Source organism: Larus michahellis, chromosome 4 (assembly GCF_964199755.1).
Source record: "Larus michahellis chromosome 4, bLarMic1.1, whole genome shotgun sequence".
Classification (NCBI taxonomy): Eukaryota; Metazoa; Chordata; class Aves; order Charadriiformes; family Laridae; genus Larus; species Larus michahellis.
The window spans coordinates 3,980,729-4,045,474 of NC_133899.1; the positions used below are offsets into that span (position 1 = coordinate 3,980,729).

Consider the following 64,746-nt stretch of genomic DNA (forward strand, 5'->3'; position numbering starts at 1 on the left):
CTTGATTATAACGTCTCCGTTTCATATGTGGTAAAAGCCACATAAAGCAGGCTGCATATGTAAGTATATATTAGGAGAGAAGGCTTTTAATGTAATAGCCAATGAATAGGAAGAAACACAGATTTCACTGTGCCCTCCTAATTGACCGCGCAGACAGCATGTCTTGATTTTCAGCTCCAACCAAATTCCCCTTTATTCCCCATTCCAATGGCAGCTCAGGAGTAACAGCATCGAGCCGGGGCAGAGGGAAGAGTGGAGCGAGAGGCTTCAAATCCAAACTCCTGTTACCAGCCGGTTCCGGCTCCTGCTCCAGAGCAGAGGGAGAACAAGGGCAATAACGGGGATGGAGCAAAGCCGGTGGCGATAGGAAACGTGCGGAAACTCGGCTGGAATCGTGTACGACGAGAGCGTACTGCAGACGACCCACAGCCCGACGGGCGCCGGGCAGGCAGCGGCACGGCCATGGGGGTCTTTGGGGGAAACGCGTCCTCCCTTCGCCATCTACTTACATTTCCCCCTCCCGGCCGGGCTTTGTCTCTACCGGAGGGGGATGCAGCGGGGTAGAAGTGGCCAAAAACCCCCTGGTGCGTCCGTCCTGCCCCCCCTGCGGGGATGGGATGAAGATGCTCCAGTCTCTTGACCCTCTGGCATGGTGCTGGCCTGGCCTTACACGGCGTCTGCTCCAGCAGAAGAATCGGCAGCGTGGGGATCCTGAATCACTGGAGTGAAAGCCAGGCAGGGGTAAGATTTCCTCCCAAATACAACTAGTACTTGGCACTGTGAAGCCTCATTTATTCTTTCTCGCTGCTCTCCTGTTTTGGGGCAGCCCGGACTGCGACCGCCCGGGTTCGTCTGCGGCTCCTTTTCCTCCTTCTCACAATAAAGAACATTTCCCCAAACCCTTAATCTGCTCTTGATATGCAAGAAAAATACCCCCCACAACACCTCCCAAACTCTCTGCTGTGTCGTTCGTGCCCAGGTGGAAAACTAGGTCAGTAAGACAGGGAAATAAGCACACCAGCAGCAATTTCAGAAATTAATTGCTGAATTTTGGGGGCACTGGTGACGACTGTAAGCGCAAGCGAAACGTGCACTAAAAACTACCAAAAAAACCCCAAACCCTCACCTTGTTATTGCAGCTCACCACATTTCCTGGTTACATCTGCCATGAGAGATGGTGAAACACACGTTTTTTAAACATTAAAGTAACCTGTACAGATCTGCAGACTGCAAGAGCTCAGAAATACTAACCCAGCGCTCATTTTTGGAGATTTCACCCCAAAGGGAGAAGGCGAATCGCAATCACCAGCTCCGCAGCTGTTACGTCTGGTTATTTGCTAATACAAATTCTTTCCCAAATCCTTCAGGTCATTGGAAATAGCCTGGAATAAAACCCGCAGTTGCAGGAATCCCCGGACACCTTGGGAACAGCCACCGGATGTCAAAGGCGCACTCTTTGGTCCTATTCAAAACGGGAGAGGTTTAAAACACATTTATGAAGACAAACCCCTTTGCCGACGGCCCGGGAGCTCCCCGAAGGCCGGGGGGTGATTTTGGCAGCAGCTTTAGAGCTGTGACACCGGGAAGGTGCCATGTGCCACCACTGCCCTCTGCTGCAGCGCGGCCCCGGCCCACCGCCCAAGGGACAGCGTCACCGGCGGATATTGCGGGAAACAGCCCGGTTTCTTAATTAAAAAACCACACAACCTCCCCCCACCCCCAACCACCTCGTGCTTTTGATGATCTTTCCCCCCCCCCTTCCCCCAAGGGAGTCACTCCTCGCCCAGCCCCGGCTGACGGCGTTAAGATTTTTCTGACATCCAAAGTTTCGAGTTTTGAAAACTTCAGGTCTCAATGTGCGGGTTTTTAAAAACTGTTTGTTAAACCCCGGTTTAAACGTCAGCAAACAGCCACCCGATTTAAGGTGCGTGGGAGAGGGGGTTTTCTGGGGTGTTGTGTGTTTTTTTTTTCTTTTACATAATCACTCGCAGACAAAGCAATAATCAAAAGGCTGCAAAATCCTCGTTTTGCAACAATGGGAGGAGTTTAATACAGAAAAATAAAAATTGTGGTTATGTGTTCACATCAGACTGTTGCCACATACTCTTTCCTCTTTTTCCTTTGAGTAATACACTGCAGAAGACAGATTTTAGCAACAAGTGCATTTGTAATATCCTTAGTGAAAAAAAAATCCAAAGATTAATACCATCTGAACAACTTCCATTTCAAAATAAGAGACGATTTCAACGGGCAATTACTCCTTGCCATTTTTTTTTTTTTAAATAATTAGTAACGTTTGTAACCTGTTCCCGTCAAGTGAAACTAGAACTGAATATGCAGACTCAGAGCGAACTGCATTTCTGCAGGAGCTCCTCCCTTACCGTCTTCTCTGATCCTGAAAACTTATAAGGTCTTCTATGAACAGGAAAGCTTTAGGTTGTACGCCAGAATTTAAATTATGATACAAATTAATTTTCTATTCTTTCACCCCAAGGGATAACGCACAGGGCACAGGAAAAGCCACAAAGGAAAGCAGAACGGCGTGTCTGAACACCCAAAACCTCCCGATAGCAAAACATCCCAAATGGGATGTTCTCAGGACCAAGCCTACATAAGGTAGAACTACGTGTGATTAAACTCTAATTTAAATACTGTAATATTAATGCCTCACACGTGCAGCAACTCTAAACGAACCTCAGCAGAAGCGCAAGCAGAGGTAAGCGGAACAATACTGAAACCTCATTAATTGTACACCAGTTCTCTCTCTCTCATCCTACTCTTCATTTCTTCCTCTCCTTCTCCCCATTTTACCTTTTTTAAGCTATTTCTGCTGGGCTGGACCCCGCTCGAAACCGCTCATCACAGCGAGGTGTCGCTCCAGGTGGAGCCCTGTCATTTCTGAGGTTGCCGCGTCCCCCGTGACGGAGCCGAGCTGCTCCGTTAGCGACCGCGGGACCCTGGGGGGGAAGAAAAGAAGGAGGGCAAAAAAGAAAAGAAGGGGGCAGGAAAAAAGAAAAGAAGGGGGGAGGAAAGGATTTCTGCAGTAGAGAAAACTACTTCAACCAGGGTGCAGCAAGAGGACGTAACCACCACTACGGAACAGTAATTTCAAAATCTGGTTTCTTTCCTATTTGGAACAACCCCCAATTCCCTCCAGATTTCAGATTCCAAGCAGAACCAACGCCTCACCAGCTCTGGCTCCGGGGTAATTCCCACCAGGGGCAGCCCCGCGTTGGGAAACCCTGGAAGCTCCAGCCCTCCGGCAGCCCCCTGGCACGCTGCCTCGGTAGCCCCAGCTTTGCGGCACCGTGCCCAGCGAGCAGCCAGGAGCTGAGCTTTTCCCAGCGACTGGCCAAAACCAAAACAAGCTTTGGACAGAAAATTGTTTCAGAGTTGGTGGAATGTCACCAAAAAAAAAAAAAAAAAAAATCAAGAACAAGAGTCTCAGCCACAATTTTCAGACCAGAAAATACTAATAAAATTTGCTGATCGAAGAAAAAAAATAACTATACACGTGGATAACCAAAACAACTGATAAAATACCATCCAATTTTCTCAGCATCAGGATTGCGGTAACGATATAAAATTAACACAGATGATCATCCGTCTGAAGATCACCCAACTTTGAGCAGGGAGAAGGACCACCCCGAACATCCTCGCCCCGGCCATGAATGCTCCTCTGTCCTGCCGGAGCCCCCGGCAACCCCCTCATTCCCGACACGGGAACGGCAGCACCAGGAGCAATTCACAGGCAGAAAAGTCCCAAGTTCTCCACCGTGCGATGGGAGGGTAGAAAAGCCAAGAGGGGAAACGAGGAGGGCTTTCTTCGGCAGGTCTTACTGCTCGTCCAACACCCAGCTCTGCCGCAGGGATTTTGTTTCCGCACGTCCACCGCGATGCCCTACACACCAAACTCCTGCAGACCACAGCCGTGATGGAACACCTCACCTCCAGCTCCTTCCAGGAAGCGGCTGTGAAGGACCTTCCCGTCTTCTCCAGAGCGACTAATTGCCGCCTGACTCGCGCAGAGCACACAAGCGGGTGGGCCTGGGGCGAGGGGGCTGAAGCCCAAGGCACCGGCAGGGCTGGCTCCTTCTCCTGGAAAAGCCGACACCACCTTCCAGCGAAGCCCCGCACCCCTCTCCTGGGCAGTCGGGCCATTCTAAGCAAAATGAAATCAGCAGTTTAAAGAAATGCCAAAGGAATGTATCGGAGCACAGCACCTGTAGAAGTAACGCAGCTAACGTTCCTTCCACGCCTTTGCAGAAAACAACTTTTTTTTTTCTCTAAATGTCACCTTACAGAAGTGACCAGTATTTGGCGAGAGTAGACGCAGTTTAACCTTTTATTGACAATCCGTGTTAAAATTAGCGCCGTTTCACTGGCAACAATTACAACACTTCTCCAGTGACGCACTAAGCACTAACACCATCATCATCAAATTAAGGATTAAACAATACATAGATTTTTTTTACCGTCTTCAGCAGCAGGGAAGGCAACAGGAAGCGGATCAAGGAAATACTTGTACCAAACTTTTCAGTGAAAACATCAACTGCCTAAAAGAAGGGAATATTTTAGTCGAAGGCGAACAAAACAGCGTCTACCTCTAAAGGACCGCGCAGGGCTTTCCCGTGGGATACAGGAGGGATCCAAATCCCTCTTCCGGCCGAGGGCGTTCAGCCCTGGGACCCCCCGTCCTGGCCACGGGCTGGGAGCTGGTCTGGGCTCATCTCTCCCCTTCCCTCTCCCCTCCAAGTTCAGTTCCATCTCGACGCCAAACGGGGACGCTTCTAAAGTTTCAAGAAGTTGTAAAAGAAACCTGGGGAACGCTCTCTACACCTTGTGAAAGTGCTACCTAGCAATTTTGTTGAGTTTCCAAGGGCAGAATTTATACTTGAGGAAAAACAAAAGCCACACACACACCTTAAACCAACTTTGTGACTTTTATTGATGGGCGACAACTTTATACTTCTAGATATCACTAAACTGTGTACAATCAGGAACTCAACATTATAGGAGAGCAGACAGCAAAATTAAACAAAGCAGACTTAAAGAAATATCAATCTTAATTATTTTGCCCATTTTTTTTTTAATTTCATGTACACAGAAGCATAAATGCAGTTTGAAATTTCTTAATAGCAATAAAGTTACAATCACCCATCTATATAGACTAACATCTTAACTCCAAATATTTGATCTGCAATGTGTACTTAAGCAGTTTCTCATCGCACAATTATTAAAATGTGTCTTCCTATTAGGAACCAGCAACTCTGCATTTTGTACGTTTGTACATTTTTTGAAGCACATAGGACCATTTCCATCTCATACACATCGGCTCATATTTTACCACTTATCAAAAACTATCGGGGAAGCAGAGAGCGCTTTTTATTTTTTTTTTATTTTTTTTTTAATTTTTTTTACTTAAGATAAAACATTTTCACAGAAATCTACAAGTTCTGTTGCTGGTGCAGGGTTTTCTTCTACTACGCAATTAGAAAGTGGGAATCAAATGCAAATCCCCTTTTATTATCTTAGGATTCAGCATTATCTCAGATTAATTTTTTTGTATTTTTGTATTTTTATGATTCATGAGACTGTCTTTCAACCAAGTGACTTCATTCTGCAAAAGTCAAAAGCCAACACAAACCCAAGGTAGTCTCCTTTATCACTCTACCCCATAGTTGCAAGGGAAAAAAAAGAAGGAAAAAAAAAAGAAAAAAAAAAAGGAAAAAGATTCACTCAAAAGAGCATTTACAGGAGAAAAAAAGTTAGTGATAGTTGGCGTTCTACAAAGCAGGGATCTTGCACACACAGCGTAAAAGGAAGGAGTTTCACAGCAGGTCAACTCGGCGGTAGTACAGGAGGTAGGCTGTGCGCTCTGCAGACGGCTTCACCACCTGGTACTGGTTGATCACTTTGACTGCCTGGTCATCGATGCGTAACCAGCCGTTCAGACCAATTTGGAAGACGTCCGTAGTGTAGTGGCCACCAGTTGCGCTGTTTCCATGATGATAGACAACTGCAAAGAGAAAACGATGATGCACACATACACTATAGGTAGATAAATACCCACTGAAAGGATAAATAAAGAAAAAAAAAAAGTCACACACTGCCTTCCTCGTAGCATACTCATGGGTTTGCAGATGGTCTTCCAGATCTGGACTTAGCAAGAATCTTTAGCGCTTGCTTGCTTACATTTCATGCCACATAGGATTAGTAATGTTTCTCCGGCATACCAAACCTCATGATTTTAAAAAGGAGGTTTAAGTAAATTCAGAGTCGAAAGCATCAAATCGCATTTTAGAGCTTCCTAGAGGATTTTCTGGGAAGGATTTGCCTCACAAAGGCCATCGGGAACAGCGCAGCACGCCCTTCCCAGCTTCCAACAGGTGCTGCCACATGTAGCAAGAGATTCAAAGCTACGCACTCACTCTGCCTGCCGATGACAACAGTATTTTATTGAAACTATTTGTAATAAATAAATAAATAAATTCACATAAAGCTATGCAGTAGTCTAGTCTATTTAAAAAAAAAAAAATCAGGCAAGACTTTTCAGATTGCATTGATTACAAATGTAAGCCAGTTAGTTACTCCACCTCTCATCAGTTTTTCCTTTTTATCTTAACTATAATTTTAGTCTGAAAACGGGTTCTACTGAAGTCCCAATCCACAAGTTTCACATCGATTAGTTCTTGGTAACCTCCTGAACAGAACTGTGAGCTGAACACTCTGATTAACTGCTCATCTGCTGCTTCTGAGAGAGAAGCAAACTGGCTTCTTTCCTCGGTTCTCTCCGCTGTCAGACGCGTCCTGCAGAGACGACGTCTCGGCTCTCCTGGCAGAAACCGAACGCAAAGCTGGAAGCTGAGCTCTCAGCAACCGCCTCCAAATGGAAGAGATCTTTTATGTAACTAAGGATGCATTTAACTCCTTCTAGGAACATGTGAGCCTTAACCATATACTTAACAAGAACAAAAAAAAAAAAAACAGAAGGAATATCCGTTTTTGATGCAAAAGCGGAAGTATGTAATTATGAAGTTGTTTACACTCTGTCAGACTAGAGTCACACTTCCAGCTCACTCGGATTTCCTTCACACTTCTATAAAAATAAACATTTTAGAGTAATTTGACTTAAGCAAAGCAAAAAGGCAGAACACACTACATTTATACATTCTGGGGAAATTCAGGAAATATTTCTTTTACAGGAGCTTAAACTTGAATTATTTATTTTCTAAAATTTATTGCTAGATAATTGGGCAAATCCTGGATGATATCTGAAACTCACTTCTTAAAAAGCTTATTTTAGTAATTTAAAATCCATCTAACGAGCTCAGTTTCTGTGTATGAGAAGTCGTAGACTGACAGAAGACTGAAGTATTGCACTTTTCCATAGAAGGAGTTAGAAAAAATTACAGCGGTAACACATTTAATTCAAGCCACCTTAAATACACTGTCTAAACTTGTCCCATGAAACCCACTATCAATAAAAAAAAAAAGAAAAAAATTACACTGCCAGAACCAGTTCCTAATTTCCACAAGAGACAGGTATGTTTTTTCCTTCTGTAACCTCAGTGGTCACAAAACTGGATCCAAACCACCAAGTCACATCAGGCCACCAGGACTGGCACAGATTTGGTGACGCAGAAGTTAAGATCTCCGGTTCTCCAGTTTACTACATTCTCCCGACGCCAACACAAATTAGCAGGTGCAAATCGTAAACTATGGAGGAGTTTTAAACTTCAGGAGATTCATTACTACCCAGAGACTGTTTTGTTCAATATTAAAATGCCGCTTCTGCATTCTTACAGGAGCTTCCAACCTTGACTACCAATTTAGATATTTCGTATACATCGCACGCACTCTTAAAAACATGGTTTCCTCGCACAAAAATCATCATCTCCTACAAGTTACACTTTTCCACCTACAATATGCTATTCATACCCTGCCAGCAATACTCATCTTGAGGGTTCAAAGGGATGCAGAGCCAGCATTCAAACAGCCATTTCAAAAGACATTTGAAACATTATTCTGAGAATACGTGGTGTATTTTAGGCGCAGTTCTGTTACAGCTGTATTTCAGCCTGTGCTGATATTTTTCAGAGCGGACCTGTAACAGAACTCTGTTTTTGCACGAGCTTCAAGCTGGATCAGTCGGATATATAAATAAAGACATAGCAATATATGTGTATATGCACATACGCAAAAAATCACTAAATACAAGAATTTGACACCCACAAGTTACTTCAGTGTAATTTTAAAGAAAATTATTTTATATAATCCAGGAAACTCCTGAGAATTCTAGAATTCTATATGCAGGATCTGTATTTGCAATAGAGGGACCAGAGGCATATAGATAAAATACCTGCAAAGAGCCGGTAGGTTCTTTGGCCTTTAAAAATTTTACTTTTCACACCAGGAGACAGTAGCTCTGGAGGAGGAAAAAAAGTCACAAAGGCAACAGTTAGCAAGTTTAGAAATTCAATTCCAAAGGGATTAATTAGTTCTAAGAGAAACCAACACTACCATAGTTTAACTAAAATGTTTTCTGCAGCCTTTAAAGATCGGACAAGGTTCTGATACTCAGTTTGCTGACACTAACATTTATGGAAGGTTTAAAACTACCACCAAAAAAAAATGAAGCAGGGGGAGGAGGGGCTGGGGACACGGGGAACAGGGGACGACAAGAGGGAAAAGATCAGACTATTCATCTCTTCCTTGCATTCCTGCTGCCAGACAATGACAAAAATCAATTTCAGATTCCAAGTCACACTACAACCAGTTTTGTCAAGGCAAATTGAACTATTTCTACAAATACCCATTCATTAAAGAATTTTTTTTAAATAAAATATTAAGTAAACTAAAAGTGCACTGTCTGAGAAAGTATGTATTTCACCTGAGACATGAATAATCTTTTTTTGATTATTTATTTTTTCCTATTTGAACAACTGGCTGGCTAACAGTCCATTTGTCAGATCAAAACAAAATGCATTTAAGTTGGCAAGCTTCAGATGCTGGATCATCTGAAAGCTTTCACACCTTGTAAAATCAGTATATCTTAAGATACTGGTTAAAAGAAAGAACTTTGTTGTTTAACCTCTGAACTACAGCTCACTTGTCTGCTTTCAGGATGCATTTTCTATAAAACACCAGTTTCCTTTAAGCAGCCACTGTTTATTACAATAATTTGCCACTTCTCTGAATGAAATCTGAGATAAAATATCTAGTATTACTTAGCAATAACTTTGTATAGGGACGTACCCCTCATGCAACAGAATCACTTCCAATATCTGTCCTCAGCAGTCTATAACCGTACTCCTATCTGCAGAAAGCTCTTACTTAGCCAAGCTAATGTCTAAGATGTGCCAAAGCTTTTGAGATCTTTCACCATAATGTTCTTTGCAAAAAGGATGCCCATCTCATACCCAGGCACGATTGAACCCAGAAACCCAAATATATTCCTTCTATTAAAAAAAAACCAAACAAACAAAAACCAAAAAACAACCCAACACCTCAACCAAAAACCTCCAACCCACAAAATCCGAAAAACCCCATACAAGGCGTTCACCCAAATTACTATGTTTCTAGACAACAATGGAGAAGAAATGTTATGCACAAAGCTGGGAGCAAGGAAGAAAACTGAAACACAAACAGCTCTCCCTAGGAAACACAACATTATCTTTTCCCTAAAGAGGGGAAAATTCTGTTCAAAAATCTTTACCTTTACTAATTTCCAGATCAACAGGATACTCAATATTCTTGATAAGTTTCTGACATCCACCAGTTTTCTCATATACAAACCGCTTGAGGTGTAAAACAAGAACAGGGGGGAGTTCTTCTAGTGTCACTCTTCGACTGATCTCCACCTAACACATACACAGAACAAAGATGAAGAAAGCCTGTAAGTGTTTGTTAACTGCTCAAAATTACTCCTTTAAACAAGGAAGAAGTATTTAATTTTAAATACACCAGCAGAAGAAACACAGAATTGCTGTTATTATTATATTAATTTATGATAAACACTGCACTTTATGGCTTAAAGCACACTGGGTCTTCAACCGAAGTGCTGTCTTAAAGGAGAACTCAATGCTTTAGTAGAATTTAATGCCTTAGAATAAGCGCAGATATTTAGGTACTGCAGTACTAAAACCACTTTACTGGAGATCTTCCAGGAACAACTCTTCATAACAGTTTAGTGATTAATAATTCTCAGCAAGCTATTATACTCTAATCAAAGGTTAATAACTTGTAACACGTGCTGCTGATTTCAGAGAACTCCGAACTCTAGAAGACAACAGCACCACACCTCAGTGCCTGACGCAAAAGCCTTTGAAAAGCTATTTTCATTTCTAAGAGCTGACATCTTTTTACAAAAAGATGAACAGAAGGAAAAATAAGAACTAATCCAAATCACTTCTTAATTTGCAACAGGTAAAATTAACTATAATCAAAAAAGAATCTCTATAAAACAAAGAAAAACTACCAAAAATAAAGATTTTGCTGTAAACACCTACATCTACATTTATGTTAGTATTTCTGGAGCATTCAGTGAAATTTCTTGATTGAAATGCAAAAGCAGTGTTGCATCTACTCTGCTAAAAAGTTTCAATGCTGTTTCCCTTTAAGAGTGCCCTGAGCATACCTTGGAATTCACCACCGAAATACTAGTTTCTACACTGGACTTCTGCAGTTGTAACTGGTACCATCTTTATTCCCCACTTCTCACCAAGAGAATCCTAAAACACTGTTGAAAAACCACCTTCTCACAACAGCATCATTAAAATACAGACCTAATCTCAGGGGGGATAACAATGATTAATATATTAAAAGATGAGTATGCAACAGTTCAAAAGTTATTTTGCATTAACCAGAAGATATTTGTCATTCCAGAAGTCCCTTGAAAATCAAAGTGAGCTGTTACGTAGGCTACCTAAAAATGAGTAAACCATCATGATCAGTTGTTACGAAAGAGATCAGTAATTAAAGACTTTTCTTTCTAAAAAGGTATGCTGGGTTCTTCAAGAGGTTCTGAAGAAAATTGAAAAATATGAGTTATAACCCCACCTTTTGATTTTTATATAATTATAATCAAACAATCCGCAAAGTTACTGTCTAAAAAACCTGAAATTGAACTCAGAAGTGCAGAACAATTACATTTTGCTTTCCTAGAAGTCATGACACAAAAACATTTCTGAAAATAACTGCTTTAGGTTTTTCTCAATTTTTTTATATAGAAAAATCTCTTTATTCTAGATCATCAGCATATTATTTTTCAATACAGGTCTGGATTCCACTAGAACCTACTAAGTGTGGAACAGAAACTCATGGGGAAAAACTATTATCTCTTTCCAAGCTTGAAATGTAAACCCCCTTAGGATGCTGAAGCACGCAGTTTTGCAGGGTACTTGATTTCCTCATGGATCTGAGCTGATCCAATTTACAAGAAGTAATTCTACATTTGAACCAGAAATAGTCTCTACAAACCGTGTAAAACTTCACCTGCATCCGAAGGGTTCAAAACGTGCCTTTCTGTGTGCAAAACCCATCAAACCCCTGGCAACAGCAGCAGCTTCACTGAGCACTGAGGCAAGTTTTTTTGTGTTTTGTTTGCTTATAAAACCAGGAAGCCAAACAGGACCCTGTTCTTTTCCATTCAACAAGTACGTGCCTGCTGGTGCCCACCTCCTCAATTTCCAGGAAATAACATGCAGAGTAAGAAGCTACAAGGCAAATTCTGAAAGCGAAGGTGACAGCATGAGGTTCACACAACTCCTAAGACTTGTGAACTCATGAGAGGATGCACCTTCCACACATCTTAGCGTGGAACAGCTTCTGCTTTTAAGGAGTAAATCCAGCGAGGCTTTACTACTATCTCAAGATTTTCCTGCACTGAGTCTTCTGAATCTCAAATCTGAAGTCTTTGAATTCAGAGTTTTGTGCAAAAAGAACCTAATAGCTCCCAGCCAAGCCCAGGAACAGAGGATGCTGAAGAATGCCACTGCAGTGGTTTTATGGCAGTTGCCATTCTCCATCCTCAGCAACTGAGCTGGCGTCTGGGAACACGTGTGCACCTCAGCACCTCTGCTCTGCGGCTCCGCATCAGCTCAAACCACAGATGAAGGCAGTTTTCTCTTACAGTGCCAGAATGAAGAGCGGCAGCTGAGGAACAGGCACGTGTTCTGCTGTCCTGACTGTGTGAAGGGGCAGCAACGCTACCAGCTACAAGTGCCATAACAGTTTGTTTAGAGAACGGGAGTCGGAGTCCCAAGAAAATATTTGTAAGATCCTCAAGGAGCAGTTTGAGAACTCCAGGGGATGCGAAGGCTCCTTCTAAGGAGTATGTGGAAGGTAACCTGGGAAAGTAAATGAGGCTAGTTTGCTACTCAAGAGTCTTCCCTTCTGGCAGAAAACATGAGCAGGTCTGCAAATAGGAAGAAGACTGAAAAAAAAAAAAAGAAAAAAAAAAAAAAGAAAATCACTTCAGTGAGGTTAAAAATTAATCCCCTTAAAAAACCCACCAATATCACCTGTTGAAATATTCAAGATGTAACAAACTGATCTGCAAGACCAGAAGGAACCAAAACAACTTTCCTCCAATGTTAGTGAGCAAGTGGAATGGAGTCATAAACAGCAAGAAAATGCCGCTCCATTTTAAACACCTATTTTCATTTAAAACACCTAATTATTTCCAACACTGCATGAAAATCTGATTTCCTGTTCATATTAATACACACATAAAATTCAAAGTCAGCTCAAAGTGATTAAAAAACAAACTTTAAGATAAATAATTCACATATATTTGGAAGATTATTATTTTCATATCTGTTGTTTGAGTCCACAACTTGTAAAGAATACAATCCAGAGTAAAACAATCAGAAGACATTAATAATTTTTAATAATATGATTTTTAGCTTTACCAGTAGTCCTGAGTTCCCATACTGTAAAATGGAGATTAAATACTTCTTCACAATACATTTTGAGAACTACTATTTTGAGAAGTCCTGTGCTTGTTCTACAGTCAATGTGTTCAGCGTTTTCACTACATTTTTAATAAAGAACTATTTCAACTTGAATTTCGTTAGAAAAAAGATCTAAAAGACATTGTGAATACTTGTATTTCCATTCAGACTCTAAAATATAAGCCAGACCAAACCTCCAGCACCTAATTTGAACGCCCATTTCTTCCAAACCCCATAATTGAACACTGGGTTGTCAGTAAAGAAGTTAAAACCATCTGCAGTAAAAACCAAAAAATGAATGACCAGCAAAAAAATCTATGTGGTAAATCATGATGAGCTTGCACTGCAAATGTTTCTTTCACATGGAAGACAACTGGAGAAATAAATGTTCTCTAACATTTCTACTGACTATAAGGCAGATAAATTTCACGTCTCCATCTTCAGCTTTTCAAAGAAAATGGACCATCCTTTCTTTATCTAACCATATTTTTATTTGGAGTATTTAGAAAATTTACAGATACAGAAACGAGTACAAGAGAAAACATCTACAACTCAAGAGCCTCTTTCCAGCCTGGCCCACTGAAAGAAGTTACGAAGAGTGTACACAAAATTTCCATCTGAGCAATCCGTGCACACCAGAGACGATGTTCTCCACTAACGCACACCATGAGAAGCAAGGCAACACCTTAACGGGGAAAAAGTTTAATTTATTACCCTGTATCACAAGTTCTCAAACTGTAATGCCAAAAGCATGTTTTTCTCCCCAGGAAGTATTTTTCTATTGCAATTATTACTATTATGTATTGTATTATTTGAAAAATAAGATAAAAAAATCTGCAGAGCTGCATGAGAATACAGAATGAAACGTTCTGGTACTTAAAGTGACAGAGAATCACGGGGCTTGGAGATCTCAAAAGCTCCTCCACTCCATCCCCTCTCAATCTATCATAACGATTTGTGTAAATCCTGACCAGTGTTTCTCCAACCTTCCTTGAAGCAGCGAGGATAACTCTACAAGCACCACGGGTAACGCCTAGTGTTACCTTATTTGTTCCTTTTACGTCACAACTTTTATACTGCCACTCATTTTGATTGCTTTTTTCCAGATATTCTCCAACTGTGAAGAACATTTTTCTTGAATTGATGACCTCCAACTGAACACAGTATTACCGACAAGTTGGGTCTTCTGGGGCTGTGTACAGCAAACCAGTCAACCGTACAGTGCCACAGACGCCGAACAGAGGTGTTACTGGCTACTGAAACATTACAGACTATTAATTCAGAGAGAAAGTCAGTGATCACCAGATGTTTTAGCGAGCTTCTAACCAGGCCTACCACCAATGAATATTTTCATTTTTGACTTGTAAGTGAAATGTGTAAATCAAAACCCATCGAGGATAGCCACACAGACAGCCATGGAAGTGTTCTGCTCTAAGAGTTTTCTCCTTAAAGCTAGAGCGTGCTTGCAAACGATACCTGGAAGGGCTGTCCCTTTACTGAGAACATCTGTCAACCCCCAGGAATCAGTATGTTAACATCAGTTCAAAGCTATTTTACTCATACTACTATGTATTATACCACAGTTCACCCTGTTAATTTAACATACGCTACACTAAAATGTCTAACCAATTACTACACCAACTCAGAAAACGTATCTATTTACAGGCATGGTTCTGTTTGAGAGTCGGTTCTCTTTCTTTCAGTGCATGTGTTCAAGTGTAATTTGTTTCACCACTGCAGGACACTTTGAAAAGGTTAGTACCTCTTTTGTTGTTAACATAAGTTACAGTGTTCAAGTAACTATTTGTAAAGCAGGAGCTGCATAAAAACCCTTTTAAAAAGCCTCGTGTTTGACTGTAAAAAGGGGTCAACAGAACACACCTCTTGCTTGGTTTTTGTGGTATAACCCTGGACAGACTCTCTTGCCACCAAACTTTCCAACGCATCCTGAACCGTGCGGATCTTGTCTGACTGGATATCCAGTTGCAGGGTGAAGAAAGGTTGCAGTGTAGCGGACTCCTTAGAACTCTGCTGGTAAACAACAGATCTATGGAAACAAGAAGTTAGAATGTAATAAAGCCGAGTAACTTTCAACAATATAGAATCTTCTAGTAAGAACAGATCACAGTCTATATTAATTTATAGCGAATTCAAAACAACACACACAAATACAAAGGTTAAGCCTAAATTTCAACAACCTGCGTCCACCTTACTGCAATTTACATGACTTCCGCGTCCACTTAGAGCGTACTGAACGGGATTATATTTGAATTGCTTTATTTACGCAAGGAGTCAAACAGTTATTGCATAAGCATCAAAAGTTTAAAGAAAAATACTGAAATTTTTGACAATGCACTTAAAGATTCACCTCCAGACTCCTTTTGCGTTAAGAGTTTTGAAATTATGTTTTCCAACAAGTCTTCAGAAGCACAAAATACTAGTGCTTATCTAACTGTGTGTTCTACTGTAAAAATTACAACTGATTCCAGATTCTCCAATAAAAATACACAAATTTTGTAATCACTTCACTAAGCCCAATTTCACAGTGATTTTCAATTGTTTGCTTAAATCTTGCCATAGGAAATATAAACCATGCTCCATCGAGGACTGGTATTTCCTTTTGCTCCCATCATTTTCTCTGGACAGACTTTATCCATGTACTCCTTTGTACATAAATGGGAGTTTTTTGGAAAACTGGCAGAAGTAACGACCTAGGGCATGAGGACACGTTTCCTGGGTTTTTTTGTTTTTATTTTTGTTCGAAGCGTATTCAGTCGCAGCCTTTAAGTAGCCTAGCTTGGTGATTGTTGTTTTGTGCAATGAGACCGTACCCTCTCCTCAGCCACAACGTCACTGCACTAAGTGGACTCTTCCTGATTTTCATTTCTCTTAAACTTCACTGAAAACTTAAAACCACCAAATACGGCCCAAGAATTATTTTTTTTTTTTATTATGTTGAAAGCAGTACTTACATTAAAAAGCCCCAGCTGCTACAAAAATGTGGGTTTATACAGCCACAGAAATCATTCATTTATTACATTGTTGCGCCTGTTACAGTGCCTTACAAAGCTTGAAAGCAGTAAAGTTAGTTAACATAGCTCTAATCCATGTAGCCACGCTGAAATTTGTCCTCCTCATGTACAAAATGTTTACAGGACAGGCATGGAACCTGTATGTTAACTCCTACCAAAAGAGCTCCTTTGACTCAGGCAAAGCCCTGAAGCACCAAGAGCAAGCCAATGCATCTTTACATTGGCAAACGTATATCCTTCAGGGGAAACAGAGCATATGAAAAACAGGAGCATCTTTATTTCAGTTTAACGCTTCCTCCTTGGCTATATTTAAGGACAAAACCTTCAACACATGGCAAGCGCAGTGTTCCGACAAACAAACCCTTCACTGTAAGTCTCGCTGCTTTTGGATACGCTTCCCAAGCCCTTTTTAAGCTAACCATTATTTAGGGCAATAATCAACAGAAAAAAACCTAACAACTCTGTTCGCAAACCCACGTATTAAAGATTTAATTAATAATACAGATAATATTCTGAAAAGATAACATTAAGGAATTATTTTTTTAATTATTAGAAATTACATTGTAGCATTTCTTCAAAGAGGCATGCAGAAATTGATAGCAAAACCTTTGCTGGACTATGATTTTCTATTAAAAAAATCATTTATTAGAATAATTAGAGATTTCAATTGGTCAAGGGAAAATGCATCATTTCTCGGGTACTGTAGGAACTCTACGGTAAGAAGTTTTGAGGAAAACAGGCACTACCCATTGCTACCCTGCTTAAACTACACCTATGTAATTGATGCATTTTCTTTTGAAATAACAGTGCATTTGAAGGGAAAAGTTGGTACTACTTACGGAAATATTTAGCAGACTTCTAACTGGCTTGTGAGCTAGCTTGCATAACAAATATTTGAAGTTCCCACCAACCGAGTCAAAAGGGACTCTTGCACATGAACAAACCAGATCCCAACAGAACTGCGTATCTTCATACTTACACATTTAAGTTTCACATTCCTTAAGGAATACTTTTTGGGGTTTTTTTAAGCAATTATGCCTAAATAGACATTTAATAGACAAAGCCTCGAGAGGAAAGCCTAAAGTTTCCCAAGCCAAAAGATGCCAATTCAAACCGTGTTTTCCTAGCTGCTTTCCATTTGATTTTTCCAATTTCTGATGCTTTCATTTACTGGACTTCTGGCGATTCTGTTTTCAATCCTTCCTGTCTCCACCCTCAGCCTCAGAGGATGTAGCTTTCCAACATCACAACATGGGATACTACTTCTGCAGTAAATTGTGTGACCTAGTTTGGAGGCTAAATAAAACGGGTGTGGTGACAACAGATGTCGGATCGGACCCTGTGGTTCTGCTGCTCAGCGCAAGTTTTTGCCTTTTTTCAGTATTACCTTTTCCTTATGTCAATTTTCTGTGGACTTTTACAGAAGACTGCATTCTCTTAGTATTCTTAATTTCAAAACTAATGGAATCATGTAGAGATCTGAACAATTCTGACCGTGATAAATATACTAAGGGTATTAACAATACCTTGGGTATGTGAACATACCATCCACGCGGAATTTCATCAATACATACAAACATCTGTCTGCCAATTTCTATGGAGAACACCATTCTGTTTGCCAGTTGTCTGACTCAAGTCCCAGAAGAATAATTTCAGTGCGTTTCAGAGGCAGGAGGCACTAGCCCACATTATTCACACCTCTGGACTGAATACCTGGCAACGCAGGGAGTCAAACACCGGCAATTAAGTGTCTGTCTCCAATTTAAAAATAATTCTTCAAGTCTGGCATTTTTGTTTTGGAGTATGTTTTTAGCAAGTGTTTACCTTGCTTTCACTTTAAATTATACATTTCTCCAAACAAGTCATGAGGCTTCCTTCCCAAAAAATATTCTTTCAGTATCTGCTCTCTGCCTTCATCTGGTATCAGACCTGAACATAAGTAACGTCCCACATTCCTTTCCTTCCTGTAACATCTTGTAGTAATTTACATTTTCTAAACTTTTCGTCTTTACCATTTTATTTATTAAGTATTACACTTAACTTTCCTGCCTTTGGGAACCATAAGTGTCTAAATAACCAAATGTCTGCAATTTTTCATTTTATTTCATTCTTTTCCTGACCAGATTTAAATATTAGCAAGTCTCAGAATCCCTTAGTATCTTTATTTACAAAATGAGTCAAGACTCCTCAGAGGTCACAAAAATTAGGTAGCTCTAAAGTTCTTTGGAATTCTTAGACATTAATACAAACATACAAAGCATACATAGTTCAAACTCCCTTCTATGCAATTCAGGGCTTTTCTTCTCTAAACAGTCTGTTCTTTCAAGACACTTAAAAGAGATTCAGACTCTACAGTAAGTCATAGAATCATGTGATCGTTGATCAATCTTTTGGTCATCCTGGGCCATGTCCTGAACCCTCTCTTGCGTAACAAATGCTTCATGGTAGAAGTCTTCATCTCTCCTGGCCTGAACAAACTGTGTAACAGTCTCTTCTATCCAACTATCGAAATAATGGTGAAAAATACAGAAAGCAAAGCAGAGGAAAGAGTTATCTGTAAAGGCAAAGCAGCCTACGGTCTCAACGAAAATAAAAATACTGTACCTTATATGACCACCAAAAATATCAGTAATTGGAGTCTGAACAAAGTCAGCCTGTCGAGTGACTGATGATTTGTTGCGAGGTCCCACTTGCTCCCACTCATCCTCACTGCCTTCCCCTTGGTCATCTTGTTCCTCATCTTCGTGAAGGGTCTGAGCTTCTGGGCCATTGGACACTGAGAGTTCTTAAAGTGAAGAAGAAAAAAGCATTGTGGTTTGTTTGGGGTTTTTTTGTTTTTACAAATAAAACACGTATACAGATACAGAATTTGAAAGAAAAAAACCCAATACAAATGATTTTCAGAGGATAAAACGTTTTCATAGATTTGAGAAAGTAAATGAGAACAAATATATTCCAAGCTCACTCGTAGTTGGACACATCTATATATTAACAGAACGCAGCTCACTGATGACTGTATGTAAACAGATGTAGTTTTCTAGCAAAGTTTGATATATTTTTAGTAGTAAATTTGTGGGGTAGAAAATTAGAAAGTCAAGCGTTATTCTGGAAACATAATTATGCCATTATTAAATACAACTCCTTTTCTGCATGGATATTTTACAGGCAACCCAAGGCTTAGCAAATATTTTCTTTGCAAGTGCCAAAGTCAGGAGGCTATAAACTGCACACAGCTAAAGAACAAAATATGGAATGATCATTTTATAACATAAAAAAATTTACCTTACTACAGAGAAATTGGATATCTAGTGATCTTAATTATATACTTGCCTAATACTTGGTAGGACTAACAGTGTTCTATTTCATTTTTCATAGGGGACCCAAACATAAAGCCACTCTAAACTAAAACGGCATTTTAGTCTGCATACAAATTGTTAATACTTCTTCCAAATGAAATTTTTCTCCAGCTTTGTCAATAAGAATTTTAAAGTAATTTAATACGTTCTGGTTTATATTAGATATCAATTAGCCATTAGTCTAGAAGTTTGCACTTTAAACCACTGTTGATTAAAATCTTTTTTGGAAGATCAGTGAAAAAACAGACTGATGTATTTTTGAACTACCACTGAGAGAGCCAAAACCCCAGTAAACAAGTGACATTGCAGGTATTATGAACGGCAGACAAACATACCCATGCTCAAGACAAGACTATTCAATTTGAATTAGCCTTAAATAATGCTCAGTTGAGCTCAGTAAAAATCCGTAATACAGAAATTTGTTGTTTAGGAGGACTGGGGTATATGACATTACTGTTGTCATTCAGAGTATTTACAGAATGATAATGCTTTTCCAAACACCCAGTAACACTTCAGATCATTTGTAAATTGGACAGCATGGACTAATTTTATCCTTTGAACAGACGTTAAAAAATAGATGATAAAAAAAAAATCTTTGAGACCCGTAAAACATCACATTCTATCCCTATCTCAACATCTACTCCAAACATTGCTCCGTATTACAGAATCATCACCAAAAAAGGAACATATTTGAAAGAAATTAAGTTTTCTACCATAAAAAAACCCACTAACTTTCATTATGTGGAGAGAGAAGTTTCTTTAGGGTCAGCATTTCTTCATGTAGTCCATTGAGGATAAATCCCAAGTATTCTTCAGCATCCTCTTGCCTGCCCTGAATAAAATGGGGTTTTTTTTCAATGATTATATGGAATTTTCCCGTCTTCATTTTAACAGAAGGTTCACGACATCGAACATCTAGCTTTCTCCTATTAATTTAGCTAATTTACCAACTACTCTGCCTGAGTTGTAAAGTCATATAACGTTTAAACTCTACTGTAACAACCCTTCATTTTTAACTGGTTCAAAAAGAACCTAGGCATTAATTGGGAACCTACCACCAACAGCAAGTACCCACGTAAACTTGACCTGGATGCAAGAATTTCTGTATTCTTTTCAATACAAACTTGATTTAACATGCAAGTTGGTAATTATTTTTTTTGCTATTTCTTTTAAAAGTAGTATTGAAAGTTGCTATCAAACCAAGGTCAAATCAAAAGATGGTTTGAACCATTATCTTTTTTTGAAGTCTCTGTGAACCTTCAACCACTCCAAGCTGAATCCCAAGCAGAAATGAACAAAACTGCTCATTTCTTAAATATAAATCAATAGGCATCTTCTTTATAAAAAGAGATGTTCCGTTCCAATTATAATTTTTTCATTAATCTGGCACATCAAACCACCAAACTTACAATTAACATCTTCCTATAATTGAAGTCCCAAGACAGTTTAGCTTCATTGAGTGAATGTAGTAGTTCATAATGAACTACCAACTAGTTGATTTTAGTAATATTTAGGCCCAGAACCCGATATATGGCTTTACATTGTTTTAACAACAGTGTCTGACTTGCAATGCAATTACAAAAGCCCAAGATTTGTAAGTCACACCTTTTCTGACAGACTTGACTTTATAACTGTCAAAAGTCTATAAATGTACGTAGGTTCAAAGGCAGCTCCTGGTCGGATGTCTCTCACAATTTTATCACCTAAAGCTGCAAGGCAAAGAGAAGTACATATAAATAGTAAGTTTTTCTACATTATACCTTAACCTTCTGTTCGCATATCACTAGATTTTGGAATCCAAAATTATTTTGTTAGTAACAGTTTTATTATAATTTCAGTGACTCAAGCTCAGTACCTGTAAATGTTTATTTTTTTTTTTTTTAAACATCTTACATCACCCTACATAGACTTACAGATGGTCTGGAGAAGATAACACTCTCTTTTTATAGTCAACACTGACGATTAACAAAAATATCCACAGCCATCATAAATGAACAATTCTAGTTCTATTTAAATTTTTTAATTCTTTTGTATTCAAAGAACACTTCCTTAAATCTTTTATGTATTTGTAATTCTAATAGATCACTTTTCCTCACTGCAGAAAAAACCAAAATACAAACAAGATACAGTTTGACAGAATGTTCAATCTAATGGCAATACAAGGCCTCCAAAACTACATTTAAAAACCACAGAATACAATAAAATGACCTAGAAGTATAATAAGTTGCATAAGACAGTAAGATTTGTTTTACAGAAACAAAACTTAAGCAGCAAACCACAGAAATGTCTGAACTGTTTGGAAATCACTGGAACAACCAGCTCCTCGTGATATTTTCTTATAACGTTACATAAACACATTCCTGAAACTGTTTTTTTTTTTCCTATAAGTTTGTAATACAACAGATTTGGTTTAGAGATTAAAAAAATGAAGCCTATAAGATAATTTATTTGCATTAAAAAAATATTCTATTCCTCTCTACATAATCATCATTTATCACAACCATGTATTAGCAAGAATCATATGCCCGTAGAGTTTTCACACTGAAATAGTGCATAGGGTGGGGAGGAATTAAAAGCCCCAATAACATGCCTGCAGGCAATCTCTAACTGCTAAAGAGAGCTATTACAGCCCCATTTTGTTCCGAATGAACGAGAGTATTTAGTATTTAAGGAGGAATGACAGAATCGAGCAAGCTGATAAACCAAACAGCTGGAAATACGTAAGGAAGGAAACAAAGTCAAATACAGTGATTATCAAATGATTTTGTTAGAAAGGGCATGTTCTTAGAAGACATCTTAACAATGACGCTAACTTTCAACAAAAAGTATTTTTAATTGCATTTGTACATCTGGTCTGCCAAATAGAAGAAAAAGTGTGCTGCAACACCTATGACTTTTTGACGTTAATCACCAATAAGAAAAAGCGTAGCACTGACAGAAAAGCAACAGCAAATTTTTTAATATATCAAGAAACTCCAAAAGTCCGAAGAGCCATGAAGGGGATCAAGCACGAGTATTTAAAGGTCTTAAGTGCATCATACAATGCAGATCCTTACCCCAAAGCCTTCTTACCATGATCTTAAGACTTTTCTCCCCTTATTCCCACTCACCTTGTTTTGCTTTAGGAGGTACAGGCATATTAGTGAACTCATTCATTAAACGAACACTGAAACAGAATGGAAGGAACAACTAGACATGAGCAGCAAATTAAGACTTAGAAGGACAAATAATAAAATTTGATCATTGTCATTACTGACTGCCAGAAAAAAAAAAAAAAAAAAGAGAGATTAAAGACTATCATAATGAAGTCAGAGTAAAGTTCAGACATAAAAATTAACCCAATCACTGCTAATGAAACCAAGGTGTTATGTTAGCTCTAGCAGCTCTGACGGTTCATTTTTGCATATTAAACGCAATTTAAAACTGATATTCCTTAGGCAACAGGAAGTATCTTCCTTAACTAGTCAAGCAGTTGTGTAATACCAAGTTCATTATAAAAGCCACGTATCACCCAAAAAAAAAACCACACAAAAAAAGACTTCTGAACACTTATCAACTTTCAACAATTGCAGTAAAGAATCATTTGTTAGAGATTTCTGAATGAGCTTAGTCAGATGACAGATTTTTATTTTTTTTTTAACAAGCTACTTACAAACTGTCTAGCATTGGTGTTGAGGTACACGGCCGCTGTGACTTTGAATAAATTGGAATGGACTTCATTAAATGATACATTGGAGGGCAAGCAACCAAGGCCTGCAGGGTCTATGCAGTGGCATTAAGGAAATATTCAGAAAATGTAATCTGCATATTAACCAAATATTCAATTATATTTAAAATTATATGCAAAACAAAGCTAACTCTTTATTATGTAGACCAATCCAATAACTACACTGGAAGAGGTGGACGGACTTTTATCACAATGTTAACTAATAATGTACAGAAGTTACACAAAAAAACCCCGGCATCCTTTAACATGCAATGATTTCACTGCAATTTAATAACATCAAAAGCTTTAGTTAAAGAGGAAGGAAACATTTACTGTAGGAACAGGAGAGGAAAAGAACTTTCATAGGAAAGACTTCATAAAATTAACAATTTCAAATTTGGCAAGTGATAATCTGTAACATGTTTTCAGAAAAGAATGGCAGAAGCCAGCTGACAGACTTCAAGTTAAAGGTGATGATTGACCCCCATAACCAACCCAACCCACCGTGATGCGAAGCACCCTCCAGTGTAAAGAGGAGTTTCAAGCAACCAGTAAAACTACTCTGTATGTTGGAATAAAGTACTTTAAAAACATCAAAATCCACGCTACATGGTGAGAACAGTAAACAACAGAAGTGTATTAAAAGACTGGCGGGGCAAGGAAATGACAAAAAAAGGCAACAAACTCAACAGCTAGAGAGATATATTCCCTAGAGAGTGCAAAAATTGATTGAAAAATTCCCATGTAACATTTTAACACTGAAAAAATGGGAGCTAATACATACAATCATAGGAGTGCAGAACTGGCTATGTAAGATAAAAGCTGCCATTTAAAGCACAATTGCTGGTCTGGAAGTAGGTTATTAGGTTCTGCAATGATCACTCTTGAAACTGGTCTCAATATTTTTCACTAGCAGTTAAAGTATCCTAATTGTCACTTGCAGTGAGCCATCGCTAACACAGGAGATATATATTAATAAAAAGTATTATTAATAACACTATCATAATATAGTACTGAAGAAGGAAGATTTGTCACCCAAGGTAAAAGTTATTTTTGCAGGGGAATACAATTCTAATACATCAAGAGTGAGCTAATCTTCCATTCTTTTGTAAAAGGATGATTTTAAACAGTGCATTTACATGGACGATATGATAGCAACAGCCTACCCAACAGAAAAACAAACAATCCACTTACCAAACTGCCACAACAAAGCCTAAGAGTAAGAATAGTTACTTCAAGTACAAAAGAGAAATAACTACTTAAGGTGATGCACAGAGTGATGAGTAAACATCCCTAGAAATTACAAGGAGGTTTTCAGTCATGAGAAAGTTAAAGCTGTGAAATATTTTGACAGAGGTAACAGAGACAAACTGCAAACAGGATTGTGCAACCAACTGCAGGAGAGCCCTGGACACAAGGTTCAACGATCCACAATACCTTTGGATTTCCAGATGCTCTCCTTAAATATTTTAACCACATTAGTAGGATATGGGAAGACAAACACATTTATAAAATACTTACCAGAATAATCCAGAAAAACTTTGACAGGTATAATATAAAATTTTTAACTTAAGTGTATTAATTTTTTCCAAGATAAGGATACAGCATTGATGTAGCACCAGTTTCCTTTGTTGATCAGCCCTCGCGGTTGCAAAGACACTGGTTTATGTATTAGTCTTACATTTTCCAGTATTTCTGCAGAATAAGAAACAGTAAATTGAGTATCGACAAAATGCACATGCTAGCCATCAAAACAAGTATCTGTTGACGCATTACAAAATAATTCAAATCAATTAACAAGATTCCCAGAAACCTGAGCAAATAATTTTCGCTCCATTTAAACACTGCTCATATTTCAAATGAGACCTATTTCTTCAACCGAAGACATCCTGGAATTTGGGTCAGGAGGATACTGGTACAAAAATTAATCATTGTCATTTGAAAACCGAGAAGACCTATTTGTTTTTATTTTTGTTTTCCTAAGGCCAGATACTTTTACATAGATATATAAATACATATATAGACAAAAAAATCCCACTAGCTGTCATCTCTTGCCACCAATTTTACGAAGTATTTCCCAAATTCTTCTGCTTTGAAGAGAGGTGAAGCTGACACAGCAGTCTCAGTTTACAAGTTTCAACATACGCTACCAACAAAAATATCTCGGTGCAAACAGGACAGTCAAATGTTAACATGGGCTTCTGATCAGTTTGTTTCATTTACTGGTTTAATACTTCCAAAAATCTGGGAGATAACAGGCTTACATAATATAATGCTGACTGGTTGGTTTCCTACTTTCAAAAACTTCAGCAATGGCCCAAGTTTAAAAATTAGAAACCACTGCACATAAATACGTCTGTCTCAGTTATGAAACAGAGAGCAACAGGGGGAGTTTTTCCAGGAAGTCTGACCTGTTATTTAGGTACCTAAATAAAAACTGTTTAAGGAAAATATTGGATTTGCTATATTTTAAATTCGCAAAATAAGGATGAGAGGTATACAAGACAGAATAAAAAATGCAAATAAATATAGCAATTGTCTACCAAGGGGATTATTTATTTTTATAATAAATGTGAGGGCCTCTAAAGCCCTTATATGCTACACTGCATAAACTCGAAGAGCTGGAGCTATTCACTCGAAAGACTATCTAAACAGACAAAACAACATGACAAAGGTGGAAAAGCAGAGGCACAGTGCCACAACTGCAAACAAAATCCACATCCTTCTACTTCCAAACTATCTCTTTACCTATAAGATCATATTTCCTGCTGACATCACCAGTTCTAACCAAGTAAAAACATGCCAAAAAATAGAAATTATTTAAATCAGACCTCTATTACATAAAGAGCCTGACACTTGAAAGGGCAGACAGCAAAAAAAGGCGTAAAAGGGAAGACGTTAGTACCTAGTGTTGAAATACATTTGTCATTAAATTACTAATGTTCAAGTATTGCAGAATATATTGTTAATGCAGCAAAGTCTGAAACATGTTGTGCACACATACAATCTTTCTGTTAATACAACTAAGCGCTGTTGAAAATTAACATAAAAATAATAAAAGTATTTATTTTTAAATGTCTATCAATGAGGTTTTACTTTAACTGTATTTTCCCCCATTTTTGTACCATACTAAATAGTAATATTATTAGGACCTTTAGCATCCTCTTGTGGTCATAAAACTGCTTCATAAACAACATCTAAAGCAGTTACAGCCAGTTTTGTTTCTTTTAACATAAAGAATTATTTTAGTGTACAGCAATTACATTTAATACCACATTTTCATCTTGCACCCCACATTTACACAATAATTAGAAGACCTTTTACAAGAGTTATCAGAAGAAAACTACACTTCCAACCATGAGAAAACTTTCTTAAAATTTCAAACCCTATTATAAAGCACATGTCACTAACCAGAAAGAATTCACATCCCCTATGGCGGATACTGACTTGTGAAACGTGGCCTTGATTTGAAAACATACCCAGAACAGTACTAGCACATTTAGAAACTTCTGTTGGTACGCAGAAAAACATTTTGCTAAAGTTCATTCACCGGATGGTGTTATTACAAATACCTATCAAATTTAAAATAAAAAAATAATAATAAAAAAAAGGTAATTCTCTAATCAAAGCAAGTCTAATGAAAGAGAAACCATGTGGATGTGGTCTCTACGCTGAAGAGACCCGTGTTACAAGTTAGCAATTTAACGCTTAGCTTGAGACCATCATTCGGCAAATATTATGTGTGTCAGTCAGATCATTCTTCAAATGCGCGCAATGATGAAAAATGCCAGGACAGCGCTGCTGGATAAGCTTGCACAGAATCACCGTCTGCAAGAATGCAGTTTGATAGTACAAGAGGCTAAATTTCTGAAGTTGTTTATAAAAAACCCCAAACCTTGCATTCCTCCATTCCACAGTTAGTCTATAGTCCGTACCTACCTTTATCAATAAGAAAAAATTTTCTACTATGTAACATTGAAACACCTTTGTTACAAATTAAACTAAGTATTTCTTCTCTTGTTCAGTACAGTCTTGGGAGAGCAGCGAATCGGCATCTTCTTTATGAATTTGTTTTACATTTTCGAAGTCACATCCATGATCACTCCAACAATCTCATCTGAGAGAAAGTAAATCCAAATTTTCCATGTTTGCCTAAAAATATGGTTTTCAAATCTTAATTGTTTTTGCTGCTGTGCTATTACATCTTCCTTAGAAGTAATGCCCCAAAACTGGCATTTTCATCAAGTCTTGAACAGCAACAACAGAATTACAGTTATCTTCCATCTTTTCCATGTAAATTGGTATTTACACACACTAGAAAAAAACCCAAACTTCGTCTTCTTCAGCTTTACTAAGGACATTTATCAACTCCCTAGAACTTCCAGATCCTTCTATTCTCTCATACTATTACCAACCATTTGTTCTTCGTACTGTACGCTTGCATTTGATTTCTGTTCTGGTGTATCCTTCCATACTTGCATTTATTGGATTCCTCTCCTTCTAATTTAAAATTATTCCAGATTTAGTCAGATCTTAAATGTTTGTGTTCTTCAATTCATCTGAAATTCTGCCTGCTGTAAACAAATTTTATGTGCATTGTTAATTCCATCATCTCCAACAAAAACACTGCAAGAAAACATGATTCAGAAAATCTTTTTAGATTCTCCCATTGAAATTTTTCCTGAAGTTACCAAGAACAGTTAAAAGACTACTCAGAGAATAGCTAGTTTTCCTATCACGTATTTCCCTAGCTTATTTAGAATGCTATATAATGCATTAGTAACGATCATCAAGTTATGCATCAGTAGGTAGTTAACAGTGAAACGCAGCAAGAAACGCCTGAAATAGGTTTTTCTTCACAAATATGGACAATTTATAGCCTTATGAACCCTTACAAAAGAATTATTAAAATGTTTGTCCTAGCATCTAATTTAGGCTAACATGTATAATTAGTACGTCTCTCCCTTTCTAAATATGCAAGTGCCATACCTGTACTGCTTTACCATTCTGATGTTATCTGCTTGCAGTTTTGCCAAATAAACATCAGTGGTTCATAGTTTGCTTCAGAAGTTCCTTTAACTCGTTCACTACTGTTGTCAATAAAACTTCTCACTTTAGCCACTTGACAAAATTAACTCCTCAGTACTTTTTACTCATCAAAATTCACATGCAAACTGTCCGTTTTATTTATTTTCTAGTCCTGACGTTCAGCTCCTTATCTTGTGCAGCTTCATTTACACTTGAGGACTAAGAAACCAGACATTTGCAGGCTGACTCCAGTAGCATTAAACTGTCTTCAAGGTGCCTGGGAATCATTAGCCTCCCTTGTAATAAATGGTGAAATTAAGGCACAAGGCAGCAATTTGTTCCTGGAAAAGTAACTTATCTTCTTGTGTCCCGAGCACCTGCTCTAAATAAAAACTGTACAGAAGGGACATTAAATCAGGAGATTTCCTGATTTCGTTTGCTGAAGTCAAGGTACCATAGGCCTAGATTTCACCCGTGTTCAGCACCCTATGGCACCTGTGGTCAAAAATTCATTGCCACTGGCACGAGTTGAAACTGGTGAATTCCCAGCAAATACAACAACAGAGAACACAATCAGCAGCTACCTACGAAAAACACGCACAATTGCTATATACCCTTATACAACAACGTTAACCTAGGCAGAAGACTTGACGTGAAATATGTGCGGGATGGAGCAAATGATCTGTCTGGAAATCATAAACAAACTCACGTAACACGGTTTTGAGTGCAGGCGTACGAACAAAGCACTAATGTACCCATTTCTCAAACAGGACGGAGAATGTTATGGAAAAAGAACAGACAATGAAGAAAGTCACCTTTTTCCACAGAGCAAAGCACTGATTACATCGCATCTAGACTTTAAAGTAAACGTTCTACACCAGTAACAGTATTGAATATATGAATTACAGGAATTGCAGCAATTTAACTCCTACCTATATCAGCTGCAGTAAGAAGACTGATTCCTTTTCACTGGAAAAGGATCTATGCTCAGATTATTCCCCTGCAAAAACAGCTAGCTAATAGTGAAGGTGCAGAAGCAAACCGTAGAAAAAGTGTATCGCTATTTTAATACGTTAAAGACAAAATTAAAAGCTCTGCTCCCACCTGGTGGCAAAAACCAGAACAGAAGTAGTAGAAGTCTAGAAAGTTAACGTAAAGCTGAAGCAACTTAGATGAGACAAAAAACCTTTTCCATCTATAGCAAGCAGTTCTAGCTTTACAGTTGTCACAAAATAGTTTTATGGTAAAATTCATTACCAGATGATAGCTCAAGATTTTAAGGGCATAACATGCTCCCCATGTATGTGTTCATGCAAACCATAATCACCTGCTTACACCCATTTTTTTAATAAGTCAACTGGGTTTGTGACACCTACGTGAAAAATACACGGAAATAGAAATTATTCTGACAGCTTTCCTCTCAACAGACAATTTAAAGTAATTAAACTGCTACTGAGTAAGGAGGGGATGAGAGGCACGCATATACTTCTCGGTATTCTGAATAGAAACCTCCAGGTCAACTTCTAGTTAGAGCAGAAAACTTTAACTTGAAGCTGTCGCACAGAACACTGTTGCACTTGTGAATTAGCTTGCAGCATCAATAGCAGGATTTTGCGCAAGCATTTTACATACAGACTATTTCACAGATTTAAAATAATTATTTTTGTTCCAGCACTCGTGAGTCAGTGACAAAATGCAACCAACTGGATTTTTTTCTTCATGTTCTCTGACTGAACCTGCAAAAATGATCTTATGCATATTCTAGCATTTCTCATTAGAGCCACAAATATGACAGGACCAATGGTCAAAAAGCCTTTGCATCACGCATTGCCTGTCCTGATGTACCCTCTGGACAGCTTCTTATGGTTATTCTTTAACAGGCAATAGCTAACATTGTTTCTGAATAAAATAGTATTGTTTAAAACTGTCCAGGATAATTCTTCAAAATTTGAGAGAGAGACCTCTAAAATAGCAAACCAATAAATACAAAAAACTATTTCCTGGATTAGAATTTCTGAAGCAAGACCTATTTAGGTGTTACACGTAAACTCCTGTAAGTGTCCAGGAATTTCAGCTACTTTGGCACAAATATATTAATACTTTCTCTTATTGTAAAGGAATGCATTACAAGATTATAAATACTGGGTAATATAACACACCGCTTTCAGAACAAACTTTTTGAACATGTTCTCCCTACTACAGTAGCACACAGCTGAATGCAGCCTATTTTAAAATCACAGATCACTTAAACATATTGTTTGACAAGTAGCATCTGGGATAATGACATGGTAACGTCTCATTGGAATGTTTACTCAAGGGGACACAAAACTAGCTTATTTAAATTACATCTTTCATAGCAGTGTTTGAACAGTCATCTTATTAAGAACAATAACAGAGGAATCTTCTCTATCGATATTGCACGCTCCTGTTTACAAGCGGAGTTAATACCCTTCCAGCGTGACATCCACTCGTGTGTATTAACTATACCTGCAATCTTTATGGCTACGGGATCCTCTGAAACTGGAACAGGTCCCTCTTTGACTTCAACCTGTTTTTCAGGGACCAGAGTAGATGTGGCAGGAGGGGTATACTTAGTCTCAACATAGACCACAGATGTGGAAGCAGAGGGCTTGGAATTGTGAAAAAGACTAGCCCACGACTTTGCAGGCTGATTAACGGGGACTGATCCTGCAACCGGGACTGTTGCCTCAGTAGTAGGTGAAGCTTCCTCAGGCTTAGCTTGGTCTGAGTCAGTGCTTTCCACAGTGTGCAATTCTACCCCATTGGCAGCTGTGTCCTCACCAGAGGATTCAAGTGTTTGTCCATTAGTAACGCCAAGATTTTCAGTAGTATCAGTACCAGCATAAGACTGTACAACAGCTGTCCTTAAAGGGCTATCTCTGCCAGTCTCTGAGGGGATGCAAAACTGTTCAGAATTAGTAACACGGCATACCTCAGGCTGCCCTGCAGTCCTGGTATTGTCTAGTGCGCTAGAAACAGAATCATCAGAGACAGCTTCGTTAACGAAGTCCACAGAATTGTCCGGGCTGTTGCAAGTCCTTGGTGTGGCCAGAGAGGGTATGTCTCCTGTCAGTTCCGTATCCTCCGTGCTTATACTGTTTAGTCCCGATGAATTTGCATGGCCATTTACAAGAGCTTCTGTGGGAGCGATGCCATCACTGACATCTTCCAAGTAACTGTAGTATCCAGGCGGTCGTTTTTTCTTCTTTTTACGCTCCCTTTGTCCAAGGCCTCCAGACAAACCATCATTTTCAGCGTTAGAACCACTGTCCAAAGCGAGGGTTGGGTCAGTGAACTGGCAGTCAATAGAGTTGTAGTTTGTTTCACTGAGACTATCACCAGGGGTTTTCTGAGCAGGTGCACAGCTGAGAATGAATTCTGGAGCCTGAGGATTCAGAGTACTGGAAATACTGTAGTCGGTGTTATTTAGTACAGATGACTGTGTCTCAATAACTTCATTGACACCAAATTCAATTCTCTGATACTCTTCCCCTGGACAAAAGAAAGCAAACCTGAGTTAGTGAATGACATCTGATCAAAAAGCTACAAGATCAAGGAAAAAAAAAAAAAAAAAAACAGAAAAAAACAAACCCACATTTTCCTGCAACTCGAAAACAAACTTTATTCCCTAAAACTAAAATAATTCTTATTCTCTACCTCAATCCTGAAGAGCATTTCAAAACATCATTTTCTTAAAGACAGAGTATGCAATTTTCCAAATCACTGCACAGTTCTGCAAGTAACACCTATTAAATTCACCTATTAAGAAAAACAATTAAAGCACAACGACTTAAGCAATATTCTGCATTAAGTACTGGATAAGTGTGCATAAAATACAGTGCAATATTTAACTCCACACTTCTAAAGTCAGCCTTTTCCACTGACAATCAGAAAATTCATGCCTTTACCTATTTAACTTCCAAAAATAATTTCCACATGTGGAGTTGGTTTTTTGGTTTTAGGGGATTTTTTGTTTTTCCTGGTGTGTAAAGATTTATCATGACCATTAATAACTGAAAAATATTTTTCATTATTTGTATGAAAACACTGCAATTACAGCTTTTGAAACTCTAGCCTCAACAGCAACTTATTTAATTTTATCACAGTGAATTTATTTCTATATGAGAGTATAATATATATGACTGTATGATTTTATGCCAAGAAATACAACAGATACGCTTCCAAATACGTCAGTGTTTAACTTGTACATAGAAGCAGTACTGAAAAATTTGCGAATAGGATTGTATTGTTTTGGGGAAATTTGGGGTTGGTTTGTTTGTTTTTTTTAATTTTTTTAAATTTATCATGGAACTTTGACATGCTCTTTCAAGAAATGCTAAGAAACATCCTCATGGCAGGCTGCAGTATCACAAAATATCATCGGTCAAAAAGTATTGCAATTTCATGGAACTTAATTAGCTTTATAACGCATGCGTGCTAACTAGTAACACTGAGTATTTCAGTTACAGCTGTTCCCATAACTATCAAATGAAGAGATAAAATTAATGACACTTCTGAATCTCAGGAATCATAGAATGATAGGGTTGGAAGGGACCTCTGGAGATCATCTAACCCAACCCCCTGCCAGAGCAGGGTCACCTACAGCAGGTGGCACAGGAACGCGTCCAGGCGGGTTTGGAATGTCTCCAGAGACAGAGACTCCCCCACCTCTCTGGGCAGCCTGTGCCAGGGCTCTGCCACCCCCAAAGTAATGTTAAATGGAATGTTAAAAGGAATGTTAAAGAAGCTTACATTCTAGTACTTAAAGTTTTGCAGGCCTTTATGATACATGTTACTGTTTCAAAAAGATTAATTTCAATATTTTCTGTTGCCTCAAAGATGGAGGGGGCAAAAAAAAAAAAAAGGAAAGAAAAACCCAAACAAAAAGCCCCAAAAACATTTCAAATTTTTAAAGACTGTTACTGGAGAACTAAACAACATTAGATACTATTTCCAAAGGAATATAAGTGGATACACCACTAAACTTTGAAGATTTTGTGCAACTTACATTATGCATGACTGTCAACAGATGCATATTTAAAAAAAAAAAAAAAACACAACAAAAAGCAAGCAACAGTTCCCAAGAAAAAAAGTTATTTGCACACCTAAGGAAATAATCCTATGGGAAGACAGAGTTTAGTGGAGAACGTTTTGATACGTAACTGTCAACATAACTGTTTTGAAACTCTGCAAATACTTTCTAGGAAAGTCCGCGGATGAAAATTTTATCTTTAAAAAAAATTGTGAAAGAATCAAGAATCTACAGGGTACATATTTTTTAATATCAAACGAAGAGTAACAAACATTCAATGTGTGCTGAGGTCTGACTTACACATGCAATATCAAAACATTATGAATTAATGAACAAATATATGTAATACAGATGTTAATCGCTCTGCTTTGATCTATTAACCTAACTAAATGACAACTAAACATATTTCACATCTCAATTTCAATCTTGCTGCCAAACTAAACGAAATTTAAAAAAAAAAAAAGAAACACTCTCCATACACATCTGATTTCTCTAAATCGTGTTAACAAGTGCCTGAATTTCAAGTTTTCTTCACCTCTCCCCTACATGCATGAGAAAGCATTTTATGACACCATGCCTGTCAAGCCACCATTCACCAACTACTCTGCAATCACCGCCTAGCTATCACCAACCAGAAAAGAGGGCTTATGTTTCTTTTTAAAAAATCAGCAGCCTAGAGGCAGGGAGGTGGAAAGCTGCTGCCTGATATCCACTTAAGAGGGAAGGGCTGGGAGACTGTCAGGCATCGCCCTAATTGTTCAGCAGCAACACTAACTGGCTATCAGGGTTAGACACTGGCTGACCTGCCAGGACACACACAGCTCAAAAACCAGCCACAGCTTCATTTGCTTGGAAATGCAGGGCATGGGTTTTAAGGCATGTGGGACACAAATCCACAACAAAACTATTCCTCATTAGTCCATCGACTTACGGAGCAACTTGTTAGTTCAAGCATGAACCAAGAGCTAGCTCGTTACTGTTTGTAACAGTAAAAAGCACAAGCAACAACTGGTAACACCTAATACTCCTCCAACCACAATAAGAATGAATTAATGGGCACATTTCAAAAGCCTACCAATTCAAAATAGTCTGGGACTTGTTTCTTTTCCCAAATCCCAGTTAAAAAAATAACTGCTTCCAAAGAACGCCGTTTTCCCTTTGTGGGTGAGTTAACTCTACCACAGACAAAAGTGAGAGTTTTCACTTCTGCACTCCTCTCCTGCTCCTCTGCTCTCCGGCAAGCTTCCAGCACTTGTGTTACCAAAAGCTAACCTAGCAAAAAAAAAAAAATAATCCAAGTGTGTACGTTTTCTTCTGTTTTGGTGAATTTATCAGCTTACTGTGCACTAGACAATCACAAGAGCCAACCTGGAGCAAGCGGGGAGCAGAAAGCAAAACGCATCCCTTACAATTACAGCACAATGGTAATTTAGCCGAAGGTGCAACATGAACTTCATACACTAAAATCCTGCCAAGAGCATAACTGATATTCTAGCATCTAAAATACAAATTAGGAAGTTACATCTGAGGAATTAAACTGTACACCTTACCAGCAGGATTAGATAATAAATACCAGCAGCTACTGTATAATTAGTCTGTGGGATGACCAGCAGAAGCTCGTTTGCCTTAAGATTGTGTCAAGTTCCTTTGAAAAAAAATGGGAGGTAATTTTTCCTGTTTGTTTTGACTTTCTACTTTGCTTCTGGGCATCTTTGTTTCAATCTAGTTCACAGTGCTATTTCTGAATAGACTGAAACAGATATATCTGTCATTAACAACATGACACGCATATTGAAACAAGTATCAACAGATGCTCCAAGGACAAAGCCTATGTACACCAGCAAAAGCTGTGCATTCATAGTACTAATTAGTCTCAACAGAATTCTGCATATTAGAGCTTCAGCCTTGATTTGATTATTCCTAGTACGTATTAACAGATCTTCTAATTCCATAGTAAAGTTAAATACTGAAGATAAGTATAGGAAAAAAAATTAGACTACGGGTGGGTGACAACATGGTCAGTGTGCGTCATCTCAAAATTATAAATGTTCTGCATAAGCAAAGCATTCCATTTTAGTTTCCACAGCTTCTTATGCAGCCATCACAGTGACAATATGCATGCACAGTACAGTGCAAGCTTGTTAAAGACATTTTTCAGGCAAAACCTAATTTGCTGTCGTTACCTAATCTCGGGGCTGTGAGGGGTTCTCTCAGGGTCTAGGAATGATCTGAAAAACATTTGTACAAACCAACTTTCTGTATGGCTTGTGAACATTAAAATCTCAGTCTTAAAGAACAGAACTTACATCCATAGTTAGACAAAGCAATATATGACTGGACACCCCTGTCACCAACAACAGACAATTTGTACCATATGGCCCTTTTTAATGAACATTTCAAACTCCTACTTCAAACTACTCAGGGTCCTAAAACTGGTCTTGTACTAAATAAAACTCCTGAATTTTCAGAAACATCGCGTATCTGCTTTCAAATGGAGCCTGCTGTCCTTCTTTATGACTATCTATCTAATTTTCCTTTAAATGCAAGGCCAAAGTTGCTAAGCATAATGACCAAGTGTTCTTAAACATTAATTAATATGTGCATTTGGTCCTCTCAAGTACGTTTGAGAAATGTCCAGTCAGACACCTGCATTAGTTTGAAGGAGATGAGGATGTTGTTTGTATCATTCTCATACGCATGTGGGTAAGTCTCAGCTTCCTTGCTCTCCCCTGGGTCAGGAGGAAAAAAAAAAAAACCCAACACTGATTTACCTGCCACTTAAAAGACTTGGAAAGTTCAGTTTAAGCTACATAGTGATGATCACATGGTACCTCCTACTTAACTGTCAACTTTATATAACTATGAAGTAAGGCCAGGTTGTAACGTGCATGGGTTGAGACAGAGTACACGTCTCATGGGAACTCTGTAATGTATTTTTACATCACGAGTTATACTTTCACCAAAAGAGAAAAAAAAAAAAAAAAAGGGGGAAAAAAAGGATTTTCCAAAAAATGCCTGAGCCAGACGGAAACAAGAGTCAAAAGAACACTGAGAAGAGCACTGCTTGCAGAGCTGTCTTCACGCTGCAACTGCCAGAAAGTACGCTATGGCTCTGACAGGAGGGCCAGCCGAACACCACACACTAGTTACTTATTTCTTCAATATAAGTTTTCTAGCAAACTTCAGCCCCCCGCATTTTTACAGCTACCTCCTGCAACATTTCAGCAAGACATTAGGATAGTGTGGCAGCACAATCGAGGAAGAATAAGCACAGCATCTACCTAATTAGCTGAAGTTCAAAGCAGTATTTTCAAATGCTCTCACGGATCGCATTCAATAAAGATGTTTAAAAAAAACCAACCTGCCAAATATATGCATATATACCTGCTGAACAAGGTCTAAAGATTAAATTTAAAGAGAGGTTGTAGTAAATCTAAGGAAAGTGTCACAACCTTTAAGTTTAAACAAAATGGATGTTGGTTTCTTACCATCGTGAAACTTACCTGTGGACTTAATACCACATGAAACTGTTTCATTGTATGGGGGAAGCTGTACAAAAAAGAAAAGAAACTTATTTAAAGACAAAGCAACTCTATTAACATTTGATATCAGTTTCGTTTGAAACATCCGAATCCTTTAAAAATAACATCATTCTTAAGGTTTGATTTTCTCAGAGTATGTCTTGAACTCATGCTTCTATATTTATCAAATCCCACACTGTAGCTTCAAGTGTCCTTGCAGATTACCAGTTACTGAAAGATAAAGATTATCTTGGTTACACACCAGAGGCTCATCAACTTCTCAAGCAATTCACCTCACAGCATCAGGATCTTCCTTCACCAACAGTAACTCACCAAGATTTTAAAATGAGGAACACATCCTCTTTTTAGAAAAAAACTGAAGAAAGACCAAATTACCTGTCAAAGGATGAAACAAAGTTTGGCACAAACAACAGTCACACCTAATAAACCTTTTGACTCTCAGCCTGGTTCTGCTGTAGCCTTGAAATGTTTCAGCTAAGGTGTATCCGTAATCATATTTAACAAAACCAAGAATTTTGGTTTTGTTATCATCAGCCGAAGCATAATGTAACCACAGCATACAGTCTCTATCTGGATTGTTAAGTTTGTCTGGTATAAAACAGCAGCATCATTTTATGGACTCAATGGTTGATAGAACCCCTGCTACTGTGTAATCACAGCTGGGCAATTTCTAATCCCCCCCTTGCCTTTCCCCAAACTCCGCCAGCAGCTGAAAGCCTTCTCCTGTGCCTGCGTGGTGGCCATTGCTACGCTGCGGCCCAGCAGCTGCCTGGAGAACAGCTGAACTGCTTCTGAAGTGGGAGATAAAACTTTGAGAGTATAGTGCAGTTTTATAATGCTATTCTAAATATTAATTATAATGATATATCAAATATCAAGGACTTCTCCATTGAAGTCTTCAGTTCTCTAAAGCTATAAATACTTACATGTTGCCTTCTCAAAGGCAATGCAGACAACGGTGCAACGGAAGTGCAATAAAAATATTCCTAAAATTCCATTATAAAAAAGTGCATAAAACCAACACATCCTGTAAAATCAATTTACAAACCACAATACATCTTAATACATCAACTTTCCAGGTCAAAAATCAGAATCAATGAGTCAGAAAGAGGCTCCAAGCTGCTAAGAACCTATTATCCATATTAATATTCAACACAGATTCAATATAATTTTATAGTTAGAGCTAAAAAAACTACTCTAAAAGTCTACAGTCAATGATAAGCTTGCAATTCTTGGTTTTTCTCCAATTCAAAGGGCTTAAGAAAATACAAAGTAAAAAAGAAAATAAAAAAAATAAAGTACTCCATCTACTGGCCCCTTACACATCTGGTTAACCAACAGCACCTTTGGGAAGCAGAGATTTCTGACTTGACCTGTGTCATACAACTGGGTCACCTGAATCCTATCAGTCAAGAGGTATCTGACAGAACACGTATTAAAAATGCATGACATTCTGGACAACTTTTAGCTTTAACTAGTCCCTTGCCTTGGCCCACCCTTCAGTCTATAGGTAAGGGACTTCAGAAGGACGCTAGCATCAACAGATCCTGGGACTCCCAGAACTGGCACTGTCCCCAACAGAATGTGTGTCAAACACCACTGCAGTATTATAATCTCAGTCTTGTCCTTTTTGAATTTCACCCTATTTTTTCAGACCACTTTTCTCTGAAATATCTGCACAGTGTAAAACTAATAAGCATATTTTTATTTCATCATCCAGATAATTAAAACATCGAACTGAACCAGATCAAGGACAAACTTAAGAACATCGTTCAACACAGTTTTTTATTTTGATAGCTAACCAGTAAGTGGTACACTTGAGACAGTTAAAAAATGAAGTAACACCGGTTCGAACGCTGTAGGTTCGTGTTTCCTCAACACATTTTATGACAATAGCTTTATGAAAGTCCAGATATGACATTTTCATCTTTCACAATGTAAGCATTAGAATAACTGATGTAGGACACTTAAGGTGACACTAGATAGAATGCAAACGTCACGCTGCTGCTACTGCATTTAATGGTGGGAAAACAGCAATATAATCAGAAGAAACATGTATTACCTAACGATCTATTCTGCATTGCTTCCCACCTACCAGAGAAGATACAAAGCTAACCCTAAAGGCAAGTAGAAGCTATCGTTTTTCTTTTTCCTAAGCTTCCCCTGCCCCCCAAAACCCACCCCATTCCCTTCATGCACTTTTATTGTTTAGCAGTGTACCATACTCATTATACTTGGAAAATTAAGTTACAGGAAACTAAGATGCATTAACAATGGCCGTCTGGTTTGTAAAATGTGACAAAAGGATTTCCCCTTCTACAGTTGAAGTGTTCGTTTCCTTTATGTTGAGAGGGGAGGACGGAAGCATGATTGGAATGTTTCAATGGAAATGTTTGGAGGAAAAACATGGATATTGACACAGAGGAAAATGATTTTTCAAGTATGGAGGTTACGACAACAGCATAATACTCTTCCCTACAAAGGAAAATTGTTTCTTCACTGTCTACCAAGAACTACAGAGAATAAGAGTCTACAATACTACCTGTAATGTGTTATGAACTCAATCACAGAGATTCAACAGTTTCCACTCTGTGGTTCTCACTGCCACTGTAATTAGTTCATTATTGATCCATTTCTCATAGCTCACGCACAGCCATCCTCGTAAGCATAGCTTTGATGGCTAGCAGTGCTCCACCTGTCAAAAAATATTAAGAATCCCTGTGCCTCAAAAGGCTCACAAGATTTAGAAGCACACCTTCCTTACAAGTAAGAACACTGCTGAAAGTTTTCTCTATATCCACCTCTAAAAAAAAAAAATAAAGCAATCAAAGCTGAGGTAATAGAGCTGGATAACTCACTTTCAATGTCTTATCACTAGGGTCAGCTCTGAAAGATGACAAGCAGAAGGTGGAATAATTAGTTTCTTATTTCTAAACTGACTTAACATCCACATACATGGAAAGAAGGCTCCTGTTCAATATCTTCAGTTTGTAAATTAGAAAGCTAAGAGAATGGTAAAAAATGTAACAGTATTGTTCTATTTCAAATATACACAAAAAGCTGTAGCTTTAAAATGTTATTTCTAAAATAAGTTTAAAGTAGATCTTACCTCAACAGAGCATCGTGGGGTCACAAAGAACTGATTAAATTCATCAGGGCTGAACTCCCCAAAAATATACTAAAAACAGAAGAGAAAGATCTTTGTTAAAGAAGGATTTATATTGAATACAATTAATAAATTCACCGTAAAATTATTAAGATACTAGCATTCAAAAAGTCATGTGTGTTGGGAGCCAGAAACTCATCTGTTTGCATCCCAACTCCCATCTTAATTCCTTCCCAAGTCTTTAGCAAAGTACGTTAGGCTCTAGAACCGTCTACAACGTGTTTTCCTTCAAATTCCCACTGGAGGTAATCACAGCACAAACTGCAGCTCATCGTTTTAAACCAACGTGGAGGGTGAGAAATTGCATCAGTTCATCTAAGCCCTAGACACAAGCTGGTTTACCTTCTAAAACAACACAGAGACCTACCCTTCACAACAGAAAAAAAACAATAATTACTTTTCCAGAGTTCTGCTAAACTAATGAGTTACACCAGACTAATGGTACCACTACCTGAGTGCACAAGCACAGAACTGAAACTGCCTAGATGTAGAAAAACAAGACCTAAATATCATCGATTTTAATACAGCTGCTCATAGGAATTTTGTTACCCTATTCTTGGAACCCTGCATAACAAACGTAAGATGAAATGTCTTTTCCTAACATTATCTTCCTGCACCCTTATAGATATTTTGCATCCATATTTCTATGGAAAAAAAGGTACCTAACAAACCCATAAAAAACCTCCCATACTGAAATGAGAGTTTATATTTAGTCTATAGAAAATGAAACATTCCCAATAAAAGGTCTGACATGTCGGCCTTTCAAAGCACCTGGAAGCTTCTACAAACTTCCACCACTAGTTGTAACTAGCTGAAAAGCATCTGAACATTCAGGAAAGCAGAGAGATACCGTGACAGGAAGAAGCTGAACCAGGAGTTCAATAAACTGACAAAATAGACAAGAACACTGGAAAACACCACTGATAACACGTTCTTGGCATGTGGAAGGATACTCCCATTAAGAGTCACCAGTCACAAATATTATGGCTATGGATAAAAGCAGGTCAGTTTGGTGCAGTACATAACAGCTTACCACTACGGTTCATCTTCAGTGTACGCTGATGGTCATCTAAAACAATTCTTTGCTATCTTCCACCCTTCCATCAGAAAAGCTTTTTCATCAGTGTCAAGTCTTGCTCATGGCAAATCCTTAGCTTGGCTGTATCAAAAGGCAACTAACTAGATTGGGAATTGAACCACAGAAAAAAGTTCTTAAAATCTGAAAAATCATCTATAGTGAAGTGCAGGCTGTTGCTACAAAATGTAGATTCAGTAATTCAATCACAGTAATTTTTTTAGCCTTTAGGTCATTTATTCCAATAAAACTCATGTACTTGCTGTTCGCATGACTCACAGCCATCTACATTCATAAATTTCAAAGCTAAAGTTTAAGCTAAATTCCACAGCAATTACAAAACGTCGTTTCCTTACACAAGAAGTGACTTTTACAAACATCGCTTATGTGTGGACAGAGATTAACCATTTTGATGCCCTTCGGTGTTTTTAAACAAATATTAATATAATCTAGTTTAGTCGGGAAACAATTCCGGCAGTCAAAATAAACTGGAACATCTGTGATACAAACGTTTGAAGCCCAGTGAAACAGTTAATGCTTTAAAACCCCTCCACATAACCAACTGCTAACTACCAACCGAGACAGTAGCACAGCTAAACAGAACAGGATCCCTAAATTGTACTTGAGTGAATGGCTTCATAGTTCTTGGCACAGAACTTAAACTTGGCTTATGCTCTCAATATAAACAAGTCGTTTTTATTCAGTAACATACCAGCTAGAATTTATCATATTCCAAAAACATGCCTAAGAAAAACACTTGCTGAATCATAACTAAATTATGTTTTTAGGAGATATTTTTGATGCAGTCATGCAAAAAAATCCCCAAAACAATAATCTCAACTATAGACTATTAAAAGTTACATAAATTCAACCCTAATTCCTCCATATAATAATACAGTCTTTTCATTTAACAGCATTTTTAACTGAGGTTATCACAGATCTGGTAATTCTTTCTGAGCAAAATAAAATGCTTCTTTTTTAATTAGGGAGCACAGGATGGAAGTTAAACAAAGCAATCATTAATACTATCTTAACAAAACTTTTTTATTATGTAAGGATGTATTCATAGGGAAATGTGTCCATGCAATTGTTTCTTCATAATTTAAAAGAGGACATTCAAAATTTACCAACGCCTAACATCTAGTCAGACTACAGCACAAAAAAACCTACCCCTTTTTGGGCCTGAAGAAACCAGAATTTTACTTGATTTTATGTGGCTTTATTTAACAATGCTTTATACCTGCAAACACGAAGTAAACCAGGTAAAAGATTCCTGCATAATAAACTGAGAAAAATACTGTTTCAAAATAAACTTATTAGGCCATATGACTGATGGCATTAAACCTACCCAACTTAACTGACCTTCCTTTCCTCGGCCTCTCAAGAAATAGATTTCTGCAAACTGCACACACAGCACCCTCTGCCACAACAGAATTTTCTACCCTTTTTAAGGCACAACTATGTGCTGAAGGGAAAAAGAACTGCGATATCACATCACTTGGCAAGTACAACAATCTCTACAAAAAAGGCTGCAAAGGAAAGGAAAGCCATTGCATTTTACACAACTTGAAATAGAGCACGGGCTCCCTGCCTGCTGTCTGTCCATCCTACATCCTAATGAATCCGTGTGCCTGGTGCTACACAAACCACCTCTGTGTAAGAACTTACTTGCTTTAGCTGTGAAGCAGCTTCAGAAAGACACCACTGTAGTACTTACCCTGAACCATTAACTCTAATTTATACGGTTTTTCTGCAACTGAAATGCCTAAGCAGTAAGCATTTTTAAGCAAGCACGCATGGTAAGATTTTATAAAAGCAATACACCCTTGCAAGAAATAATCTCATTATCAACACGAGCTACTGATATGATTTGGGGTCCTAGCTTGTACAGTCTAAATTATTCCACATAATTTCAAAAGCCTCAAACTTAGCTTTTTTCCAAACTGACAAATAAAGCCTAATACTTCGAACAATCAAGCAAAAGTTTAATTAAACTATTTACACAATTCCTACACAAGCTACTCACAATTAGCACTAATTTACCCCACACTCTGTAAGTAACATTTAACACATGCAGTAGAGATAGACTAGCATGTGCTAAAACTTTGCCAGAGCCGTTTCAGACTATTTCAATTCCAATTTTAATGTTTTCAGCATGCATACGCGTAAGGAACACAAATACCCATTAGGACTACATCAAATCGATTCCTTTAAATGCCAAACCTGAACTTCCCCTACACTGTGTCAGTCTCTAAACCTGTGTGTACATCACAGTACTTCGAGATCCCAATCACAGATAATAAACTGGGATTTCACCATACAAGCTCTGAGGAAAAAGTGGGTTTCAGATACAGACTGCTTACAGTCAGCCCTAAAGCGGGCAGGAGACTGATTTGCTGGGAGGTAAGCTGCTTGTCATCCCAACCGTTACTGACGTGTCACTGCATCAGCCGCCTTTTACTTTACAGTAACCGCAGCTGTACGGTTACCTGAGCAAAGGATGAGCACAATCGCCATGACAATGCACGTGAGCAGACAGCCGAGTTGTCCCAGTTAGCAAAATCCATGCAGAAACTAAACAACATAATACATAAACTACGGCAACGTGCAAATCCAAAATATTAAAAGCTATCACTAGTGAAGAGTTAAAGCTTAATTACCCAGAGCTCTACACAAATTTCATTTTAAGGCAAAAAAAAAATATCAAGCTTTCTCCAAGCAAAAATACTGTTCAGCATTCAATTACATATTTAAAACATTAATTTTGATTTAAATCCTTGGAGAAAAAAGCATCTGCTTGAAAAGCATGCTAAGTAGTAGTTAATGGTGTAAGCGGCAACTCACAAGGTAGAGCAGGAATGATGCTTAAAACAGAGAGTCCAGTCTTACACTGATACTGGATTTGAAAGAAAAACTCTAAGAGAACATTGGGGGGAAGTTTTGAAAATTTCCAACTGTAATGTTACCCCTAGACTTACTTTTAAAGATACATAATCCCTAAGAGGCTTAATTCAGAGTCAAATCTGATCCCTCTCTCCTTCTCAAACCATCTCTGCAACCTACATAGCAGCCTTCTGTTCTGGCTCTTGGGAAAGAATCCTCTCTCACTTTTTTGGGAGCACGTATTTCACGCTGCATTTCTCCAGCCACTCCCCAGATTATTTAACTCTGCAATCATTAACCTTGCATGAAGTGTATTCAAGGGTACCTCAGTCTGCTGAGCTTGATTTCTGCTATAGATTAAGAGCAATGTCAATACAGTATCATATGAATTTCAACGATCTTTCAGCTGTATAAAAAAACCAGATGGAAAATAAGTCTCCTTTGGGGGAAAGGGAAGTGGGGGTGTGCACAGGATGAGGTTTTATAGAATTCTGGGGGGGGGGGGGGGGGGTAGACTCTACTGCAATTTGCGACTGTAACCCAATTTGACCATTTCTCCGGCATGTACAATATGCTATTAAACATATTAAAGTTAACATGATTTCAACTAATGAGTAAATGTATACCAACACAACAAAATGCCTTTCTTACACTGTATCGTCACAAATTAATATTTTTTTCACACCAACAACAATCAGCACCTAAATTTAAAAAATCAACAGAAAATTAAATATACTTTGTGTGATTCTAAAACGCTATCTCTTTTCACATGAAGCTGCTGGTGGCATGGATGCTCCAGTTTTTAATTAAACTTTCTTACATTACCAGTACTTCAGATTTAATTTATTTGCCTTATTTCCACCTATCAAGATTTTGCAATTGAAATTTGGGGACTCAATTCAAAACATTCTCATACAGCTTTGGAGAGTATCAAAAAAAAAGAAAAAGTACAACTGAAGTCCTGTAAATGTTTGAAAGAACCAGATTGAGCTGTAGTCCTGAACTCCTTCCTGTGTGACTGAAGCAAAGACATCGAAAGACCTGTATCTTTGTTGCCTTCTTGAAGAACTTAAAATTGTGAGACTAGAGTATTATACAAATACTCTGCAGATGAGATTTTTTTTTTTTTTAAGCGTATCACATTTGTGATATATGTTTTCTATAATAAAAGTTAACAACATTGAATGAATGAGACTACTGAAGCTGGTGCAGCGGGGAAAGGACTTTCAGCCTGAGTTTCTGAAACTCACTAGTGAGCTGGTGTCACCAATTTAAGTGTTCAGTCTGAGATGCTGGAAGTGTCAGCATTTCCCTGTGTCAAGTACCTGCCTCCCAACATTAGTTCTCTTTTAAAAAAAAAAAAAAAAAAAAACAACACAAAAAAACCCCCCTCATGTTAAATACCTCTCAGAGAAACACCCCAAATCCTTCCAATTGTCAGTCACTGGTGTTTCCAGTTGCAACAAAACTGGGATCAGTTTCTAACTTAATCTCTATAACATGATTACGATAGCGTAACATACATCTGCACTCCAGCATATTTAACACCACTCTGAACAAAACATTTCATCAATGACATCACCTTTACATCTTTCAGATACTAACTGCATCTAGATTATAATACAAATTACATAAAACCAATTAACCAAGTAAATCTACTCAAGAAAATTTATTTTCTACCACACAGGAATGAAAGTAAGAGTACTTTTGTATTTTACTATAACTCTGATTACCATAACTGACCAAGTGGCATCTTAACTATGCAGACAAAAGCAGCAGCAACAGTACTAATTCCAAGAAGGGGGGAAAAAAGGTTCTCCAAAGACCCCAAAGGATTAAAATGCCTGACCTGCAAACTCTCCTCATGATGACTGTTTTTCACTGTGCCCTCCTTAACCACTTGAAAAATGAACGCTAATGTTACCCCACCGCCTGTAATGAAATCTCCACTGGTATTCCAGTCTAACAACACGAACGCTCTCCTGGAGGAATATGAGGAGGAGGAGTACGTGTTACACAGCTGCTTGTCCTAGAAAAATGGGTAGAAATAGCACTGCTGATGCATCATCATCTTGGCATCACCTGCGCTACAAGAAAGCTAGGAAAATGAAGTGTCAACTTCTACTTTCAAGAAGCATTAACGTGGCTTTCATCTAATAACTAACAGCTTCAGATCTTCCAGTCATATTAGTTTAAGCTGCAAATACTCCCACTTCCAACTGCTTTTCCACAAATGAGTTAAAAATACAGCTTTTACTTAAGGGTGGCAAGGAATAATTCAATTGTATCTAAGCAGAAGGCCTGACAAGTCAAAACTAGTCCACATATAAATTGAAATGATGAAATAGTTTATGTATACCATAAGCTATACAATCTTGCTCACCAAGCTACTTCTACAAAGCGTACTACTTAAAGCTATCAGGATAGGCTGGAACAGAGGAAGAAAATGAACCCTTCAGATAGAAGTCTGTTTTCTGGCAAGGAAAAAAGGGCACACGCGTACGACTGCATTTGGGTTTTATTACCAGAGAAAACATTGTTACATGAGTCATCCCAGCAGCAAATAAGGTATTTCTCCCTCACCCTTTACTTCTCTCCCATTTCGCCAAGGTTTGTCAATTTTTTTTCTGGAAACTGTAAGGAAAGACAGCTTTCCCTCAGGTTCTCGTTCCCTTTGAGCTCAAATCCATCAAGTCTTAGAACACAGACAATTACTTAATTTGATACAACAAGGTTTTCTGAACTTCCAAATTCCAAGAAACTTATTGCTAAAATGCTTATAAAAATATAGACAAAATTGTGAGACCGAAAAAGAGAGGGGGGGCGTTGGTTGCTTGGGGTTTTTTAGATTCTGAATTTGCAAGCAACAACTTGTAACCAGGTGCTATGAAGACCACCTGCCATATAGTTATAGCTGTATCACAGCCTAAATAGTAGTATTTTAGGCAAATCCATTTCTGAAAAAATCCTATGCTGACACATCCTCTTTATAGAAAAATAAAATCCTTTTCTAAGTAAGAATCTACGGAATTAAGTTGTAGTTTAAGGCAGCGTGGTTGCATATTAAGGCTTTTAACAGTTGAAAACGCAACGAATCAGGAGCAAACTCTTAGTACAGCTTACAGTCCTTTATCACTAGCCTGCAGCTTAAAACTAGAACATTAACAAATCTACATAGTGCCTGGAGAAAGATCAGAGCTAGGTAAATGTAGGTCAACTAAACCCATGAGTCAGTGCAACTCTGCCTGCCTACCATTTAAGCAGTCAAAGGCTCAAAAAATATAGTGCATGACTGTACCTTCCCCCCCCCCCCCCCCTTTTTTTTCCAATTCAGGGTTTCTCGGATGTTATTGCAGAATCCTTACAGCTGAAAGAAGTTAGGCATTTTCCACACATTTTACATGAATTAATCTAAGGGGAATTTATTCCACTATGAAGGGGGGGGGGGGGCACGGAAAAGAACGATCATTCTCAAAAGCTTATTTTCTGATCAGAGCAAAAGCCAGACAACCAGCTAGTAAGAAGTACAAATCGCTGAAATTTCAGTTGTGGCCATAGAATTACTGGAAGGGCATGTTTAATGAATAAACGGCCTCTATAGCCTGAAACTATCATGGGGGCACAATATGGATCAGAAAAGTTTTTCCTGAAGATTGTAATTCAAATATTCACAAAAGCAGAGCAGGTCATGCTCTTTCATTACTATCAGTTTTTATCAATTACACAACACCTTTCAAGTAAGAGCAACAAACCGAACAATAACCACGCAAAGAACTGCCAAAACACCAGTCAATTTCTTACACCAAAACAAATTCTGTTTATGTACTATCTTCACTCTGGTACTAAAAATGAGGTGCTTGTTGGCATTCTTCCATTTCAAACAAAGAGCAGCTACCACAAAGTGCAACTAGCCCAAGGAAGCTGTCTATAAAGTACTGATTGTAGTTAGTAGTGGGAGGGAAGGGAGTGGAAGAATAAAAACCATCATCTTACACTGACACCGTTGCATTTATGAGTGCAGCGTACCTTCCCCAACGACGGAAAGATTCTATTATCTTCTGGTGTCCAAAGCAGGACTGCCCCAGCAAAAAGGCTCTGCTGTTTCACATTTAAAGGTTTCCCCAATTGATATTTTTCTTCTGTTCCACAAAACAAACCAAAAAAAGCACGCCCAAAACCAACCACAATTTTATTTTGTAAATAGTAATAGCATAAAGAGGGCAATGCAGCTGTATCGCTTAGATGTGATCATAAAGCAGCGGCCCAGTGACAGGAGGATTATACCTACATTTTATATACCTGTTAATCTGCATCCTATGAGAGAGCATCGGGTATTCTTGCTTTACTCTTTTTCAAACAGAAGAAAGTATCTTCCTCCGATCTTCCACAGGAACCCAAGTTAAGAACAAACATTCATGTGTGATACCAACAAGACTTGGAGTGAGGAACCGTCATTTTGGGACTACAGCAGGAATACCTGGAAAGTGCATTCCATTGAATTGTCAGAGCCGATTACATCAAATCTTAGCTCTTTGGAGAGCAAAAGATGGAATTTCTGACACCTTTACACCAACAGCTCCACTACTACAAGCCCACAGAACATCTGCCAGTGATCCAGAGAAGTAACATTTTCCAACTTATTTTCCTTGTGAAGTTAAATCAAAATAAAAGCCAAACTAAAATACTTTCCTATTAAATTCTCCAAGCAGGCAGTCCTTGCAAATATCAAAAGAAAAATAAACACTTACAAAATGGGTAGATCGGTCCTTCCTCAGTTCTGAATTCCAGGAGAGTGGTCAGTAAAACACCTATTGCTAAGCCTCTATTCTTCACACCCCAAAGAGTCTGAAAACACCAGCTTCAAGCCTGTTGCTCATAATTGAGCAAACACATTTACTTCAAGCTCTGCATACTCTGCTTGCACCAAACTAGTTACTAAGGCTAATGTGCAAATTGTAAACTCTTCCTATAACGAAGAACAACAATAATTAAGACCTGAATTATTCTGGTTTACTACAGCATGATAAGCACTCAGGAGAGAGAAGTTGGAACATGAAGTTACTCAAGAACACAGCCAGTTTAACTACTATTTTATTATAGGTGGGGCAGGCAAACAATCTCTCACTAATTTTATCTAATGCTTCCCAGCAAAAAAACCTTGGTGTTAGCCATTCTTTTCTCTGCCAGACGAAAATCATTAGGGCTGCAACCTTTTGTGCCAGATACCTACAGCAGAACAAACTTCTAAGAAAACAGTAGGAAAATCAGTTTTGCATCTGGAGAACGCTGTTTTGGCCACATTAAATGGCAAATTGTCTTTGAACGCCCCACAGCAGTCCACCCAAATTCCAGACATGCTGTCTAAATCAGCATTTTTCTGAGGTTTACAAAATCTTTATTTAGCAGGTATTTTAGCAACTAAGATTTTGAACAAATGTTTTCAATGAGCTTCTCTCAATTCTTCCAAGTGGAAGAACAGCACATGCACTATCTTTTCTACCATCCGCATAGTTCATAGTATCCAGGAGCCAGTACATTCCTACCCCGGCAAGGCAGGATGCTCTGGGCTACCAGAACAAAGACAGGCTTTCCCTGTAATGGCTTCCAGCTAGAAAGCTGCAGAGGTGCTTGGCAGTGCCCTGGCAGAGGAAAGCCTTTCTTCTTCTGTGCTTAACTATACCTGAATTTACCTCCTAGACTACTTTTATCCTTCGAATCCGTGATTTTAAAAAGTAAACTAATACATCTAGACTTGGACGAGGATATTCAAAAGAAAAAAACGGAGGTAGAGCTCTGGGATGAAAAAGCACAACAAGTCCCTGAGTTTTAAGGAATTAAACAAGTTTGACTATAAGCACATTTTTAAGTGATTTAAGAAGCAGATTACAATCATCTCTGGCTTGAGGCCAAAGATGAGGAACAAGAGTTAGATGAAGAGATGACACAGGATCTGAAGTTACTGGCCGAGGCAGCACAGGGAAAAAAGAAATGGAAAGAACTGGTCTGCGCCTGCCAGACCACTCCTCAAACTCAATTATCACCCAAAATTCTGGAATTGTGTAACCCTACTGTTGTCAGAATTCTCTTTATTTCAGTTACAGCAGTATGTATCTCAGCTCCTTTAATAATACCCCTTCTCTTCAGAATTGCTCCATGTGCTTGAATGCAGCGGATGCCTTTTCCATCCAGGTAAAGGTGATAACTTCGCAGATACAGCATGTGAGATTCAGGATGGCACCCTACTATTTAAAATAAGGAAGTTACACTAAAAATTATGCTTCTAAAATTAAGTACTCAAAAGCAAAGCTGCACAAAAATTAAGACTGCTCGTACCTTTGTTTGATTACCACTAGTTTGCATACATTCAATATATTCTTTATGTATTTCCACTATTAACGTCTTTGCAGAGGACTAATACCTCACAGGATCAATACAGACCCATCCCAGGGGATGCCACCACCCTGGTTATAAGGAGAGTGTCATTTCAGTTTGTCAAGTAAGCTGAAAATACACTGGAAGATAAACAAAAATGGGAAAAGAATGGACAGCCTCTGAATAAATGTAGCTAAATACCGTGGAAAACTAAAATCTGTCCCTAAGAGCACCACAGCTAGACAAGTCACCCACATAACGCTTTTCACAAGCAATTACTCAGGGCAGGATTTAAGATAGCTAAAGTTAGGTGAGGTAAAAATTAGCTATCTGGACTCCATCAGAAGGCAGAGCCCACCTACCCAGGACTGATACACCTTTTCTGAAGGCCTAACTTTGCATCTCAACCCTAAATTTCAGAAGTGCTGGATGCTCCGAACTACAGAAAGTTTAATATCAATCTAAATGTGGTGCAAAGTCCTATCAAAACCGCATCAGCCACCAAGAACAAAAAAAAGAAAATGCAAAAGCTAATGACATTCGGAGCTTGTACACAGGTAACCACCCTGGCAAGGCACCACAAATTTAACAGTGACAGAAAGAGAAAACACTAGCCAATCATTAAAAACAAATACCTCCCATTCCATTCACCAAGGCCACGCAGTTTTTACTCGCCTTTTTGTTTTGCTGGATTCACATTCCCACCTCTCCTCCTGTGCCAGTTCTGGCACATACCAAACTGATCAGCAAGATGACTATGCTCAAACTGAGAGAAAATGATCCTGATAATTATTATTTTTTTTTGCACTGGGGGTAGGAGGGTTAAGAGAAGGTGAGGAACCAGTGTAAAGCAAAAGAAGTGGCCAGAAGCAAGAAAGAATGAGACTTTCCCCTTTGCAACTTGTGACCTGCCAAAAATGGGTTATAATCTCATAAAGAAACAGACAGAAATAAACCAGAGAACTTGTGAAAAACACAGTGATTGGTAAATGACTCAAGGGGATCACAGAAACAAAACACAACTACCACCATGTAATAGTGTCTCCTGCATTTTAGGCTCTGTAACCACTGATGTTTGAGAATAATTCAACAGAGGTTCTTACTCTATTTTCTCTCTGCAGAAACTCAATGCCCTTCCACTGCTTTACCACACGGCACGTGTATGCTGTGTGTCCCCCCGCAGACAGAAACTGGGGAAACCTTCTACTGTTTTGATCCTCAGTTTGTTTGCAGCCGTCCATCTCTTCTGCCAGTCTGATGCGTGGCTAAGTGGCAGGTGGAAACCTGAGAGGATCTGGCACTGCCCATGACAGCAGTACAAACAGTATTTTGAAGTCGTATGCAAGTTAAAATGAAAATTGGGACACCACACATATGCCACCTCCTCCTGAGATAGTTTTAGAGCTTAAGTATCTGCAACACAATTTTATGTAGATGCAAGATAACTGTTAAAATGAATGCAGAGATTAATACACTGTTACAACTAAAACACGGATAGCAGGCTTACTAACACCCATATTTTTAGATGGCAGCATTAAAAACTGGATGTGAATGTGGCAATAGGTTTATGGTATGACAACACCACTGTTAATTTTGAGACTTTTTTTTTTTAAGGTATCTCATTTCAAAAGAATAACACTGATAGTAGAGCTACTTCACATCTTTCCTTATACGAGATCTTCTGTTAGCATTCTGATTTCTTCTGCGCATACGGACACATATGTGTTCTTCTGCACACTCCCACATAATGGGAAACAGAGCACTCAAACTATTTCCCAACACATGCAGAGTATTGAAGATACTGAAATTCTCTTGCTTTCTGAGAGGTAAGAAGGGACTAAACCAGGGTATACCCTGACACAGTACTAAAGCCCACAACACTAAGATCAGAGTACACAACCGACAACCCAAGTACCCCTCCATCCAGGGAGGAGCTGGAGTCACCCCTTCCTTGGCCTGCACATCCAGCCATCTACAAACGGGAGTACTGACACTCGGCAGGGGAGACAAACACAGCGCAGTGCAGGCTCTTCAGCTCGCTCACTGCAAGGGCAGAGGCAGCAGCAGCTGCTGCCTGCAGTATCCCTGCTCACAGCCCTCACCTCCAACAGCACGTCCGCCACTCCAGCACCTTCCATCCTCTCCCTCATCCACCTACGGTACAAAGGAGCGAGAGCGTTTTAGGGGACCCCATGTAAATAGTGGTAATTTGCCATCTAATCCGCACTGCTGACAAGGTTGAGCAACAACGACGAAACCACACCCTCGTATTTCACCCTGCGTACTGTGAATTTATAATACTTTCCACTTTCAACCAACACCATTATAGGCAGCTTTTGAAAGGACATGCTTCTCATGTGGCTGTACATTGCCTCCTTTGGTCCCAAACCTAATTAAAAAAATCTTGTAAATCATAAAAACATTTGGTAAACACAATCAGTCACTCCTACTATCGTTCAAAATGGCTGTTTTGCAAATAAGACAGAAAATACAAACTGAACTAAGTTTCAAATCAGTGATGTCTGCCATTTTCAAACATTATAACCTCTGGCTACTCAGTAAATACACTGGATGTGTTGGACACTCATACTTGGAGCTGACCTTCAAAGATAACATAATAAGCAGTTGTTTACTAATTACAAACATTCTTTTTTAAAAGCTGTCATAAAATAAATAAATTTGACACACAAACACTTACACTAAATCTGGTATGCAAACCAAATGGCTGTAAAATACCTTAGCTCTTAGCTAAGCTCTAAGATTTTCAGCTAGGAAAAAAAAAAGTGAAGAACTCAGACTATCTATAAAAATCATACTACCAGGAAAATATTATACATGCACATGATATGCAGCTCAGGACGCAATCAAGCACAGCTTCAGGGAATGAGGGACACCTCTAGCCCACCGCAACTTTTGATCGTGGTACCCAACATTACTAGCAGCAGCACAAAGCAAAGGAAAAAAGTGTGCACAACCGCCCTAACACATCATTCCAGGGGTGAACGCTGATGAGAACCCGGGGAAATCTCTATTTTAAGGATGTAATTACACCGAAGCAGAAAACCATAATGGCCTTTATGTTACAATCATTAGCACAAAGTGCAATACATAGCCATTGCCTTTATCCTCCCCAATTAAGAAAACTCTGAGTCTTTGGCAACATCTGAAACACCGCATGCCAGCATCTGGTATTTACAGTCGTTTTGACTCACAGCAACAGGAGTGACCACCACAATTCAGCATTGTGTTTGAACAAGGGAAAAGTTCAAAAGACTGAGAAGACAAACCTGTTGACATGAGCAAACTCAACAGCTTTATTTCTTCTGCTCTGAAAGGTGACTACTCTTTCACACTTCCATGATTCTGCTGCACTTAACATTTTCTGCTGCTTGCAATGCCAGGATGATAATTTTATGTATCTCATTCTTGCTTGTTAGGAAATTTAGTTAGGGAACTTCTACTACCTCTGATTTGTGGAAGCTTAAACTTCTTGTTAAGGGGCAATAGCCTGCGGTCGCAGCCTTCAGCTGAGAAGAAAATGGGAATTGCCTAAATAAGTTGTCTTTGACTTTTTTCCAACTTTGTATCAATTAACTACAGTACTCCATAGAAATTTTCAAACAGTGGCAGCTTTGGTTTTGTATCTCAAAGGCAGCAGAGGAACAGCAAGTGAATTTTTCCATGCTTTATGGGCATTACAGCACTATTTCTTGCTTTCTTTGGTGACAGCTAGCTATTATTAGAGACCGTATGATTTAATGGATAGACCGAGGTAGACTGGAACACGAGAACTTGATTCTTCTTGCAATTCAGCTGTAACTTGTGCTGACAATGACTCTTTCTCTCGCTACTTTATTTCCCTCTCCTTTTATCATACCTACTTGTATTTAAAATGACAAGACCATCCCATACTATGTACTGGTATAGCATCATTTTTAACCAAATACCCTCATAACTAGCATGGTCCAAAAATATTATTTGAATACAATTAATCTAATTGCCTGTTGCTACCATTAAACTAAGCAACTGAACTTTTTTCATTTGCCTCTCCATCCACCCTAATGCTTGCAGCAAGAATCAAAGGTATTATCAATATCCTGCCTCTGCTTCCCCCTTTTTTTCCGGTCAGAGTCGTTTCTTTAACTCCCACCTTGTAAAGGAGGTCTGAATTCATTTCCCTCTTTAAAACTTACACTCAGCCTGTTCAAACAAGAGCTACGTGCAACAGGAACTCTGCTTCACCAGACACCCAGGAGCGAGAATGTCTGTGGTTTGATACCACGCACAGCATCTGAGGCATTGACACAGTCACACAACGAAAGCCAGCACATCTGAAGTCACGCTTGTCGTCTGATACCCGGTAATCCCACGTGCATTCTAGGAGTTTTCAGTGCTAATAACAGGTGATCTTCAACCAACTTAAACCATGTATGCATATGTTCGCAATACAGGCTAAAGACCAAATTATATACGCGTTCCTGCTGAGATAGGCATGTGCATATGGCAAAGCAGTTAAGTACTCATGAAAATAAGAACACTACCTTGACACTGTAAGAATCACTATTGGTAACATGTTGCTACACCACCTACAAAAGAATCCCACTCCAGCGAGACAAAACATTTTCAGGACAAAAACCTTCACTTCTTTGCATGAATGATATACAATTTCTGTATATTTAAGTTAACACTGGTAAATCCATTGCCAGCCTGCAATATTCATGTGGAAAAATGAGGTAGGAAACCTGTGAATCACGACAGCAGGCTCTAAATGTTGTATGAAAAAACATGCCCGCTGCACTGAGGGAATACAGCACTGCTATTTCTGCTAGTATGTTCAGTTTAGTTCAAACAAAACAGAGAGAAGTCTTTCATACACCAGATTCTTTGAAGAAAACCTACTTTCTTATATGCTTTTTTAAATGCGTCTTTTCACACAACCTTGAGAGATACGTTTTTCTTTACAGTTTCTTACAGATAGGGCATTTTTCTCTCCCACCTCAAAGACAAACCCCAACTGGGGGGTTTACTTTTTCAACAAAGTAAAAAAAAGTTACAGAACCCTTAAGTGATTTTCCAGTTTGTGGTAACATAACGTTCAATGGAAGCTGATCCATATCCCTTTCTTTCCTACTATAATTCCAATGCAAATAACATACGATGCTCCTTTTAAAACTTCCATACATGATATGAATTCACACACAATACTATAAGTAACAAAATTCCCAAAAGCACTCTTGCACATTTATTTCAGTTTGTATAGCACTAACATTTATGACTGTCATAGGATCTCAAGAAGGCCCTTCTTAATTTTTGTTAAACACATGCCTTTCCATAAGGCGTTTGATTTAAATAAGCCTTTCACAAACACTTTGTTAGGGCTACTGTGATTTAAGCTACCTCCTGCCTAACTACAGGTGAAGAAAAACAGACCTTGTAGCACACACCAAAGATCAATAAATCTTAAGCTGTCAAACAAGGAGGAAAAGTTCCTACATGCATTTAAAATATCAAGGACATCTGCAATTAAATTAGGTATTAGAGAGTCAAATACAAAATGAAAAAGAGTAATGTACTTCAAAGTTTTACTCTGTTAAGAGTGTTAATGAATATATTAACATGAACGCTAATCTAGCAAAATCCTTTAAAGTGTTTTAAAAATAATCAACACGGCACCATTATTGGGAATACTTAAAACACAGCCTTAAATGCATACATTACAATTTCGTAAGATAAAAATAGGGTTTAGAATCCCAATTTTAAAATATCAGACTATTCCATTATGGAGTATTCATTTATATATATATAAATATACACACGCACATGTACACACACACACATTTTTTCACTATGAAGCATAACCCTTTGTTTCATAATCCCCAGTTGTATGTTTAATGGTCACACATAAAACACTTCCATCAAAAAGAAAAACCGCAGTTCTAGCATGTTTAATTCTTTGGAAATGAACCTCTACATTGCTGAAATGGCATTAGAGTGACAAATGACTATAATCCAATGGCCCAAGGCCAGCAACTTCTATTACAACAGATTTGGCTGTTTTGTACGACACAGCATGTTGCATGTATATCACTAAACAGAAATGAGACTGCTTAGTTTACCTATAAACAAAACCCCACTTAACTCTACAAGTATTTTATCAGCTACATGAATGGAAAAAGCAGTGTGTCCAAGCAACTGCCTACAAAAACTGAATTTATTATTAGGTAAATGGCTGGATCCTTTCTAAAAAGCCCCAAATCAGTGCTATGGTCTAGAATGCACTGAATAAATAGCAGTGATTCACAAACACTGTGTGTTTTATTCTATTATTTGCAAGCTGCCATATAGTTCCAAATTTAAGTTCTATGTCAGTTTTCCCAGACTTCTTTTTTTTAAGTCAACCAACCCACATTCACCCACTGTACTCTGCGTGGATTCACCACTCACATTTTAGAACGACAAATGATACCTTCTGGCTACCTAAACTCACAGCTTCAGCTGCAGCCTGAATTCCAGAGACCACACGGAAGCCTAGAACAACTGCTCACACCAGAGGCAAAAGCTCTAGCAAAAGGAGGAACCCAGGCCCTTCTCAGCAATGAAAATGGGACTCAAAACAAACAAACAAACAAACAAACAAAACAGGACACACACGACAAATCCAGCTTCTTCACCCCTTTAAAACACAGAACAGCAAGTGCGCAGGACAGGGAGAAGCAGCAGCCACAGCAAGATGATGCACTCAAACACCTCTCTCCAAACCCATCCACTGGCAGCCCTTGCCCAGAACAACCTTTCGTTTTGTGTTCAGGGTGTCCCCCATCGTTTTCTGCTTATTTCAGGAACCTGACAGACAGAATCCACATCGCCCTCTCTCCAAGAACTTCTTTCTGCCTGTAAGGGTACTGTAACATTAGACACATCTGCACAGATGCAAGCAAGCTAGCACAAGAAACTCATCCAACTGCATAACAACCTTTTTTCTTTTTTTTTTTTAAGATTATTTTTGAGACAGACTGATTTCCTAATCAAGGTCACCCACAAACGCCAGGCAATACGCTGCAAGAACAGCGCACAACAACTGCCTAAAGACTGCTTCCCCCCCCCTCCCTTTTCTTTCAGAAACAGCACGGGCTTTAAGGGAACATCAAACTACACCCTGCCAGGGAGCAACACTCCAAGCCAGCCATAAAAGAGGTAGTTTGCAGTGCAGTATTTCAGGGAGTCGGATTGCATGCCGTGTCCCGAGTTCCAGTTATTCTGGTTGCCAGGCCAGTCACAGGCTTGGGTGAGGATGAGCAGCTTATGAGCTTGTTCAGCTTTTTCTGCACACAAACTCTACTGGTTTTTACTTCAGCTGGGTTTGGGGGCAATACGGTACATTTAAAATGTCACTGAGTTAATTTGACACCACAGTAATGGTCAAAGAACAAAACAAGCATAAATGATTCATTCTGCTATGGTATCCTTTCCTCTGCTTAACTTGTTTTCCCAATATTTATAAATGATGTGTCTGTATTAATTCTTTCTATGAAAAACAATAGGAAAAGTGGCTAAACCAACTGTTTATATAGTTCCTACAGAGCATTACTCTTTCCAAACAGGAACATAGTTTTTAAAACGTCTTTTTTTTTCTTTTAAAAGAAGATTTTTAGATGACCTTGATGACTAGTGGTTTCAACAATACCTAGTGCTAAATCAGCTCAACATCTGTAGCGTCACATAAAACCTGTAGTGATACTACAGGTTTACTTCTAGCCCACCTTAATAAAAACTAAAAAATATTTACCGATTTTGAATATACTCAGAACACGCCCAGAAAACTGACAGCAACACTTAAATATCTCATTAAATGATTACGAAATAATGACATGGAATACAGAGGTACAAACAACCAGCAATATCTAAACAATGTTACCATATATTCATGTGCTTGCTGACGAGCTGGCTATCCAAAATTAATGCCCCTTTAAAAATATTTATGGTGATGGTTCATGATTCATTTGTTAGAATGTGCAAACTGATTGATGAAAGATTCCTGCCCGCTATTACATGAATCCATTAATTGGCAGAAATCTGACTATGCATTTTAGCTATTAGAAGAGCATGATTTTCTTGAAGACCTTTTTTCCCCAGTGTGACAAAAAAAAAAAAAAGTCTCAATTACAGTACACTCAAATTACAGTCACATGGAAAAACTAAGCACTTTTGTCTAGGACTCCGCATTATGACACAAACACAATGATTAAATACTGTTATTTAGTCTTGCGCTCAGAACAGATGACTTTTATCAAAACTCTCTAATTGGCTACTGATATGCAACACTACCATCCTAACACAAAAAGGAAACACCTACATCACTGAACTTATCTTCAGGCTCTTCATCCAGAAAAGTCTAAAACATTGTCACCTTACTTCAGCGTTATAGCACTATATTGGTCTAGAATATGTGCAATAAAAACATAAAACCCAGACGGCATTTAAATAAACTGTTTACAGTAGTAAAAAAAAAAAAAAAACACAGAACACAAAAATAGGCTGCATTTAATGACACAAAGAAAGCATTAACTGAGAAATATCTTACAGATGTGCTTCCAAATTATATATAAATTTAAGCAGCAATCCTCACGAGACTTAAATACTTTTCAGACTTAAAGACCTTTACTTACAGAGGGGGGTGATTTAAAATAGTGTATGTACAAGTTACTACTAAAGATGAATTTACAGCCCAGTTTTAATTACAGCTATGCAGCACTTCACCAAAAACTAAATCATCAGCTGAACTCTTTTTTGTTTCAAGGTACACCAACTTAATTAAGCACAGCCAGAAAAGTGTCCTTAATTCTTATAAATCAAGAAAAAACCTGCAATGTAAAACCCAGTCTTATGAAACTGACCGCATGCACTGCTGTCTAGCACTGAGGGGCGGGGAAAACAGCTTCGGAGTTGGACACTGAATCTTTTTGATGTATGGGCATTCTAACTATCATTCATTAGGATAGTAAAAAAGCGCCCAAAACTAAGCGAGTTTCCTCCACTATGGAAGAAAGTTGAAGGATACAAAGTTTTAAACAATCTCCAGAAACTACAACTGCCCTCAGAACAGCCACGTTAACAAAATCTTTCTCTCAAACATAAATAAATCAAGCTGGACAAGAAGTGTCATGATAGTTTTCACCGATTACAAACTTTTGTTTATGGAAAAATTATTGTCAGTGCCACTAGCACATTGAAGAAACCCACACAATTCAGAATAAAACGTCACCTTGTTTGAAACACTTAAATTTTATGAAAAATACTTTTCCACCACAAAAGACCCGGTTTCTTAACAAAATTATTTTTAACACAATCAAAGTTTTCTAAACTTTATTATTTGCTAAAAAGAAAGTTGTGGGAAGCCTTGCAAATAAACACCTCCGCGCACTGCACGTGTCGCCTGGCATTTCTGCTTTAAAGCTTTTTAGGAGGAAAACCTTACAGGAAAGGAATAGTGAAGTTAACCCATTCAATCATTTCTCTAAGCACACACGAGATGAGACCAGGAGCCGAGCTTTTAACTTCCAGTGAAAAACTACCACGACTGCAGTTTGGGTTTGGGTTTTTTTGTTTTTTTTTTTTCCCACTCCGTGCACAAATCTCCTGGCCGGTTTCATTAGCGGGAGGCAGGGAAACCGCACACGCATCCCCGCGCACAGGAATCTTGCAACACTCAGCCCTTTGCACCCCAATGCACCGACTGTTTGGGCGGGGGGGGGGGGGGGGGGTGAGGAGGGGGGATTAGTTTACAAATCTCCTTATTCCCTTCTCATTATAGAATCACTTCTGTCTCTCCCCCTCTCCAAAAAAAAAAAAAAAAAGCTACCTCTTCCAACCATCCTCTCCGCAGCGGCTCAGACGGGGGCACAGCACCGGCTTCCCCCCGCAGGCCGCCTCCTCCCTCCGCTCCCTCCCCTCGCCGAGGCGCGGTGACACCGGGGCGGCGAGGGGACCAGCCCCGGCGCCCTGGGCCCCCCGGCAGGGCAGGGCCGCCGTCCCGGCCGGCGGCGAGGCCCCTCCACCGCCCTGAGGAGATTCAATGAAGCTGCAGAATCACCCTGGGCCTAGTCCCGGCCACCACGCTCCCCCCCTCGGCCAGCCGCGCCACGGGGCCCAGCCGCCCCTCAGAGCCCCTCACCGGCCCCCTCAGCGCCCCGGGCCGGCGGGGCGGGAGCGGCCAGTACCTGGGCGCTGTTCACCGCCATGGCGCCCCGCGTCCGTGGGGAGCTCGGCGTCTCCCGGGCGCCTCACGCTGCTGCCCCCGCCGCCGCCATCTTCTCTCTCGCACGCACCAGCCGGGCGGGCAGGCGGGACGCACTGCGCCTGCGCACGGCGCCGCCGGGGAGGGGCGGGGCGGGGCGGGGCCGCCTCTGCGCCTGCGCGCGGGGCGGGCGGCGGCGGCGGGCGGTGGCGGCGCAGGCGCAGGGGTGGGCCTGAGGAAGGGGGCCCGGCGGCGGGGAGCGGCGGGGAGGACGCAGCCTCCCTGAGGGGGGCAGCCCGGGGTGGAAAAGTGGGCGAGGCCGCGAAAAAGCTTCGCTTTCAGCCCCCGGGCATGGTGTGGGGCGGGGGAGCGGCTGTGAGGCGGGCCCAGGCTGAGGCGGGCCCGCCGTCTCCAGAGCGAGTGGCGGGAGCCCGGTGCCTCAGCCGTGGAGCTGCGGCCCTGCAGGCTTTGCCCAGCACAGCGACCTGGGCGGGGTGTGCTACCCGGGTGAGGTAGTGCCGCGCAGGAGAAAGGCAGCTGTTAAAAATGCAAGGGTGCAAGCAGGCGGGCTGTCCTCAAGGATTATAAATACTTAAAAATACTTATAAATACTTAAAGGGTGGGTGTCAGGAGGATGGGGCCAGGCTCTTTTTTAGTGGTGCCCGGGGACAGGACAAGAGGCAATGGGCACAAACTTGAGCATAGGAAGTTCCACCTAAACATGAGGAGGAACTTCTTTACTCTGAGGGTGGCAGAGCACTGGCACAGGCTGCCCAGAGAGGTGGGGGAGTCTCCAACTCTGGAGACATTCAAAACCCACCTGGACGTGTTCCTGTGTAACCTGCTCTAGGTGACCCTGCTCTGGCAGGGGGGTTGGACTAGATGATCTCCAGAGGTCCCTTCCAACCCTATGATTCTATGATTCTATGATTTAATCATGGGTTCGCCTCGAAAGTCTGTAGGCGGCCGAGTGCCAAGGGTTGCTCCAGCAGGTGAGCGGGAGGCGGCGTGCCCGTGTGCTGGCAGGGCGAAGCTGTCCCGCGTCGGTCCCAAATAACCAGACTGGGAATGGGTTCAGCGTTTGCATCTGGAAAAAAAAAAAAAAAAAAAAAAGAAACTGAATAAGCCAATCTCATGATTTTGAGAGGACTGAGTCATGACTGAACACTGAAACCCCCCAGGCAAGAATCCAGTAAATCACTAATTTACTCTGTATTTTTTCCCTTAAACAAACTAATGAATCCTGCAAAAGTCTACTTCAGTTGGGATGTAAGCGCTAGAGAAAGCTTAGCATGACTGTGAAAGTTGAACAGAAGAAAAGGAACTGAAGAACTTTGTGTCTTTGGCTGCTCAGAAGGGAGGTTCACTGACAGTGGAAAGACGACTTCATCCACCTCACTAGGATAAGGACATTTCCCTCTCGTTTTATGAAGTGCAACGCTTAACCTGTGCTCACAACAGTAATGGGAAGGAAGGACGGCAAATGATTTTCTGTATCAGCCTCTGTCCTTTTAGGTGACACACCCTGCTGCCGCTCCCTTTCTTTTGTTTCTAGCAAGTGTTGCTCTTCTGTCCTAAGGCAGAGACCTAGCAGTGAAAGTGGCTGTTTAATATTAAAATAGAGAAACAAAAAAGGGAGACAAATGTATAGGCTTTTTGCATACAACATTTCAAACATCTGAAATCCCCTCTCCCCTCGGGAGTCTAATTTACAAGGTAAATAATGGAGTGAAAACCCTTACGTGGCTCATCGGGTTGAAGGCAAAATTCCCTTCTGCCTACAATACTGCCTAAGTAAACTGACTGTTTTTGCTGGAAAGGCTGCCCCTTCAAATGGCTGAAAACACGAATGAGCACAGTGCCTCTCGCCTGCAAACCGGTTAATTCAAATACCCGTACTGTTAAAAGCCGTAGCTGATGGTGAAAACTGATGTGGGCAGAAAGGATGTCGCTGTCTTGTAGCTCAGCAACATTTGAAACACCTTCAATTTTATCCCCTCTTAATACACTTTCATTGTAAAGTCTGTTAACATTTTACCACAATATTTTGTAATAGTGTAATCTGTGTAAGTTTTCCGGTAATAGCATGCTTTGAAGAAACTTACCTGCTGGAAAGTTTCCACCTCGGTTCTGTTTTATCATTCATTTTTTGACATTTTTAGTGGTCAATTACTGCATTACTGCTCACTGCATTGCACAAATCCGTTTTGGTTTTTTTCTGTCCTTTACGCCAGTGGCCACGAATTATAGCTCCCAAAAAACATGTTGCTTTTCCGACTTCAAAAAAGTGGTGCTGTATTATTCTTTCTTGTGTATCCATGTTCTTAAGATTTACAGAATAAAGTGGTACTGATTTCATTATTTCGTGACTTTATCAACAACAACTGAAACAAAGGATTGTCTGACATGAGCTGGTGAGCTGAATAAACCACTCCAAGTCAGCTGCCTACCAGTACCTGCTCTAATTGTTCTTCTCCTGCTGCAAATGCAAAGTGCTTGGGAACGGCTCACCCCTCCGTGCCGTACTCCTTGTGGTTTCACCAGACCGTAAGACCTGTGCTCCTGGCAGTGCCCGGGAGGTGAAGGATTTATCCGTGTGACTTTTCCGAAGCGAGCGGTGGGACCCACACGCCCCCTCGTCCAGGGGCAGAAGGGAATATCTTCTCGTGGTGCTGCAAGAACTGGTTGATCCCTGTGGCAGGTTTAGTGCTGTCCGTGTAAAACTTTCTCCTGGTGCTAAGAGCTTTAGGAGCTCTGAAGACTTTTTCTTTCAGAGATGCAGAACTTTTATCCTGATAGTTTCTAGGTACAATAAGGGCTTTGCTTCCTCTCCGGTCATTCTGGTAACAAGATTCAACTGGGAAGAAAAAAAAACCAGTCAGCGCTATGCTGTGCTCAAAAGTCTCACCTTCCTTTCATGTTCTGTCACCGAACCCATCACGATAAAAAAAAAAAAGGTACATTTTTTTCCCCGAAGCTTTTCTGAGTTCCTGGAAGAGCTTATGTGATGCTAAAAAACGCGTGTGGTATCAGCCAGCCGGCTGCTGGGCTGCGTGGCTCTCGCCTAGCAGGGAGCTGTCAGAAGGGAGATGGAAACTGGAGCTCGTCCGTGCTCTGACTCGCACAGCGCAGTGACACAACATCTCCATCCGGACAGGGATGCGTCTGCCCTGACCTAGTCCATAAGACAACTCAAAGCCGTATGATCGTGAAGGCATAATTACCTTCTTTTTTCCCATAGAAACTTCTGACTGGTCAGAGCTTCATTAAGACCTACCAGCAAGGTAAGAATCGCAGCCAGAATCGAGACCTTTTTTTGCCTGCAAGCTAAATTGTTTCCCAAAAAGAGCACTAAAGGTTGAATAATTTATTTAAATTCTCTAGACATGAGACACTATCACTTGATACTGAATCCTAAAGAGCCGTGCTTGGAAGAAAGCGCTCTGATCTCTTACGGAGAAAGACAGACACGCAGGCACGTTTTTCTCAATTTAAGATTTCAACTTGAGAACAAAAATATTTCCAGCTTCTTTCTCAAGCCTTCAAAACAACTGCATCTCACACCACGGTGTAATTTTTCTCCAGGGCATCTCAAGGGATTTACGTTACCTACCATCAGTGTTAGAGGCAGCAGCTCCCTGACATGCCGATGCCAAGATACCGGCATGGAAGTGTGGGAAGAGAAAACCTGAGGTTTTCTGGTAGCTGCTTTGTGTCAGGTAAAACAAGCTTTCCTCAGAATTTGGCAACAGAAGCCTTTTTAAAAATGAAGTAGAGCAGTAGTTATTTTTCCCCAGGGCAGGAAGAAAGAGCTGTGCTTCCCGGCAAGCAGTAAAATGTTTTACAAAGCGTACAGGTGAAGGCAGCGGCACGCGCAGGTGCAGAGGCCAGGCTCAGTCCCCAAGAGCACAGACCAGGGGGGTAGGTCTTTTCTCTAACGATCTTAATTACTCTCCGAGGGGACTGCTCCGACTACAAAAATCAGAGTAGAAATCTCCTATGTATTCTCCCTTCCATTTTTGCAGGACTCCAGTGCAGCAGTGTCACACAGCAGTTCAGCACTCGGGAGTTTCAGTGATTCTCAAGCATCGTCCGCTATCTACCAGCACTTCCCGAGCGACGATAAGCCATGTCTGGGTACACAACATCCAAAATCAAGGGCACTCTGCCAGACTGCACTTTTAGCGACGCTTACTACGGGGTCTTGTAAGTGCAAATGGTAATCATTTCTTCCTTTAATAATGGAAAAATGCTTACGGCAATAACAGGTACGGTACCCTGGTGACCTCTAATAACAAGAGAGATGTCCCATACTCACCTACAGCCTCTGGTTTTGAAGGGAC

At 39.4% G+C, this 64,746-nt stretch overlaps 1 protein-coding gene across 1 annotated transcript; it reads right to left on the reverse strand.

Moving 5' to 3' along the window:
- Positions 1 to 4,924: 4,924 nt before the first annotated feature.
- On the reverse strand, positions 4,925 to 60,532 carry USP10 (ubiquitin specific peptidase 10). The gene is made up of 14 exons (XM_074582802.1): positions 60,387 to 60,532; positions 39,783 to 39,851; positions 36,635 to 36,680; positions 30,566 to 31,591; positions 24,654 to 24,745; positions 22,997 to 23,106; positions 22,455 to 22,510; positions 20,950 to 21,053; positions 20,077 to 20,176; positions 18,593 to 18,773; positions 14,838 to 15,003; positions 9,719 to 9,863; positions 8,363 to 8,428; positions 4,925 to 6,019 (listed from the first exon to the last, which is right to left on the reverse strand). Exons 1-14 carry the CDS (start codon positions 60,405 to 60,407, stop codon positions 5,832 to 5,834), a joined length of 2,370 nt encoding a protein of 789 aa, XP_074438903.1. The 5' UTR covers positions 60,408 to 60,532; the 3' UTR covers positions 4,925 to 5,831.
- Between the last annotated feature and the right edge of the window lie 4,214 nt (positions 60,533 to 64,746).

Bases quoted from the DNA above. Each gene is read 5' to 3' on its own strand.
- USP10 (XM_074582802.1), bottom strand. From the start codon at position 60,407: ATGGCGGTGAACAGCGCCCAG. The intron at 8,429-9,718 runs GTAAAGATTTTT...TTCCTCCTCCAG, and splicing joins TGATCTGGAAATTAGTAAAG to AGCTACTGTCTCCTGGTGTG. The intron at 6,020-8,362 runs GTATTTTATCTA...TTCTCTTTGCAG, and splicing joins AACCTACCGGCTCTTTGCAG to TTGTCTATCATCATGGAAAC.